The following is a 67833-nucleotide window of genomic DNA, read 5'->3' as shown; positions in this document are numbered from 1 at the left end:
GGTGACCAGCCCTCTGTGGAGAAAGAAGTGGTTCGGGACTATTTAGAAAAACTGGACGTGCACAACTCCATGGGGCTGGATGCGCTGCATCCGAGGGTGCTAAAGGAGTTGGCGGATGAGATTGCACAGCCATTAGCCATTATTTTTGAAAACTCATGGCGATCGAGGGAGGTCCCGGATGACTGGAAAAAGGCTAATGTAGTGCCCATCTTTAAAAAAGGGAAGGAGGAGGATCCGGGGAACTACAGGCCAGTCAGCCTCACCTCAGTCCCTGGAAAAATCATGGAGCAGGTCCTCAAGGAATCAATGATGAAACACTTAGAGGAGAGGAAAGTGATCAGGAACAGTCAGCATGGATTCACCAAGGGGAAGTCGTGCCTGACTAACCTAATTGCCTTCTATGATGAGATAACTGGCTCTGTGGATGAGGGGAAAGCAGTGGATGTGTTATTCCTTAACTTTAGCAAAGCTTTTGATATGCTCTCCCACAGTATTCTTGCCAAAAAGTTAAAGAAGTATGGGCTGGATGAATGGACTGTAAGGTGGATAGAAAGCTGGCTGGATCGTCGGGCTCAACGGGTAGTGATCAATGGCTCCATGTCTAGTCGGCAGCCGGTTTCAAGCGGAGTAGTGCCCCAAGGGTCGGTCCTGGGGCCGGTTTTGTTTAATATCTTTATTAATGATCTGGAGGATGGTGTGGACTGCATTCTCAGCAAGTTTGCAGATGACACTAAACTAGGAGGCGTGGTAGATACGCTAGAGGGTAGGGATCGGATACAGAGGGACCTAGACAAATTAGAGGATTGGGCCAAAAAAAACCTGATGAAGTTCAACAAGGACAAGTGCAGAGTCCTGCACTTAGGACGGAAGAATCCCATGCACTGCTACAGACTAGGGACCGAATGGCTAGGTAGCAGTTCTGCAGAAAAGGACCTAGGGGTCACAGTGGACGAGAAGCTGGATATGAGTCAACAGTGTGCTCTTGTTGCCAAGAAGGCTAACGGCATTTTGGGCTGTATAAGTAGGGGCATTGCCAGCAGATCGAGGAAAGTGACCGTTCCCCTTTATTCGACATTGGTGAGGCCTCATCTAGAATACTGTGTCCAGTTTTGGGCCTGTGGAAGCAGAGAAAGAGCTGACAGGAAGGGGATGCAATGAATGACAGTTCGTTAGCAAGAGTTAGGCTAACTGTAACCCTAATAACGCGAGATTTGTAGAAGCGAGGAATGTGTGAGGCGGGTGAGAAAGAACTGTGTAAGAAGTCATTATGACCTGGTATAGATAAGGTGTAGAAGACCTTGTGTAGATAAGGTATAGAAAATATTGTATGTTGGCAAGAGTCAAAACAAGTGAAGAAATGAGATATCAAGATGGCCTATGTATAAACAAAACGCAGCTGTCCCTCGTTATTTCTGTAATGAAAGGTATAAATGCTTGCTGTAATTAGTTAGCTGGGAGAGACGTGCTTAGCTCTCTCCCTCTGGGCAATTGTGAGAGTTAATAAAGCATCTGACTTGCTGTACCTAAACAAATAGTGAGAACTCTGTTTTTCTCCGACAGGCCCCACACTACAAGAAGGATGTGGAAAAATTGGAAAGAGTCCAGCGGAGAGCAACAAAAATGATTAGGGGTCTGGAGCACATGACTTATGAGGAGAGGCTGAGGGAACTGGGATTGTTTAGTCTCCAGAAGAGAAGAATGAGGGGGGATTTGATAGCAGCCTTCAACTACGTGAAGGGGGGTTCCAAAGAGGATGGAGCTCGGTTGTTCTCAGTGAAGGCAGATGACAGAACAAGGAGCAATGGTCTCAAGTTGCAGTGGGGGAGGTCCAGGTTGGATATTAGGAAACACTATTTCACTAGGAGGGTGGTGAAGCACTGGAATGCGTTACCTAGGGAGGTGGTGGAGTCTCCTTCCTTGGAGGTTTTTAAGGCCCGGCTTGACAAAGCCCTGGCTGGGATGATTTAATTGGGAATTGGTCCTGCTTTGAGGAGGGGGTTGGACTAGATGACCTCTTGAGGTCCCTTCCAACCCTGATATTCTATGATTCTATGATTCTATGAAAGCCACAGGGGTGTCTGAGGTTTCCCTGGCCCTAAGCCCCTGTCCTGCCTGGCTGATGTCAGCATCTCTCTCGGAGGTCACCACCTCCCTAACACCTTTGACCAATAGGCTGAGGTCCTGAAAAGGCCTTTGTGATGTCACTACTACACCCACCCATTCCCGGAAGTGCTAATGTCCTGCTGCTGGCCTGACACTTTGAAGGTTTGAGCTACTCTGTGTGGATCACCCCACTCAATGCGTCTTCATTCTAGGAAGCAATCCGGCTAGACACTAAAACATCAGGGGCTGCTCCCAATGCTACACTCAGTGTTTCCAAAATTAGGAGACTTTATGGCCACAATAGACCTTTAGAGCATCTCATCTAACCCCCTGCATATCATAGGCTTCCTGTAGAGCACAACAGTTACTTTCTTAGAAAACACATTCCAGAAAGGCATCTAGGACTTCAATCCCTTTTAGTGAGTGCCAGGGGGCTCCATTTCCCCTTCCACTAGCTCGCCATTTACAGGGAGACAGAGCAGTACCTGCAGCAGGGAGCGGGAGTTGCTGAAGGCCTCAGAGGCACAGCCCCTGCAGTGTCTCAGGCACCTGGCGCAAGTGATGGATGATGCGGAGCTGGTGCATCGCTTTGGCCGTGACGTCCTCCTGCTGCAAGGGAACGAGAACCTGTCAGAGACTCAAACACCCCGAGGAATCAGGAGGAATTAAGGGCACCTGGAACCAGCAGTATTTCCACCCAGCACCTGCCGACCATTGAGGGATGAATTCACCTCCTCAACCCCAGAATGGAGTCTTCTTGTCCTTTCTAGTAACCTCCAGTGACAACCCCCCTCCTTGTAGGGTGAGCTCCTGCTACCTCTCCCTCAGTGCCCTTGACAGCTGTTCCACCTCCAATCCACAGCTCAAGTTATTAGTACCTTTGGACACAGACTGGCTAACCTAGTGAGGAGGGCTTTAAACTAGGTTCGACGGGGACAGGTGAGCAAAGCCCACAGGTAAGTGGGGAACATGGAGACCGGGGAGATGGGTCAAAAACGAGAGGGAGTGTGGGCTATATTGTCAGAGGGAAAGGAGGGTCAGGACAAAACTGGGAGGAAACATCAAACCAGTATCTTAGATGTCTATATACAAATGCGAGAAGTATGGGGAATAAGCAGGAAGAACTGGAAGTGCTAATAAATAAATACAACTATGACATTGTTGGCATTACTGAAACTTGGTGGGATAATACACATGATTGGAATGTTGGTGTGGATGGGTACAGCTTGCTCAGGAAGGATAGACAGGGGAAAAAGGGAGGAGGTGTTGCCTTGTATATTAAAAATGTACACACTTGGACTGAGGTAGAGATGGACATAGGAGACGGAAGTGTTGAGAGTCTCTGGGTTAGGCTAAAAGGGGTAAAAAACAAGGGAGATGTCATGCTAGGAGTCTACTACAGGCCACCTAATCAGGTGGAAGAGGTGGATGAGGCTTTTTTTAAGCAACTAACAAAATCATCCAAAGCCCAAGATTTGGTGGTGATGGGGGACTTCAACTATCCGGCTATATGTTGGGAAAATAACACAGCGGGGCACAGACTATCCAACAAATTCCTGGACTGCATTGGAGACAACTTTTTATTTCAGAAGGTTGAAAAAGCTACTGGGGGGAAGCTGTTCTAGACTTGATTTTAACAAATAGGGAGGAACTCGTTGAGAATTTGAAAGTAGAAGGCAGCCTGGGTGAAAGTGATCATGAAATCATAGAGTTTGCAATTCTAAGGAAGGGTAGAAGGGAGAACAGCAAAATAGAGACAATGGATTTCAGGAAGGCAGATTTTGGTAAGCTCAGAGAGCTGATAGGTAAGGTCCCATGGGAATCAAGACTGAGGGGAAAAACAACTGAGGAGAGTTGGCAGTTTTTCAAAGGGACACTATTAAGGGCCCAAAAGCAAGCTATTCCGCTGGTTAGGAAAGATAGAAACTGTGGCAAAAGACCACCTTGGCTTAACCATGAGATCTTGCATGATCTAAAAAATAAAAAGGAGTCATATAAAAAATGGAAACTGGGACAGATTACAAAGGATGAATATAGGCAAACAACACAGGAATGCAGGGGCAAGATTAGAAAGGCAAAGGCACAAAATGAGCTCAAACTAGCTACGGGAATAAAGGGAAACAAGAAGACTTTTTATCAATACATTAGAAGCAAGAGGAAGACCAAAGACAGGGTAGGCCCACTGCTTAGTGAAGAGGGAGAAACAGTAACAGGAAACTTGGAAATGGCGGAGATGCTTAATGACTTCTTTGTTTCGGTCTTCACCGAGAAGTCTGAAGGAATGCCTAACATAGTGAATGCTAATGGGAAGGGGGTAGGTTTAGCAGATAAAATAAAAAAAGAACAAGTTAAAAATCACTTAGAAAAGTTAGATGCCTGCAAGTCACCCGGGCCTGATGAAATGCATCCTAGAATACTCAAGGAGCTAATAGAGGAGGTATCTGAGCCTCTAGCTATTATCTTTGGAAAATCATGGGAGACGGGAGAGATCCCAGAAGACTGGAAAAGGGCAAATATAGTGCCCATCTATAAAAAGGGAAATAAAAACAACCCAGGAAACTACAGACCCCAGTGAGTTTAACTTCTGTGCCAGGGAAGATAATGGAGCAAGTAATTAAGGAAATCATCTGCAAACACTTGGAAGGTGGTAAGGTGATAGGGAACAGCCAGCATGGATTTGTGAAGAACAAATCATGTCAAACCAATCTGATAGCTTTCTTTGATAGGATAACAAGCCTTGTGGATAAGGGTGAGGCTGTGGATGTGGTATACCTAGACTTTAGTAAGGCATTTGATACGGTCTCGCATGATATTCTTATTGATAAACTAGGCAAATACAATTTAGATGGGGCTACTATAAGGTGGGTGCATAACTGGCTGGATAACCGTACTCAGAGAGTTGTTATTAATAGTTCCCAATCCTGCTGGAAAGCCATAACGAGTGGGGTATCGCAGGGGTCTGTTTTGGGACCGGCGCTGTTCAATATCTTCATCAACGACTTAGATATTGGCATAGAAAGTACGCTTATTAAGTTTGCGGATGATACCAAACTGGGAGGGATTGCAACTGCTTTGGAGGACAGGGTCATAATTCAAAATGATCTGGACAAATTGGAGAAATGGTCTGAGTTAAACAGGATGAAGTTTAACAAAGACAAATGCAAAGTGCTCCACTTAGGAAGGAACAATCAGTTTCACACATACAGAATGGGAAGAGACTGTCTAGGAAGGAGTACGGCAGAAAGGGATCTAGGGGTTATAGTGGACCACAAGCTAAATATGAGTCAACAGTGTGATGCTGTTGCAAAAAAAGCAAACCTGATTCTGGGATGTATTAACAGGTGTGTTGTGAGCAAGACACGAGAAGTCATTCTTCCGCTCTACTCTGCTCTGGTTAGGCCTCAGCTGGAGTATTGTGTCCAGTTCTGGGCACCGCATTTTAAAAAAGATGTGGAGAAATTGGAAAGGGTCCAGAGAAGAGCAACAAGAATGATTAAAGGTCTTGAGAACATGACCTATGAAGGAAGGCTGAAAGAATTGGCTTTGTTTAGTTTGGAAAAGAGAAGACTGAGAGGAGACATGATAGCAGTTTTCAGGTATTTAAAAGGGTGTCATAAGGAGGAGGGAGAAAACTTGTTCACCTTAGCCTCTAAGGATAGAACCAGAAGCAATGGGTTTAAAGTGCAGCAAGGGAGGTCTAGGTTGGACATTAGGAAAAAGTTCCTAACTGTCAGGGTGGTTAAACACTGGAATAAATTGCCGAGGGAGGTTGTGGAATCTCCATCTCTTGAGATATTTAAGAGTAGGTTAGATAAATGTCTATCAGGGATGGTCTAGATGGTATTTGGTCCTGCCATGCGGGCAGGGGACTGGACTCGATGACCTCTTGAGGTCCCTTCCAGTCCGATAATCTATGAATGTATGAAAAAAACACTGTTCTCCACCCCGACCCAGGTTGGCCAGGGAGGCGGCTCTAGCAGGGGGGGCAGGAGGGATTCTGGCAGCAGTGAAGTGGGTTGCGGGGAAGTTGAGATCTTGCCCCAAGTCATCCCAGACACTAATGCTAAGCCACAGGATGGCAGCATCTAGTGTTAGTGGAGTCCAAACACTATTTCAACCCTACAGTTTTCGAGGAACAGGAGAAAGGACAAAAGAAGTAAGAGATGAAGAGAAAGGAAGGAGGGATGGAGGAAAAGGTAAAACAAAAAGGACAAACCCTAATGTCCCCAGTGATTCTACGGCACAAAATCCAAGGGATGGAATAAAATTCTGCCATCTTAAACTACTGTTTTCCATGCCTAGAATTCAGCTGGCACCACGTGGATCAGACTGAGCAGCTGCCAAAACCTCTTGGAGGCTCTTACCTTCTAAACAGGGACGTCTGTTTTCTAGTAAAATCAGTAAAAGGAAAGGAGAAAACTCGAAAGAGGCTCCTGCACGCACTCACGTACATGAACCCTAATACTCTCTCAGTCCTCAAAGAAAGACCCCGAGAAGGAGACTTGCTGAAGCAAAGCCACAGGGTCTCTGAGGTTTCCCTGGCCCTGTGCTCCTGTCCTGCCAGGCTGATATCAGCATCTCTCTCTGAGGTCACCACCTCCCTAACACATTTGACCAATAAGCTGACATCCTGCAAAAGACCTTTGTGATATCACTGCCACCAATCAAACCCTTAAGTGCTAATGTCCTGCTGCTGGCCTGACACTATGAAGGTTTGAGCTACTCTCTGTGGATCACCCCACTCAATGAGTCTTCATTCTAGGAAGCAAGTGGGCTAGACAGTAAAACATCAGAGGCTGCTCCCAATGCTACACTCAGTGTTTCCAAAATTAGTAGACTGTATGGCCACAAGGGACCTTTAGAGCATCTAATCTAAGCCCCTGCATATCATAGGCTTCCTGTATAGTACAATAGTTACTCTTTGGGCACACACATTGCAGAAAGGCATCTAGTCTTCCTTCAATGACATCAAGAGATGGAGAATCCACCACTTTCCCTTTTAGTGAGTGCCAGGGGGCTCCATTTCCCCTTCCACTAGCTCCCCATTTACAGTGAGCCAGAGCAGTACCTGCAGCAGGGAGCGGGAGTTGCTGATGGCCTCAGAGGCACAGCCCCTGCAGTGTCTCAGGAATCTGGCGCAAGTGCCGGATGATGCGGAGCTGGTGCATCACTTTTGGCCGTGACGTCCTCCTGCTGCAAGGGAACGAGAACCTGTCAGAGACTCAAACGCCCCGAGGAATCAGCGGGAATTAAGGGCACCTGGAACCAGCACTACTTCCACCCATCACCTGCCCACCACTGAGGGATAAATTCACCTCCTGAACCCCAGAATGGAGTCTTCTTGTCCTTTCTAGTAACCTCCAGTGCCAACCCCCCTACTTGAAGGATGAGCTCCTGCTATCTCCCCCTCAGTGCCCTTGACAGCTGTTCCACCTCCAAACCACAGCTCAAGTTATTAGTACCTTTGGACACAGACTGGCTAACCTAGTGAGGAGGGCTTTAAACTAGGTTCGAACGGGACAGGTGAGCAAAGCCCACAGGTAAGTGGGGAACATGGAGACCGGGGAGATGGGTCAAAAACGAGAGGGAGTGTGGGCTATATTGTCAGAGGGAAAGGAGGGTCAGGACAAAACTGGGAGGAAACATCAAACCAGTATCTTAGATGCCTATATACAAATGCGAGAAGTATGGGGAATAAGCAGGAAGAACTGGAAGTGCTAATAAATAAACACAACTATGACATTGTTGGCATCACTGAAACTTGGTGGGATAATACACATGATTGGAATGTTGGTGTGGATGGGTACAGCTTGCTCAGGAAGGATAGACAGGGGAAAAAGGGAGGAGGTGTTGCCTTGTATATTAAAAATGTACACACTTGGACTGAGGTAGAGATGGACATAGGAGACGGAAGTGTTGAGAGTCTCTGGGTTAGGCTAAAAGGGGTAAAAAACAAGGGAGATGTCATGCTAGGAGTCTACTACAGGCCACCTAACCAGGTGGAAGAGGTGGATGAGGCTTTTTTTAAGCAACTAACAAAATCATCCAAAGCCCAAGATTTGGTGGTGATGGGGGACTTCAACTATCTGGCTATATGTTGGGAAAATAACACAGCGGGGCACAGACTATCCAACAAATTCCTGGACTGCATTGGAGACAACTTTTTATTTCAGAAGGTTGAAAAAGCTACTGGGGGGAAGCTGTTCTAGACTTGATTTTAACAAATAGGGAGGAACTCGTTGAGAATTTGAAAGTAGAAGGCAGCCTGGGTGAAAGTGATCATGAAATCATAGAGTTTGCAATTCTAAGGAAGGGTAGAAGGGAGAACAGCAAAATAGAGACAATGGATTTCAGGAAGGCAGATTTTGGTAAGCTCAGAGAGCTGATAGGTAAGGTCCCATGGGAATCAAGACTGAGGGGAAAAACAACTGAGGAGAGTTGGCAGTTTTTCAAAGGGACACTATTAAGGGCCCAAAAGCAAGCTATTCCGCTGGTTAGGAAAGATAGAAACTGTGGCAAAAGACCACCTTGGCTTAACCATGAGATCTTGCATGATCTAAAAAATAAAAAGGAGTCATATAAAAAATGGAAACTGGGACAGATTACAAAGGATGAATATAGGCAAACAACACAGGAATGCAGGGGCAAGATTAGAAAGGCAAAGGCACAAAATGAGCTCAAACTAGCTACGGGAATAAAGGGAAACAAGAAGACTTTTTATCAATACATTAGAAGCAAGAGGAAGACCAAAGACAGGGTAGGCCCACTGCTTAGTGAAGAGGGAGAAACAGTAACAGGAAACTTGGAAATGGCGGAGATGCTTAATGACTTCTTTGTTTCGGTCTTCACCGAGAAGTCTGAAGGAATGCCTAACATAGTGAATGCTAATGGGAAGGGGGTAGGTTTAGCAGATAAAATAAAAAAAGAACAAGTTAAAAATCACTTAGAAAAGTTAGATGCCTGCAAGTCACCCGGGCCTGATGAAATGCATCCTAGAATACTCAAGGAGCTAATAGAGGAGGTATCTGAGCCTCTAGCTATTATCTTTGGAAAATCATGGGAGACGGGAGAGATTCCAGAAGACTGGAAAAGGGCAAATATAGTGCCCATCTATAAAAAGGGAAATAAAAACAACCCAGGAAACTACAGACCCCAGTGAGTTTAACTTCTGTGCCAGGGAAGATAATGGAGCAAGTAATTAAGGAAATCATCTGCAAACACTTGGAAGGTGGTAAGGTGATAGGGAACAGCCAGCATGGATTTGTGAAGAACAAATCATGTCAAACCAATCTGATAGCTTTCTTTGATAGGATAACGAGCCTTGTGGATAAGGGTGAGGCTGTGGATGTGGTATACCTAGACTTTAGTAAGGCATTTGATACGGTCTCGCATGATATTCTTATTGATAAACTAGGCAAATACAATTTAGATGGGGCTACTATAAGGTGGGTGCATAACTGGCTGGATAACCGTACTCAGAGAGTTGTTATTAATAGTTCCCAATCCTGCTGGAAAGCCATAACGAGTGGGGTATCGCAGGGGTCTGTTTTGGGACCGGCGCTGTTCAATATCTTCATCAACGACTTAGATATTGGCATAGAAAGTACGCTTATTAAGTTTGCGGATGATACCAAACTGGGAGGGATTGCAACTGCTTTGGAGGACAGGGTCATAATTCAAAATGATCTGGACAAATTGGAGAAATGGTCTGAGTTAAACAGGATGAAGTTTAACAAAGACAAATGCAAAGTGCTCCACTTAGGAAGGAACAATCAGTTTCACACATACAGAATGGGAAGAGACTGTCTAGGAAGGAGTACGGCAGAAAGGGATCTAGGGGTTATAGTGGACCACAAGCTAAATATGAGTCAACAGTGTGATGCTGTTGCAAAAAAAGCAAACCTGATTCTGGGATGTATTAACAGGTGTGTTGTGAGCAAGACACGAGAAGTCATTCTTCCGCTCTACTCTGCTCTGGTTAGGCCTCAGCTGGAGTATTGTGTCCAGTTCTGGGCACCGCATTTTAAAAAAGATGTGGAGAAATTGGAAAGGGTCCAGAGAAGAGCAACAAGAATGATTAAAGGTCTTGAGAACATGACCTATGAAGGAAGGCTGAAAGAATTGGCTTTGTTTAGTTTGGAAAAGAGAAGACTGAGAGGAGACATGATAGCAGTTTTCAGGTATTTAAAAGGGTGTCATAAGGAGGAGGGAGAAAACTTGTTCACCTTAGCCTCTAAGGATAGAACCAGAAGCAATGGGTATAAAGTGCAGCAAGGGAGGTCTAGGTTGGACATTAGGAAAAAGTTCCTAACTGTCAGGGTGGTTAAACACTGGAATAAATTGCCGAGGGAGGTTGTGGAATCTCCATCTCTTGAGATATTTAAGAGTAGGTTAGATAAATGTCTATCAGGGATGGTCTAGATGGTATTTGGTCCTGCCATGCGGGCAGGGGACTGGACTCGATGACCTCTCGAGGTCCCTTCCAGTCCGATAATCTATGAATGTATGAAAAAAACACTGTTCTCCACCCCCACCCAGGTTGGCCAGGGAGGCGGCTCTAGCAGGGGGGGCAGGAGGGATTCTGGCAGCAGTGAAGTGGGTTGCGGGGAAGTTGAGATCTTGACCCAAGTCATCCCAGACACTAATGCTAAGCCACAGGATGGCAGCATCTAGTGTTAGTGGAGTCCAAACACTATTTCAACCCCACAGTTTTCGAGGAACAGGAGAAAGGACAAAAGAAGTAAGAGATGAAGAGAAAGGAAGGAGGGATGGAGGAAAAGGTAAAACAAAAAGGACAAACCCTAATGTCCCCAGTGATTCTACGGCACAAAATCCAAGGGATGGAATAAAATTCTGCCATCTTAAACTACTGTTTTCCATGCCTAGAATTCAGCTGGCACCACGTGGATCAGACTGAGCAGCTGCCAAAACCTCTTGGAGGCTCTTACCTTCTAAACAGGGACGTCTGTTTTCTAGTAAAATCAGTAAAAGGAAAGGAGAAAACTCGAAAGAGGCTCCTGCACGCACTCACGTACATGAACCCTAATACTCTCTCAGTCCTCAAAGAAAGACCCCGAGAAGGAGACTTGCTGAAGCAAAGCCACAGGGTCTCTGAGGTTTCCCTGGCCCTGTGCTCCTGTCCTGCCAGGCTGATGTCAGCATCTCTCTCTGAGGTCACCACCTCCCTAACACATTTGACCAATAAGCTGACATCCTGCAAAAGGCCTTTGTGATGTCACTGCCACACCCAACCAAACCCTGAAGTGCTAATGTCCTGCTGCTGGCCTGACACTTTGAAGCTTTGAGGTTGTCATAACTATAAAGGGAAGGGTAACAGCTGTCCTGTGTACAGTACTAAGAAATCCTCCTGGCCAGAGACTCCAAAATCCTTTTCCCTCTAAAGGGTTAAGAAGCTCAGGTAACCTGGCTGGCATCTGACCTAAAGGACCAATAAGGGGACAAGATACTTTCAAATCTTGGGGAGGGGAAGGCTTTTGTTTGTGTTCTTTGTTTGTGTGGGTGTTCGCCCTCGGGACTGAGAGGGACCAGACATCAATCCAGGTTCTCCACATCTTTCTAAACAAGTCTCTCCTATTTCAAACAAGGCGTGTTAGTTTTCCTTTGTTTTCTCAACTTGTAAATGTACCTTTTACTAGAGTGTTTATCTTTGTTTGCTGTACTTTGAACCTAAGACTAGAGGGGAGTCCTCTGAGCTCTTTAAGTTTGATTACCCTGTAAGGTTAATTTCCATACTGATTTTACAGAGATGATTTTTACCTTTTTCTTTAATTAAAAGCCTTATTTTTAAGAACCTGATTGATTTTTCCTTGTTTTAAGATCCAAGGAGTTTGGATCTTGATTCACCAGGAGTTGGTGGGAGGAAGGAGGGGAATGGTTAATTTCTCCTTCTTTTAGATCCAAGGGGGTTGGATCTGTATTCACCAGAAGTTGGTGGGAGGAAGGAGGGGGGACGGTTTATTTCTCCTTGTTTTAAGATCCAAGGGGTTTGGATCTGTATTCACCAGGGAATTGCTGAAAGGTTTCTCAAGGCTACCCAGGGGAGGAAATTAGCCTTGGGATGGTGGTTAAGCTTACAAGTTTTAATGCAGGCCCCTACATTTGTACCCTAAACTTCAAAGTGGGGATACAGCCTTGACACAGGTACTCTCTGTGGATCACCCCACTCAATGCGTCTTCATTCTAGGAAGCAAGCCGGCTAGACAGTAAAACATTACAGGCTGCTCCCAATACTACACTCAGTGTTTCCAAAATTTGTAGACTTTATGGCCACAAGAGACTTTTAGAGCATCTCATCTAAGCCCCTGCATATCATAGGCCTCCTGTATAGTACAATCGTTACTTTTTGGGCGCACACATTCCAGAAAGGCATCTAGTCTTCATTCAATGACATCAAGAGATGGAGAATCCACCACTTTCCCTTTTAGTGAGTGCCAGGGGGCTCCATTTCCCCTTCCACTAGCTCGCCATTTACAGGGAGACAGAGCAGTACCTGCAGCAGGGAGCGGGAGTTGCTGAAGGCCTCAGAGGCGCAGCCCCTGCAGTGTCTCAGGCACCTGGCGCAAGTGCAGGATGATGCGGGTGCATCACTTTTGACGTGACGTCCTCCTGCTGCAAGGGAACGAGAACCTGTCAGAGACTCAAACGCCCCGAGGAATCAGGGGGAATTAAGGACACCGGGAACCAGCAGTATTTCCACTCAGCACCTGCCCACCACTGAGGGATGAATTCACCTCCTGAACCCCAGAATGGAGTCTTCTTGTCCTTTCTAGTAACCTCCAGTGCCAAATCCCCTCCTTGAAGGGTGAGCTGCTGCTACCTCCCTCTCAGTGCCCTTGACAGATGTTCCACCACCAAACCACAGCTCAAGTTATCAGAACCCTCTTCTCCACCCCCACCCAGGTTGGCCAGGGAGGTGGCTCTAGCAGGGGTGGCAGGAGGGATTCTGCCAGTAGTGAAGTGGGTTCCGGGGAGGTTGAGATCTTGCCCCAAGTCATCCCAGACACCAATGATAATCCACACGATGGCAGCATCTAGTGTCAGTGGAGTCCAAGCACTATTTCAACCACACAGGTTTGGATGAACTCCCCACAAAGGGAGGTGAAGAGCACCCCCAGCAACACACAAACACACACAGACACACAAACCACTCCCGGTGGTGGGAGGGGAACAGGAGAAAGGACAAAAGAAGTAAGAGATGAAGAGAAAGGAAGGAGGGAGGGAGGAAAAGGTAAAATGAAAAGGACAAACACTAATGTCCCCAGTGATTCTACGGGACAAAATCACAGGAAGGGAATAAAATTCTGCCAGCTTGAACTAGTGTTTTCCATGCTTAGAATTCAGCTGGCACCAGGTGGATCAGACTGAACAGGATACAAACCTCTCCGAGGCACTTACTTTCCTCAAAGAGAGACCTCAAGGAGGAGACTTGCTGAAGCAAAGCCAGAGGGGTCTCTGAGCTTTCCCTGGCCCTCATGTCAGCATCTCTCTCTGATGTCAGCATCTCTCTCTGAGGTCACCACCTCCCTAACACATTTGACCAATAAGCTGACGTCCTGCAAAAGGCCTTTGTGATGTCACTGCCACACCCAACCAAACCCTGAAGTGCTAATGTGCTCCTGCTGGCCTGACACTTTGAAGGTTTGAGCTACTCTCTGTGAATCACCCCACTCAATGGGTCTTCATTCTAGGAAGCAAGCCGGCTAGACAATAAAACATCAGAGGCTGCTCCCAATGCTACACTCCGTGTTTCCAAAATTACTACACTTTATGGCCAGAAGAGACCTTTAGAGCATCTAATCTAAGCCCCTGCATATCATGGGCTTCCTGTATAGTACAATAGTTACTTTTTGGGTACAAACATTCCAGAAAGGTATCTAGTCTAAATTAAATGACATTAAGAGATGGAGAATCCATCACTTTCCCTTTTAGTGAGTGCCAGGGGGTTCCATTTCCCCTTCCACTAGCTCCCCATTTACAGTGAGCCAGAGAAGTACCTGCAGCAGGGAGCGGGAGTTCCTGAAGGCCTCAGAGGCGCAGCCCCTGCAGTGTCTCAGGCACGTGGCGTAAGTGCAGGATGATGCGGAGCTGGTGCATCATTTTGGCCGTGACGTCCTCCTGCTGCAAGGGAACGAGAACCTGTCAGAGACTCAAACGCCCCGAGGAATCAGGGGGAATTAAGGGAACCTGGAACCAGCAGCATTTCCACCCAGCACCTGCCCATCAATGAGAGATGAATTCACCTCCTGAACCCCAAAATGGAGTCTTCTTGTCCTTTCTAGAAACCTCCAGAGCCAACCCCCCTCCTTTTAGGGTGAGCTCCTGCTACCTCCTGCTCAGTGCCCTTCACAGATATTCCACCTCCAAACCACAGCTCAAGTCATCAGAACCCTCTTCTCCACCCCGACACAGGTTGGGCTGGGAGGCGGCTCTAAGAGGCTGTGCAGGAGGGATTCTGACAGCAGTGAAGTAGGTTGCAGGGAGGTTGAGATCTTGACCCAAGTCATCCCAGGCACTAATGCTAAGTCACACAATGGCAGCATCTACTGTCAGTGGGGTCCAAGCACTATTTCAACCCCACAGTTTTGGATCAACTCCCCACAAGGGGAGGAGAAGAGAACCATCAGCACCACACACACACACACACACACACACACACACACACACCACTCCTGGTGGTGTGAGGGGAACAAGAGAAAGGACAAAAGAAGTAAGAGATGAAGAGAAAGGAAGGAGGGATGGAGGAAAAGGGAAAAGGAAAAGGACAAACCCTAATGTCCCCATGTCGGACATCAGGAATGGTAACATACATAAGCCAGTATGTGAACACTTCAATCTCCCTGGTCATTCTATTACAGATTTAAAAGTCACTATCATTGAACAAAAAAAACTTCAGAAACAGACTTCAAAGAGAAACAGCAGAACTAAAATTCATTTGCAAATTCAACACCATTAATCTGGGCTTGAATAGGGACTGGGAGTGGCTGGCTCACTACAGAAGCAGCTTTTCCTCTCCTGGAATTGACACCTCCTCATCTATTATTGGGAGTGGACTACATCCACCCTGATTTTTGAATTGGCCCTGTCAACACTGGTTCTCCACTTGTGAAGTAACTCCCTGCTCTCCATGTGTCAGTATATAATGCCTGCATCTGTAACTTTCACTCTATGCATCCGAAGAAGTGAGGTTTTTACTCACGAAAGCTTATGCCCAAATAAATCTGTTAGTCTTTAAGGTGCCACCAGACTCCTTGTTGTTTTTGTAGATACAGACTAACATGGCTACCCCCTGATACTTGACACCATGCAAGGCACTAAATTTAGCCGTATGGAGTGGAAATCCATCAACCTCAACAAAAAACTTGCACAGATACAGACAGACATCATCTTCCTCTCCAAATGCAAACAGATGGACATCATACCAAAAGGACTGAAGGTAAAAAATCCATTGCAATCAACATACTACACTGAGTATGGTGAGAGATTGTGCCACACACTCTCTCAAAGAAACTGAGGAACCACCTGATCAGCATCCTGTACAGCAGACAGGAGAAGATCAAGAATGAGCTCTCAGAACTGGAGACTCTCATACAATACCAGCCTTCTACACAAACTTCCACGTGGCTGGACTTTACAAAAATGAGACAAGCCATTTACAATGCACACTTCACTTCTCTACAGAGGAAAAAGGACTGTAAGTTATCTAAACTAATACCTGCCACTAGGGGCTATAACAATGGTACCCTCAACTCATCTAACAACATTGTCAATCTTTCCAACCACACGCTTAGCCCAGCAGAAGAGTCTGTCCTATCTCGGGGACTCTCTTTCTGTCCCACCGTCCCCACGAACATGATACAGTTCTGCGGTGATCTGGAAGCCTACTTTCCTCATCTCCGACTCAAGGAATATTTTCAACGCACCACTGAACAGTGCATTGACCCACAGGAACCCTCCTACCAACACTACAAAAAGAAGAATTCTGCGTGGACTCCTCCTGACGGTCGAAATGACAGACTGGACCTCTACATAGAGTGATTCCGCAGACGTGCACAGGCTGAAATTGTGGACAAACAACATCACTTGTCCCATAACCTCAGCCGTACAGAACGCAATGCCATCCACAGCCTCAGAAACAACTCTGACATTATCATCAAAGGGGCTGACAAAGGAGGTGCTGTAGTCATAATGAACAGGTCAGATTATGAACAGGAGGCTGCCAGGCAACTCTCCAAGACCACATTCTACAGGCCACTATCCTCTGATCCCACTGAGGAATACCAAAAGAAACTACACCATCTGCTCAAGAAACTCCCAGCTATAGTACGGGAACAAATCTACATGGACACACCCCCAGAACCCCGACCAGGGGTATTCTATCTGCTACCCAAGATCCATAAACCCGGAAACCCTGGACGCCCCATCATCTCAGGCATTGGCACTCTGACGGCAGGATTATCTGGCTATTTGGCCTCTCTCCTCAGGCCCTATGCTACCAGCACTCCCAGCTATCTTCGAGACACCACCAACTTCCTGAGGAAACTACAATGCATTGATGTTCTTCCTGGAAACACCATCCTGGCCACCATGCATGTAGAAGCACTTTATACCAATATTCTACATGAGGATGGACTACAAGCTGTCAGGAACAGTATCCCTGATGAGGCCACAGCAAGCCTGGTGGCTGAGCTTTGTGACTTTGTCCTCACCCACAACCACTTCAGATTTGGGGACAACTTATACCTTCAAGTCAGTGGCACTGCTATGGGTACTCGCATGGCCCCACAGTATGCCAACATTTTTATGGCTGACTTAGAACAACGCTTCCTCAGCTCTCGTCCCCTAGTGCCCCTCCTCTACTTGCACTACATTGACGACATCTTCATCATATGGACCCACGGAAAGGAGGCCCTTGAAGAATTCCACCTGGACTTCAACAATTTCCACCCCACCATCAACCTCAGCCTGGACCAGTCCACACAAGAGATCCACTTCCTGGACACTACAGTACAAATAAGTGATGGTCACATAAACACCACCCTATACCGGAAACCTACTGACCGCTATACGTACCTACATGCCTCCGGCTTCCATCCAAGACACATCACACGATCCATTGTCTACAGCCAAGCCCTAAGATACAACCGAATTTGCTCCAACCCCTCAGACAGAGACAAACACCTACAAGATCTTTATCAAGCATTCGTAAAACTACAATACCCACCTGGGGAAGTGAGGAAACAGATTGACAGAGCAAGACGGGTACCCAGAAATCACCTACTACAGGACAGGCCCAACAAGAACAATAACAGAACACCACTGGCCATCACATACAGCCCCCAGCTAAAACCTCTCCAGCGCATTATCCACGATCTACAACCTATCCTGGAAAATGATCCCTCACTCTCACAGACCTTGGGAGGCAGGCCAGTCCTCGCTTACAGACAACCCCCCAACCTGAAGCAAATACTCACCAGCAACTACACACCACACCACAGAAACACCAACCCAGGAACCTATCCCCGTAGCAAACCTCGTTGCCTACTCTGTCCCCATATCTACTCTGGCAACAGCATCAGAGGACCCAACCACATCAGCCACACCATCAGGGACTCATTCACCTGCACATCCACTAATGTCATATATGCCATCATGTGCCAGCAATGCCCCTCTCCCATGTACATTGGCCAAACCGGACAGTCCCTCCACAAAAGAATAAATGGACACAAATCGGACATCAGGAGTGGTAACATACATAAGCCAGTAAGTGAACACTTCAATCTCCCTGGTCATTCTATTAAAGATTTAAAAGTCACTATCATTGAACAAAAAAACTTCAGAAACAGACTTCAAAGAGAAACAGCAGAACTAAAATTCATTTGCAAATTCAACACCATTAATCTGGGCTTGAATAGGGACTGGGAGTGGCTGGCTCACTACAGAAGCAGCTTTTCCTCTCCTGGAATTGACACCTCCTCATCTATTATTTGGAGTGGACTACATCCACCCTGATTTTTGAATTGGCCCTGTCAACACTGGTTCTCCACTTGTGAAGTAACTCCCTGCTCTCCATGTGTCAGTATATAATGCCTGCATCTGTAACTTTCACTCTATGCATCCGAAGAAGTGAGGTTTTTACTCACGAAAGCTTATGCCCAAATAAATCTGTTAGTCTTTAAGGTGCCACCAGACTCCTTGTTGTTTTCCTAATATCCCCAGTGATTCTACGGGACAAAATCCCAGGGAGGGAATAAAATTCTGCCACCTTAAACTAGTGTTTTCCGTGCCTAGAATTCAGATGGCACCAGGTGGATCAGACTGAACAGGTTACAAACCTCTCCGAGGCACTTACTTTCTCAACAGGGACTTCTGTTTTCTAGTAAAATGGGTAAAAGGAAAGGAGAAAACTCGAAAGAGGCTCCTGCTCACACTCACATATGTGAACCCTAATAATATCTCAGTCCTCAAAGAGAGCTCGAGAAGGAGACTTGCTGAAGCAAAGCCACAGGGGTCTCTGAGGTTTCCCTGGCCCTGCGCCCCTGTTTTGCCTGGCTGATGTGAGCATCTCTCTCTGAGGTCACCACCTCCCTAACAACTTTGACCAATAGGCTGAGCTCCTGCAAAAGGCCTTTGTGATGTCACTGCCACACCCACCCATCCCCTGAAGTGCTAATATCCTGCTGCTGGCCTGACACTTTGGAGGTTTGAGCTACTCTCTGTGGATCACCCCACTCAATGCGTCTTCATTCTAGGAAGCAAGCCGGTTAGACAGTAAAACATTAGAGGCTGCTCCCAATGCTACACTCAGTGTTTCCAAAATTAATACACTTTATGGCCAGAAGAGACCTTTAGAGCATCTCATCTAACCCCCTGCATATCATAGGCTTCCTGTATAGGACAATAGTTACTTTTTGGGCACAAACATTCCAGAAAGGCATCTAGTTTCATTCAATGACTTCAAGAGATGGAGAATCCACCACTTTCCCTTTCACTGAGTGCCAGGGGGCTCCATTTCCCCTTCCACTAGCTCCCCATTTACAGTGAGCCAGAGCAGTACCTGCAACAGAGAGCGGGAGTTGCTGAAGGCCTCAGAGGCACAACCCCTGCAGTGTCTCAGGCACCTGGCGCAAGTGATGGATGATGCGGAGCTGGTGCCTCACTTTGGCCGTGACGCCCTCCTGCTGCAAGGGAATGAGAACCTGTCAGACTCAAACGCCCCGAGGAATCAGGGGGAATTAAGGGCACCTGGAACCAGCAGTATTTCCACCCAGCACCTGCCCAACACTGAGGGATGAATTCACCTCCTGAGTCCCAGAATGGAGTCTTCTTGCTCTTTCTAGTAACCTCCAGTGCCAATCCCCCTCCTTCTAGGGTGAGCTCCTGCTACCTCCCCCTCAGTGTCCTTGACAGCTGTTCCACCTCCAAACCACAGCTCAAGTTATTAGTACCTTTGGACACAGACTGGCTAACCTAGTGAGGAGGGCTTTAAACTAGGTTCGACGGGGACAGGTGAGCAAAGCCCACAGGTAAGTGGGGAACATGGAGACCGGGGAGATGGGTCAAAAACGAGAGGGAGTGTGGGCTATATTGTCAGAGAGAAAGGAGGGTCAGGACAAAACTGGGAGGAAAGATCAAACCAGTATCTTAGATGTCTCTATACAAATGCGAGAAGTATGGGGAATAAGCAGGAAGAACTGGAAGTGCTAATAAATAAATACAACTATGACATTGTTGGCATCACTGAAACTTGGTGGGATAATACACATGATTGGAATGTTGGTGTGGATGGGTACAGCTTGCTCAGGAAGGATAGACAGGGGAAAAAGGGAGGAGGTGTTGCCTTGTATATTAAAAATGTACACACTTGGACTGAGGTAGAGATGGACATAGGAGACGGAAGTGTTGAGAGTCTCTGGGTTAGGCTAAAAGGGGTAAAAAACAAGGGAGATGTCATGCTAGGAGTCTACTACAGGCCACCTAACCAGGTGGAAGAGGTGGATGAGGCTTTTTTTAAGCAACTAACAAAATCATCCAAAGCCCAAGATTTGGTGGTGATGGGGGACTTCAACTATCCGGCTATATGTTGGGAAAATAACACAGCGGGGCACAGACTATCCAACAAATTCCTGGACTGCATTGGAGACAACTTTTTATTTCAGAAGGTTGAAAAAGCTACTGGGGGGAAGCTGTTCTAGACTTGATTTTAACAAATAGGGAGGAACTCGTTGAGAATTTGAAAGTAGAAGGCAGCCTGCATGAAAGTGATCATGAAATCATAGAGTTTGCAATTCTAAGGAAGGGTAGAAGGGAGAACAGCAAAATAGAGACAATGGATTTCAGGAAGGCAGATTTTGGTAAGCTCAGAGAGCTGATAGGTAAGGTCCCATGGGAATCAAGACTGAGGGGAAAAACAACTGAGGAGAGTTGGCAGTTTTTCAAAGGGACACTATTAAGGGCCCAAAAGCAAGCTATTCCGCTGGTTAGGAAAGATAGAAAATGTGGCAAAAGACCACCTTGGCTTAACCATGAGATCTTGCATGATCTAAAAAATAAAAAGGAGTCATATAAAAAATGGAAACTGGGACAGATTACAAAGGATGAATATAGGCAAACAACACAGGAATGCAGGGGCAAGATTAGAAAGGCAAAGGCACAAAATGAGCTCAAACTAGCTACGGGAATAAAGGGAAACAAGAAGACTTTTTATCAATACATTAGAAGCAAGAGGAAGACCAAAGACAGGGTAGGCCCACTGCTTAGTGAAGAGGGAGAAACAGTAACAGGAAACTTGGAAATGGCGGAGATGCTTAATGACTTCTTTGTTTCGGTCTTCACCGAGAAGTCTGAAGGAATGCCTAACATAGTGAATGCTAATGGGAAGGGGGTAGGTTTAGCAGATAAAATAAAAAAAGAACAAGTTAAAAATCACTTAGAAAAGTTAGATGCCTGCAAGTCACCCGGGCCTGATGAAATGCATCCTGGAATACTCAAGGAGCTAATAGAGGAGGTATCTGAGCCTCTAGCTATTATCTTTGGAAAATCATGGGAGACGGGAGAGATTCCAGAAGACTGGAAAAGGGCAAATATAGTGCCCATCTATAAAAAGGGAAATAAAAACAACCCAGGAAACTACAGACCAGTGAGTTTAACTTCTGTGCCAGGGAAGATAACGGAGCAAGTAATTAAGGAAATCATCTGCAAACACTTGGAAGGTGGTAAGGTGATAGGGAACAGCCATCATGGATTTGTGAAGAACAAATCACGTCAAACCAACCTGATAGCTTTCTTTGATAGGATAACGAGCCTTCTGGATAAGGGTGAGGCTGTGGATGTGGTATACCTAGACTTTAGTAAGGCATTTGATACGGTCTCGCATGATATTCTTATTGATAAACTAGGCAAATACAATTTAGATGGGGCTACTATAAGGTGGGTGCATAACTGGCTGGATAACCGTACTCAGAGAGTTGTAATTAATAGTTCCCAATCCTGCTGGAAAGCCATAACGAGTGGGGTATCGCAGGGGTCTGTTTTGGGACCGGCGCTGTTCAATATCTTCATCAACGACTTAGATATTGGCATAGAAAGTACGCTTATTAAGTTTGCGGATGATACCAAACTGGGAGGGATTGCAACTGCTTTGGAGGACAGGGTCATAATTCAAAATGATCTGGACAAATTGGAGAAATGGTCTGAGTTAAACAGGATGAAGTTTAACAAAGACAAATGCAAAGTGCTCCACTTAGGAAGGAACAATCAGTTTCACACATACAGAATGGGAAGAGACTGTCTAGGAAGAAGTACGGCAGAAAGGGATCTAGGGGTTATAGTGGACCACAAGCTAAATATGAGTCAACAGTGTGATGCTCTTGCAAAAAAAGCAAACCTGATTCTGGGATGTATTAACAGGTGTGTTGTGAGCAAGACACGAGAAGTCATTCTTCCGCTCTACTCTGCTCTGGTTAGGCCTCAGCTGGAGTATTGTGTCCAGTTCTGGGCACCGCATTTTAAAAAAGATGTGGAGAAATTGGAAAGGGTCCAGAGAAGAGCAACAAGAATGATTAAAGGTCTTGAGAACATGACCTATGAAGGAAGGCTGAAAGAATTGGCTTTGTTTAGTTTGGAAAAGAGAAGACTGAGAGGAGACATGATAGCAGTTTTCAGGTATTTAAAAGGGTGTCATAAGGAGGTGGGAGAAAACTTGTTCACCTTAGCCTCTAAGGATAGAACCAGAAGCAAATGGTTTAAACTGCAGCAAGGGAGGTCTAGGTTGGACATTAGGAAAAAGTTCCTAACTGTCAGGGTGGTTAAACACTGGAATAAATTGCCGAGGGAGGTTGTGGAATCTCCATCTCTTGAGATATTTAAGAGTAGGTTAGATAAATGTCTATCAGGGATGGTCTAGATGGTATTTGGTCCTGCCATGCGGGCAGGGGACTGGACTCGATGACCTCTCGAGGTCCCTTCCAGTCCTAGAATCTATGAATGTATGAAAAAAAACTGTTCTCCACCCCCACCCAGGTTGGCCAGGGAGGCGGCTCTAGCAGGGGGGGCAGGAGGGATTCTGGCAGCAGTGAAGTGGGTTGAGGGGAAGTTGAGATCTTGACCCAAGTCATCCCAGACACTAATGCTAAGCCACAGGATGGCAGCATCTAGTGTCAGTGGAGTCCAAACACTATTTCAACCCCACAGTTTTTGAGGAACAGGAGAAAGGAGAAAAGAAGTAAGAGATGAAGAGAAAGGAAGGAGGGATGGGGGAAAAGGTAAAACAAAAAGGACAAACCCTAATGTCCCCAGTGATTCTACGGCACAAAATCCAAGGGATGAAATAAAATTCTGCCATCTTAAACTACTGTTTTCCATGCCTAGAATTCAGCTGGCACCAGGTGGATCAGACTGAACAGGTTACAAACCTCTCCGAGGCACTTACTTTCTCAACAGGGACGTCTGTTTTCTAGTAAAATCAGTAAAAGGAAAGGAAACAACTCGAAAGAGGTTCCTCCTCGCATTCACATATGTGAACCCTAATACTCTCTCAGTCCTCAAAGAGAGACCTCGAGAAGGAGACTTCCTGAAGCAAAGCCACAGGGGTCTCTGAGGTTTCCCTGGCCCTGGGCCCCTGTCCTGCCTGGCTGATATCAGCATCTCTCTCTGAGGTCACCACCTCCCTAACACCTTTGAGCAATTCACCTCCTCAACCCCAGAATGGAATCTTCTTGTCCTTTCTAGTAACCTCCAGTGCCAACCCCACTCCTTGTAGGATGAGCTCCTGCTACCTCCTGCTCAGTGCCCTTGACAGCTGTTCCACCTCCAAACCACAGCTCAAGTTATCAGAACCCTCTTCTCCACCCGCACCCAGGTTGGGCAGGGAGGCGGATCTAGGAGGGGGGGCAGCAGGGATTCTGAAAGCAGAAAAGTGCGTTGCGGGGAGGTTGAGACCTTGCCCCAAGTCATCCCAGACAGTCATGTTAAGCCACAGGATGGGAGCATCTAGTGTCAGTGGAGTCCAAGCACTATTTAAACCTCACAGTATTCGATCAACTTTCCACAAGGGGAGGTGAAGAGCACCGCCAACAACAAACACACACACACACACACACACACCCCACTCCTGGTGGTGGGAGGGGAACAGGAGAAAGGACAAAAGAAGTAAGAGATGAAGAGAAAGGAAGGAGGGATGGAGGAAAAGGTAAAACGAAAAGGACAAAACCTAATGTCCCCAGTGATTCCACGGGACAAAATCCCAGGGAGGGAATAAAATTCTGCCACCTTGAGCTAGTGTTTTCCATGCCTAGAATTCAGCTGGCACCAGGTGGATCAGACTGAAAAGGTTACAAACCTCTCCGAGGCTCTTACCTTCTTAACAGGGACGTCTGTTTTCTAGTAAAATCAGTAAAAGGAAAGGAGAAAACTCGAAAGAGGCTCCTGCACGCACTCACGTACGTGAACCCTAATACTCTCTCAGTCCTCAAAGAGAGACCTCGAGAAGGAGACTTGCTGAAGCAAAGCCACAGGGTCTCTGAGGTTTCCCTGGCCCTGTGCTATTTCAAACAGGGCGTGTTAGTTTTCCTTTCTTTTCTCAACTTGTAAATGTACCTTTTACTAGAGTGTTTATCTTTGTTTGCTGTACTTTGAACCTAAGACTAGAGGGGAGTCCTCTGAGCTCTTTAAGTTTGATTACCCTGTAAGGTTAATTTCCATACTGATTTTACAGAGATGATTTTTACCTTTTTCTTTAATTAAAAGCCTTATTTTTAAGAACCTGATTGATTTTTCCTTGTTTTAAGATCCAAGGAGTTTGGATCTTGATTCACCAGGACTTGGTGGGAGGAAGGAGGGGGGATGGTTAATTTCTCCTTGTTTTAAGATCCAAGGGGTTTGGATCTGTATTCACCAGGGAATTGGTGAAAGGTTTCTCAAGGCTACCCAGGGGAGGAAATTAGCCTTGGGATGGTGGTTAAGCTTAGAAGTTTTCAGGCAGGCCCCTACATTTGTACCCTAAACTTCAAAGTGGGCATTCAGCCTTGACACAGGTACTCTCTGTGGATCACCCGACTCAATGCGTCTTCTTTCTAGGAAGCAAGCCGGCTAGACAGTAAAACATCAGAGGCTGCTCCCAATACTACTGTTTCCAAAATTTGTAGACTTTATGGCCACAAGACACCTTTAGAGCATCTCATCTAAGCCCCTGCATATCATAGGCCTCCTGTATAGTACAATAGTTACTTTTTGGGCGCACACATTCCAGAAAGGCATCTAGTCTTCATTCAATGACATCAAGAGATGGAGAATCCACCACTTTCCCTTTTAGTGAGTGCCAGGGGGCTCCATTTCCCCTTCCACTAGCTCCCCATTTACAGTAAACCAAAGCAGTACCTGCAGCAGGGAGCGGGAGTTGCTGATGGCCTCAGAGGCACAGCCCCTGCAGTGTCTCAGGCACCTGGCGCAAGTGCAGGATGATGCGGAGCTGGTGCATCGCTTTGGCCGTGACGTCCTCCTGCTGCAAGGGAACGAGAACCTGTCAGAGACTCAAACGTCCCGAGGAATCAGGAGGAATTAAGGGCACCTGGAACCAGCAGTATTTCCACCCAGCACCTGCCGACCACTGAGGGATGAATTCACCTCCTCAACCCCAGAATGGAGTCTTCTTGTCCTTTCTAGTAACCTCCAGTGACAACCCCCCTCCTTGTAGGGTGAGCTCCTGCTACCTCTCCCTCAGTGCCCTTGACAGCTTTTCCACCACCAAACCACAGCTCAAGTTATCAGAACCCTCTTCTCCACCCCCACCCAGGTTGGGCAGGGAGGCGGCTTTAGCAGGGGGGGCAGGAGGAATTCTGCCAGCAGTGAAGTGCGTTGCGGGGAGGTTGAGATATTGTCTGAAGTCATCCCAGACACTAATGCTAAGCCACAGGATGGCAGCATCTAGTGTCAGTGGAGTCCAAGCACTATTTCAACCATACAGTTTTGGATGAACTCCCCACAAGGGGAGGTGAAGAGCACCCCCAGCAACACACACACAAACACACACACACACACACACCACTCCTGGTGGTGAAAGGGGAACAGGAGAAAGGACAAAAGAAGTAAGATATGAAGAGAAAGGAAGGGGGGATGGAGGAAAAGGTAAAACGAAAATGAGAAACACTAATGTTCCCTGTGATTCTACGGGACAAAATCCCACAGAGGGAATAAAATTCTGCCACCTTAAACTAGTGTTTTCCATGCCTAGAATTCAGCTGGCACCAGATGGACCTCATTGAGCAGCTTCCAAAACCTCTTGGAGGCTCTTACCTTCTAAATAGGGACGTCTGTTTTCTAGTAAAATCCGTCAAAGGAAAGGAGAAAACTCCAAAGAGGCTCCTGCTCGCACTCACACATGTGAACACTAATACTCTCTCAGTCCTCAAAGAGAGACCTCGAGAAGGAGACTTGCTGAAGCAATAACAGAGACTTGGTGGGATAACTCACATGACTGGAGTACTGTCATGGATGGATATAAACTGTTCAGGAAGGACAGGCAGGGCAGAAAAGGTGGGGGAGTTGCATTGTATGTAAGAGAGGAGTATGAGTGCTCAGAGGTCCGGTATGAAACTGTAGAAAAACCTGAGAGTCTCTGGATAAAGTTGAGAAGTGTGAACAACAAGGGGGATGTCGTGGTTGGAGTCTGGTATAGACCACCAGACCAGGGGGATGAGGTGGACGAGGCTTTCTTCTGGCAACTAGCAGAAGTTGCTAGATCGCAGGCCCTGGTTCTCATGGGAGACTTTAATCACCCTGATATCTGCTAGGAGAGCAATACAGCGGTGCACAGACAATCCAGGAAGTTTTTGGAACGTGTAGGGCACAATTTCCTGGTGCAAGTGCTGGAGGAACCAACTAGGGGCAGAGCTTTTCTCGACCTGCTGCTCACAAACAGGGAAGAATTAGTAGGGGAAGCAAAAGTTGATGGGAACCTGGGAGGCAGTGACCATGAGATGGTCGAGTTCAGGATCCTGACACAAGGAAGAAAGGAGAGCAGCAGAATATGGACCCTGGACTTCAGAAAAGCAGACTTTGACTCCCTCAGGGAACAGATGGGCAGGATCCCCTGGGAGAATAACATGAAGGGCAAAGGGGTCCAGGAGAGCTGGCTGTATTTTAAAGAATCCTTATTGCGGTTGCAGGAACAAACCATCCCGATGTGTAGAAAGAATAGTAAATATGGCAGGCGACCAGCTTGGCTAAACAGTGAAATCCTTGCTGATCTTAAACGCAAAAAAGAAGCTTACAAGAAGTGGAAGATTGGAGAAATGACCAGGGAGGAGTATAAAAATATTGCTCAGGCATGCAGGAGTGAAATCAGGAAGGCCAAATCACACTTGGAGTTGCAGCTAGCAAGAGATGTTAAGAGTAACAAGAAGGGTTTCTTCAGGTATGTAAGCAACAAGAAGAAAGTCAAGGAAAGTGTGGGCCCCTTACTGAATGAGGGAGGCAACCTAGTGACCGAGGATGTGGAAAAAGCTAATGTACTCAATGCTTTTTTTGCCTCTGTCTTCACGAACAAGGTCAGCTCCCAGACTGCTGCACTGGGCAGCACAATATGGGGAGAAGGTGACCAGCCCTCTGTGGAGAAAGAAGTGGTTCGGGACTATTTAGAAAAACTGGACGTGCACAACTCCATGGGGCTGGATGCGCTGCATCCGAGGGTGCTAAAGGACTTGGCGGATGAGATTGCACAGGCATTAGCCATTATTTTTGAAAACTCATGGCGATCGAGGGAGGTCCCGGATGACTGGAAAAAGGCTAATGTCGTGCCCATCTTTAAAAAAGGGAAGGAGGAGGATCCGGGGAACTACAGGCCAGTCAGCCTCACCTCAGTCCCTGGAAAAATCATGGAGCAGGTCCTCAAGGAATCAATGATGAAACACTTAGAGGAGAGGAAAGTGATCAGGAACAGTCAGCATGGATTCACCAAGGGGAAGTCGTGCCTGACTAACCTAATTGCCTTCTATGATGAGATAACTGGCTCTGTGGATGAGGGGAAAGCAGTGGATGTGTTATTCCTTGACTTTAGCAAAGCTTTTGATACGCTCTCCCACAGTATTCTTGCCACCAAGTTAAAGAAGTATGGGCTGGATGAATGGACTGTAAGGTGGATAGAAAGCTGGCTGGATCGTCGGGCTCAACGGGTAGTGATCAATGGCTCCATGTCTAGTCGGCAGCCGGTTTCAAGCGGAGTAGTGCCCCAAGGGTCGGTCCTGGGGCCGGTTTTGTTTAATATCTTTATTAATGATCTGGAGGATGGTGTGGACTGCACTCTCAGCAAGTTTGCAGATGACACTAAACTAGGAGGCGTGGTAGATACGCTAGAGGGTAGGGATCGGATACAGAGGGACCTAGACAAATTAGAGGATTGGGCCAAAAAAAACCTGATGAAGTTCAACAAGGACAAGTGCAGAGTCCTGCACTTAGGACGGAAGAATCCCATGCACTGCTACAGACTAGGGACCGAATGGCTAGGTAGCAGTTCTGCAGAAAAGGACCTAGGGGTCACAGTGGACGAGAAGCTGGATATGAGTCAACAGTGTGCTCTTGTTGCCAAGAAGGCTAACGGCATTTTGGGCTGTATAAGTAGGGGCATTGCCAGCAGATCGAGGAACGTGATCGTTCCCCTTTATTCGACATTGGTGAGGCCTCATCTAGAATACTGTGTCCAGTTTTGGGCCTGTGGAAGCAGAGAAAGAGCTCACAGGAAGGGGATGCAATGAATGACAGTTCGTTAGCAAGAGTTAGGCTAACTGTAACCCTAATAACGCGAGATTTGTAGAAGCGAGAAATGTGTGAGGCGGGTGAGAAAGAACTGTGTAAGAAGTCATTATGACCTGGTATAGATAAGGTGTAGAAGACCTTGTGTAGATAAGGTATAGAAAATATTGTATGTTGGCAAGAGTCAAAACAAGTGAAGAAATGAGATATCAAGATGGCCTATGTATAAACAAAACGCAGCTGTCCCTCGTTATTTCTGTAATGAAAGGTATAAATGCTTGCTGTAATTAGTTACCTGGGAGAGACGTGCTTAGCTCTCTCCCTCTGGGCAATTGTGAGAGTTAATAAAGCATCTGACTTGCTGTACCTAAACAAATAGTGAGAACTCTGTTTTTCTCCGACAGGCCCCACACAACAAGAAGGATGTGGAAAAATTGGAAAGAGTCCAGCGGAGAGCAACAAAAATGATTAGGGGTCTGGAGCACATGACTTATGAGGAGAGGCTGAGGGAACTGGGATTGTTTAGTCTCCAGAAGAGAAGAATGAGGGGGGATTTGATAGCAGCCTTCAACTACGTGAAGGGGGGTTCCAAAGAGGATGGAGCTCGGTTGTTCTCAGTGGTGGCAGATGACAGAACAAGGAGCAATGGTCTCAAGTTGCAGTGGGGGAGGTCCAGGTTGGATATTAGGAAACACTATTTCACTAGGAGGGTGGTGAAGCACTGGAATGCGTTACCTAGGGAGGTGGTGGAGTCTCCTTCCTTGGAGGTTTTTAAGGCCCGGCTTGACAAAGCCCTGGCTGGGATGATTTAGTTGGGAATTGGTCCTGCTTTGAGGAGGGGGTTGGACTAGATGACCTCTTGAGGTCCCTTCCAACCCTGATATTCTATGATTCTATGATTCTATGAAAGCCACAGGGGTGTCTGAGGTTTCCCTGGCCCTAAGCTCCTGTCCTGCCTGGCTGATGTCAGCATCTCTCTCGGAGGTCACCACCTCCCTAACACCTTTGACCAATAGGCTGAGGTCCTGAAAAGGCCTTTGTGATGTCACTACCACACCCACCCATCCCCGGAAGTGCTAATGTCCTGCTGCTGGCCTGACACTTTGAAGGTTTGAGCTACTCTGTGTGGATCACCCCACTCAATGCGTCTTCATTCTAGGAAGCAAGCCGGTTAGACACTAAAACATCAGGGGCTGCTCCCAATGCTACACTCAGTGTTTCCAAAATTAGGAGACTTTATGGCCACAAGAGACCTTTAGAGCATCTCATCTAACCCCCTGCATATCATAGGCTTCCTGTAGAGCACAACAGTTACTTTCTTAGAAAACACATTCCAGAAAGGCATCTAGTCTTCATTCAATGACATCAAGAGATGGAGAATCCACCACTTTCCCATTTAGTGAGTGCCAGGGGGTTCCATTTCCCCTTCCACTAGCTCCCCATTTACAGTAAACCAAAGCAGTACCTGCAGCAGGGAGCGGGAGTTGCTGATGGCCTCAGAGGCACAGCCCCTGCAGTGTCTCAGGCACCTGGGGCAAGTGATGGATGATGCGGAGCTGGTGCATAGCTTTGGCCGTGACGTCCTCCTGCTGCAAGGGAACGAGAACCTGTCAGAGACTCAAACGCCCCGAGGAATCAGGGGGAATTAAGGGCACCGGGAATCAGCAGTATTTCCACTCAGCACCTGCCCACCACAGAGGGATGAATTCACCTCCTGAACCCCAGAATGGAGTCTTATTGTCCTTTCTAGTAACCTCCAGTGCCAAATCCCCTCCTTGAAGGGTGAGCTGCTGCTACCTCCCTCTCAGTGCCCTTGACAGCTGTTCCACCACCAAACCACAGCTCAAGTTATCAAAACCCTCTTCTCCACCCCCACCCAGGTTGGCCAGGGAGGCGGCTCTAGCAGTGGTGGCAGGTGGGATTCTGCCAGCAGTGAAGTGGGTTGCGGGGAGGTTGAGATCTTGCCCCAAGTCATCCCAGACACCAATGCTAATCCACACGATGGCAGCATCTAGTGTTAGTGGAGTCCAAGCACTATTTCAACCACACAGGTTTGGATGAACTCCCCACAAAGGGAGGTGAAGAGAACCCCCAGCAAAACACACACACACACACACACACACACACAAACCACTCCCGGTGGTGGGAGGGGAACAGGAGAAAGGACAAAAGAAGTAAGAGATGAAGAGAAAGGAAGGAGGGAGGGAGGAAAAGGTAAAACGAAAAGGACAAACACTAATGTCCCCAGTGATTCTACGGGACAAAATCACAGGGAGGGAATAAAATTCTGCCACCTTGAACTAGTGTTTTCCATGCCTAGAATTCAGCTGGCACCAGGTGGATCAGACTGAACAGGATACAAACCTCTACGAGGCACTTACTTTCCTCAAAGAGAGACCTCAAGGAGGAGACTTGCTGAAGCAAAGCCAGAGGGGTCTCTGAGCTTTCCCTGGCCCTCATGTCAGCATCTCTCTCTGATGTCAGCATCTCTCTCTGAGGTCACCACCTCCCTAACACATTTGACCAATAAGCTGACGTCCTGCAAAAGGCCTTTGTGATGTCACTGCCACACCCAACCAAACCCTGAAGTGCTAATGTCCTCCTGCTGGCCTGACACTTTGAACGTTTGAGCTACTCTGTGTGGATCACCCCACTCAATGCGTCTTCATTCTAGGAAGCAAGCCGGCTAGACAATAAAACATCAGAGGCTGCTCCCAATGCTACACTCCGTGTTTCCAAAATTACTACACTTTATGGCCAGAAGAGACCTTTAGAGCATCTCATCTAAGCCCCTGCATATCATGGGCTTCCTGTATAGTACAATAGTTACTTTTTGGGCACAAACATTCCAGAAAGGTATCTAGTCTAAATTAAATGACATTAAGAGATGGAGAATCCATCACTTTCCCTTTTAGTGAGTGCCAGGGGGATCCATTTCCCCTTCCACTAGCTCCCCATTTACAGTGAGCCAGAACAGTACCTGCAGCAGGGAGCGGGAGTTCCTGAAGGCCTCAGAGGCGCAGCACCTGCAGTGTCTCAGGCACGTGGCGTAAGTGCAGGATGATGCAGAGCTGGTGCATCATTTTGGCCCTGACGTCCTCCTGCTGCAAGGGAACGAGAACCTGTCAGAGACTCAAAGGCCCCGAGGAATCAGGGGGAATTAAGGGAACCTGGAACCAGGAGTATTTCCACCCAGCACCTGCCCATCAATGAGAGATGAATTCACCTCCTGAACCCCACAATGGAGTCTTCTTGTCCTTTCTAGAAACCTCCAGAGCCAACCCCCCTCCTTGTAGGGTGAGCTCCTGCTACCTCCTGCTCAGTGCCCTTCACAGACATTCCACCTCCAAACCACAGCTAAAGTCATCAGAACCCTCTTCTCCACCCCGACACAGGATGGGCTGGGAGGCGGCTCTAACAGGGTGTGCAGGAGGGATTCTGACAGCAGTGAAGTGGGTTGCAGGGAGGTTGAGATCTTGACCCAAGTCATCCCAGACACTAATGCTAAGTCACACAATGGCAGCATCTACTGTCAGTGGGGTCCAAGCACTATTTCAACCCCACAGTTTTGGATCAACTCCCCACAAGGGGAGGTGAAGAGAACCAACAGAGCACACACACACACACACACACACACACACACACACACACACACACACCACTCCTGGTGGTGTGAGGGGAACAAGAGAAAGGACAAAAGAAGTAAGAGATGAAGAGAAAGGAAGGAGGGATGGAGGAAAAGGTAAAACGAAAAGGACAAACCCTAGTGTCCCCAGTGATTCTACGGGACAAAATTCCAGGGAGGGAATAAAATTCTGCCACCTTAAACTACTGTTTTCCATGCCGAGAATTCAGCTGGCACCAGATGGATCAGACTGAGCAGGTTCCAAAACCTCTTGGAGGCTCTTACCTTCTAATTTTCAAGTAAAATCAGTAAAAGGAAAGGAGAAAACTCGAAAGAGGCTCCTGCTCGCACTTAAATACGTGAACCCTAATACTCTCTCAGTCCTCAAAAAGAAACCTCGAGAAGCAGACTTGCTGAAGCAAAGCCACAGGGGTCTCTGAGGTTTCCCTGGTCGTAAGCCCCTGTCCTCCCTGGCTGAAGACAGCATCTCTCTCTGAGGTCACCACCTCCCTAACACCTTTGACCAGTACGCTGAGGTCCTTGAAAAAGCCTTTGTGATATCACTGCCACACCCAACCAAACCCTAAAGTGCTCATGTCGTGCTGCTTGCCTGACACTTTGAAGGTTTGAGCTACGCTCTGTGGATCACACCACAAAATTCGTCTTCATTCTAGGAAGCAAGCTAGCTAGACAGTAAAACATCAGAGGCTGCTCCCAATACTACACTCAGTGTTTCCAAAATTTGTAGACGTTATGGCCACAAGAGACCTTTAGAGCATCTCATCTAAGCCCCTGCATATCATAGGCCTCCTGTATAGTACAATAACTACTTTTTGGGCACACACATTCCAGAAAGGCATCTAGTCTTCATTCAATGACATCAAGAGATGGAGAATCCACCACTTTCCCTTTTAGTGAGTGCCAGGGGGCTCCATTTCGCCTTCCACTAGCTCGCCATTTACAGGGAGACAGAGCAGTACCTGCAGCAGGGAGCAGGAGATGCTGAAGGCATCAGAGGCGCAGCCCCTGCAGTGTCTCAGGCACCTGGCGCAAGTGGCGGATAATGCGGGTGCATCACTTTGGCCGTGACGTCCTCCTCCTGCAAGGGAACGAGAACCTGTCAGAGACTGAAACGCCCCGAGGAATCAGGGGGAATTAAGGGCACCTGGAACCAGCAGTATTTCCACTCAGCACCTGCCCACCACTGAGGGATGAATTCACCTCCTGAACCCCAGAATGGAGTCTTCTTGTCCTTTCTAGTAACCTCCAGTGCCAACCCCCCTCCTTGAAGGATGAGCTCCTGCTTCCTCCCACTCAGTGTTCTTGACAGCTGTTCCACCTCCAAACCAAACCTCAAGTTATCAGAACCCTCTTGTCCACCCCCAACCAGGTTGGGCATGGAGGCGGCTCTAGCGGGGGGGCCGGAAGGAATTCTGCCAGAAGTGAAGAGGTTGAGGGGAGGTTGAGATCTTGCCCCAAGTCATCCCAGACACTAATGCTAAGCCACAGGATGGCAGCATCTTGTGTCAGTGGAGTCCAAGCACTATTTCAACCCCACAGTTTTAGAGGAACTTCCCACAAGGAGAGGTGAAGAGAACCCCCAGCAATACACACACAGACACACAAACACACACTACTCCTGGTGGTGGGAGGGGAACAAGAGAAAGGACAAAAGAAGTAAGAGATGAAGAAAAAGGAAGGAGGGATGGAGGAAAAGGTAAAATGAAAAGGACAAACGCTAATATCCCTAGTGATTCTACGGGATAAAATACAAGGGACGGAATAAAATTCTGCCACCTTGAACTAGTGTTTCCCATGCCTAGAATTCAGCTGGCACCAGATGGATCAGACTGTGGAGGTTCCAAAACCTCTTGGAGGCTCTTACCTTCTCAACAGGGAAGTCTGTTTTCATAGAATCATAGAATATCAGAGTTGGAAGGGACCTCAAGAAGTCATCTAGTCCAACCCCATGCTCAGAGCAGGACCAATTCCCAGCTAAATCATCCCAGCCAGGTCTTTGTCAAGCCGGGCCTTAAAAACCTCCAAGGAAGGAGACTCCATTTTTTTTCCCCATCTTATATGGAACCAATCACCAGAGACCCCAACCATCGAAAAATCCCCAAATGTGCTTTGTTGCTTCTAACTAATTTCTAGTAAAATCAGTAAAAGGAAAGGAGAAAACTCGAAAGAGGCTCCTGCTCCCACTCACATACGTGAACCCTAATACTCTGTCAGTCCTCAAAGAGAGACCTCGAGAAGGAGACTTGCTAAAGCAAAACCACAGGGGTCTCTGAGGTTTCCCTGGCCCTGTGCTCCTGTCATGCCTGGCTCATGTCAGCATCTCTCTCTGAGGTCACCACCTCCCTAACACCTTTGAGCAATTCACCTCCTCAACCCCAGAATGGAGTCTTCTTGTCCTTTCTAGTAACCTCCAGTGTCAACCCCACTCCTTGTAGGATGAGCTCCTGCTACCTCCAGCTCAGTGCCCTTGACAGCTGTTCCACCTCCAAACCACAGCTCAAGTTATCAGAACCCTCTTCTCCACCCCCACCCAGGTTGGGCAGGGAGGCGGATCTAGCTGGGGGGGCAGCAGGGATTCTGAAAGCAGAAAAGTGCGTTGCGGGGAGGTTGAGACCTTGCCCCAAGTCATCGCAGACAGTAATGTTAAGCCACATGATGGGAGCATCTAGTGTCAGTGGAGTCCAAGCACTATTTCAACCTCACAGTATTCGATCAACTTTCCACAAGGGGAGGTGAAGAGCACCGCCAACAACACACACACACACACACACACACACTCCTGGTGGTGGGAGGGGAACAGGAGAAAGGACAAAAGAAGTAAGTGATGAAGAGAAAGGAAGGAGGGATGGAGGAAAAGGTAAAACGAAAAGGACAAAACCTAATCTCCCCAGTGATTCCACGGGACAAAATCCCAGGGAGGGAATAAAATTCTGCCACCTTGAACTAGTGTTTCCCATGCCTAGAATTCAGCTGGCACCAGGTGGATCAGACTGAAAAGGTTACAAACCTCTCCGAGGCTCTTAACTTCTTAACAGGGACGTCTGTTTTCTAGTAAAATCAGTAAATAGAAAGGAGAAATCTCGAAAGAGGCTCCTGCTCGCACTCACATACGTCAGCCCTAATACTCTCTCAGTCCTCAAGAGAAACCTCGAGAAGGAGACTTGCTGAAGCAAAGCCACAGGGGTCTCTGAGGTTTCCCTGGCCATGCGCCCCTGTCCTGCCTCGCTGATGGCAGCATCTCTCTCTGAGGTTACCACCTCCCTAACACCTTTGACCAATATGCTGAGGTCCTGCAAAAGACCTTTGTGATATCACTGCCACCAATCAAACCCTTAAGTGCTAGTGTCCTGCTGCTGGCCTGACACTATGAAGGTTTGAGCTACTCTCTGTGGATCACCCCACTCAATGCATCCTCATTCTAGGAAGCAAGCGGGCTAGACAGTAAAACATCAGAGGCTGCTCCCAATGCTACACTCAGTGTTTCCAAAATTAGTAGACTTTATGGTCAGAAGAGACCTTTAGAGCATCTAATCTAAGCCCCTGCATATCATAGGCTTCCTGTATAGTACAATAGTTACTCTTTGGGCACACACATTCCAGAAAGGCATCTAGTCTTCATTCAATGACATCAAGAGATGGAGAATCCACCACTTTCCCTTTTAGTGAGTGCCAGGGGGTTCCATTTCCCCTTCCATTAGCACCCCATTTACAGTGAGCCAGAGCAGTACCTGCAGCAGGGAGTGGGAGTTGCTGATGTCCACAGAGGCACAGCCCTTGCAGTGTCAACTTCCCACAAGGGGAGGTGAAGAGCACCCCCAGCAACACACACAAACACACACACCACTCCTGGTGGTGGGAGGGGAACAAGAGAAAGCAAGGAGGGATGGAGGAAAAGGTAAAATGAAAAGGACAATCCCTAATGTCCCCAGTGATTCTACGGCACAAAATCCCAGGTGGGCTATAAAATTCTGCCACCTTGAACTAGTGTTTTCCATGCCTAGAATTCAGCTGGCAACAGATGGATCAGACTGCAGACTGAGCAGGTTAAAAACCTCTCCAAGGTTCTTACCTTCTCAACAGGCACGTCTGTTTTCTAGTAAAATCAATAAAAGGAGAAACTCGAAAGAGGTTCCTCCTCGCACTCACATACTTGAACCCTAATACTCTCTGAGTCCTAAAAAGGGAGACCTCGAGAAGGAGACTTGCTAAAGCAAAGCCAAAGGGGTCTCTGAGGTTTCCCTGGTCCTGCGCTCCTGTCCTGCCTGGCTGATGTCAGCATCTCTCTCTCAGGTAACCACCTCCCTAACACCTTTGACCCATAGGCTGAGGTCCAGGATAAGGCCTTTGTGATATCACTGCCACACCGAACCAAACCCTAAGGTGCTAATGTCCTGCTACTGGCCTGACACTTTGAAGGGAGACAGAGCAGTACCTGCAGCAGGGAGCGGGAGTTGCTGAAGGCCTCAGAGGCGCAGCCCCTGCAGTGTCTCAGGCACCTGGCGCAAGTGGCGGATGATGCGGGTGCATCACTTTGGCCGTGACGTCCTCCTCCTGCAAGGGAACGAGAACCTGTCAGAGACTCAAACGCCCCGAGGAATCAGGGGGAATTAAGGGCACCTGGAACCAGCAGTATTTAGACTGACTACCTGCCCACCACTGAGGGATGAATTCACCTCCTGAACCCCAGAATGGAGTCTTCTTGTCCTTTCTAGTATCCTCCAGTGCCAACCCCCCTCCTTGTAGGATTAGCTCCTGCTACCTCCCCCTCAGTGTTCTTCACAGCTGTTCCACCTCCAAACCAAACCTCAAGTTATCAGAACCCTCTTCTGCACCCCCAACCAGGTTGGGCATCGAGGCGGCTCTAGCGGGGGGGCAGGAGGGATTCTGCCAGAAGTGAAGTGGGTTGAGGGGAGGTTGAGATCTTGCCCCAAGTCATCCCAGACACTAATGCTAAGCCACAGGATGGCAGCATCTAGTGTCAGTGGAGTCCAAGCACTATTTCAACCATACAGTTTTGGATGAACTCCCCACAAGGGGAGGTGAAGAGCACCCCCAGCAACACACACACAAACACACACACACACACACCACTCCTGGTGGTGAAAGGGGAACAGGAGAAAGGACAAAAGAAGTAAGAGATGAAGAGAAAGGAAGGAGGGATGGAGGAAAAGGTAAAACGAAAAGGACAAACCCTAATGGTCCCCAGTGGTTCTACGGGACAAAATCCCAGGGAGGGAATAAAATTCTGCCATCTTAAACTACTGTTTTCCATGCCTAGAATTCAGCTGGCACCAGATGGATCAGACTGAGCAGGTTCCAAAACCTCTTGGAGGCTCTTACCTTCTAAATAGGGACGTCTGTTTTCTAGTAAAATCCGTCAAAAGGAAAGGAGAAAACTCGAAAGAGGCTCCTGCTCACACTCACATACGTCAACCCTAACACTCTCTCAGTCCTCAAAGAGAGACCTCGAGAAGGAGACTTGCTGAAGCAAAGCTACAGGGGTCTCTGAGGTTTCCCTGGCCCTGTGCTCCTGTCCTGCCAGGCTGATGTCAGCATCTCTCTCGGAGGTCACCACCTCCCTAACACCTTTGACCAATAGGCTGACGTCCTGCAAAAGGCCTTTGTGATAACACTGCCACACCCACCCTTCCCCGGAAGTGCTAATGTCCTGTTGCTGGGCTGACACTTTGAAGGTTTCAGCTACTCTCTGTGGATCACCCCACTCAATGCCTGTTCATTCTAGGAAGCAAGCCGGCTAGACGGTAAAACATCAGAGGCTGCTCCCAATGCTACACTCAGTGTTTCCAAAATTAGGGGACTTTATGGCCAGAAGAGACCTTTAGAGCATCTCATCTAACCCCTTGCATACCATAGGCTTGCTGTATAGTACAATAGTTACTTTTTGGGCACACACATTGCAGAAAGGCATCTAGTCTTCCTTCAATGACATCAAGAGATGGAGAATCCACCACTTTCCCTTTTAGTGAGTGCCAGGGGGCTCCATTTCCCCTTTCACTAGCTCCCCATTTACAGTGAGCCAGAGCAGTACCTGCAGCAGGGAGCGGGAGTTGCTGATGGCCTCAGAGGCACAGCCCCTGCAGTGTCTCAGGAATCTGGCGCAAGTGCCGGATGATGCGGAGCTGGTGCATCACTTTTGGCCGTGACGTCCTCCTGCTGCAAGGGAAGGAGAACCTGTCAGAGACTCAAACGCCCCGAGGAATCAGCGGGAATTAAGGGCACCTGGAACCAGCACTACTTCCACCCATCACCTGCCCACCACTGAGGGATAAATTCACCTCCTGAACCCCAGAATGGAGTCTTCTTGTCCTTTCTAGTAACCTCCAGTGCCAACCCCCCTCCTTGAAGGATGAGCTCCTGCTATCTCCCCCTCAGTGCCCTTGACAGCTGTTCCACCTCCAAACCACAGCTCAAGTTATTAGTACCTTTGGACACAGACTGGCTAACCTAGTGAGGAGGGCTTTAAACTAGGTTCGACGGGGACAGGTGAGCAAAGCCCACAGGTAAGTGGGGAACATGGAGACCGGGGAGATGGGTCAAAAACGAGAGGGAGTGTGGGCTATATTGTCAGAGGGAAAGGAGGGTCAGGACAAAACTGGGAGGAAAGATCAAACCAGTATCTTAGAGCAAGTAATTAAGGAAATCATCTGCAAACACTTGGAAGGTGGTAAGGTGATAGGGAACAGCCAGCATGGATTTGTGAAGAACAAATCATGTCAAACCAATCTGATAGCTTTCTTTGATAGGATAACGAGCCTTGTGGATAAGGGTGAGGCTGTGGATGTGGTATACCTATACTTTAGTAAGGCATTTGATACGGTCTCGCATGATATTCTTATTGATAAACTAGGCAAATACAATTTAGATGGGGCTACTATAAGGTGGGTGCATAACTGGCTGGATAACTGTACTCAGAGAGTTGTTATTAATAGTTCCCAATCCTGCTGGAAAGCCATAACGAGTGGGGTATCGCAGGGGTCTGTTTTGGGACCGGCGCTGTTCAATATCTTCATCAACGACTTAGATATTGGCATAGAAAGTACGCTTATTAAGTTTGCGGATGATACCAAACTGGGAGGGATTGCAACTGCTTTGGAGGACAGGGTCATAATTCAAAATGATCTGGACAAATTGGAGAAATGGTCTGAGTTAAACAGGATGAAGTTTAACAAAGACAAATGCAAAGTGCTCCACTTAGGAAGGAACAATCAGTTTCACACATACAGAATGGGAAGAGACTGTCTAGGAAGGAGTACGGCAGAAAGGGATCTAGGGGTTATAGTGGACCACAAGCTAAATATGAGTCAACAGTGTGATGCTGTTGCAAAAAAAGCAAACCTGATTCTGGGATGTATTAACAGGTGTGTTGTGAGCAAGACACAAGAAGTCATTCTTCCGCTCTACTCTGCTCTGGTTAGGCCTCAGCTGGAGTATTGTGTCCAGTTCTGGGCACCGCATTTTAAAAAAGATGTGGAGAAATTGGAAAGGGTCCAGAGAAGAGCAACAAGAATGATTAAAGGTCTTGAGAACATGACCTATGAAGGAAGGCTGAAAGAATTGGCTTTGTTTAGTTTGGAAAAGAGAAGACTGAGAGGAGACATGATAGCAGTTTTCAGGTATTTAAAAGGGTGTCATAAGGAGGAGGGAGAAAACTTGTTCACCTTAGCCTCTAAGGATAGAACCAGAAGCAATGGGTTTAAAGTGCAGCAAGGGAGGTCTAGGTTGGACATTAGGAAAAAGTTCCTAACTGTCAGGGTGGTTAAACACTGGAATAAATTGACGAGGGAGGTTGTGGAATCTCCATCTCTTGAGATATTTAAGAGTAGGTTAGATAAATGTCTATCAGGGATGGTCTAGATGGTATTTGGTCCTGCCATGCGGGCAGGGGACTGGACTCGATGACCTCTCGAGGTCCCTTCCAGTCCGATAATCTATGAATGTATGAAAAAAACACTGTTCTCCACCCCCACCCAGGTTGGCCAGGGAGGCGGCTCTAGCAGGGGGGGCAGGAGGGATTCTGGCAGCAGTGAAGTGGGTTGCGGGGAAGTTGAGATCTTGACCCAAGTCATCCCAGACACTAATGCTAAGCCACAGGATGGCAGCATCTAGTGTTAGTGGAGTCCAAACACTATTTCAACCCCACAGTTTTCGAGGAACAGGAGAAAGGACAAAAGAAGTAAGAGATGAAGAGAAAGGAAGGAGGGATGGAGGAAAAGGTAAAACAAAAAGGACAAACCCTAATGTCCCCAGTGATTCTACGGCACAAAATCCAAGGGATGGAATAAAATTCTGCCATCTTAAACTACTGTTTTCCATGCCTAGAATTCAGCTGGCACCACGTGGATCAGACTGAGCAGCTGCCAAAACCTCTTGGAGGCTCTTACCTTCTAAACAGGGACGTCTGTTTTCTAGTAAAATCAGTAAAAGGAAAGGAGAAAACTCGAAAGAGGCTCCTGCACGCACTCACGTACATGAACCCTAATACTCTCTCAGTCCTCAAAGAAAGACCCCGAGAAGGAGACTTGCTGAAGCAAAGCCACAGGGTCTCTGAGGTTTCCCTGGCCCTGTGCTCCTGTCCTGCCAGGCTGATGTCAGCATCTCTCTCTGAGGTCACCACCTCCCTAACACATTTGACCAATAAGCTGACATCCTGCAAAAGGCCTTTGTGATGTCACTGCCACACCCAACCAAACCCTGAAGTGCTAATGTCCTGCTGCTGGCCTGACACTTTGAAGCTTTGAGGTTGTCATAACTATAAAGGGAAGGGTAACAGCTGTCCTGTGTACAGTACTATAAAATCCTCCTGGCCAGAGACTCCAAAATCCTTTTCCCTCTAAAGGGTTAAGAAGCTCAGGTAACCTGGCTGGCATCTGACCTAAAGGACCAATAAGGGGACAAGATACTTTCAAATCTTGGGGAGGGGAAGGCTTTTGTTTGTGTTCTTTGTTTGTGTGGGTGTTCGCCCTCGGGACTGAGAGGGACCAGACATCAATCCAGGTTCTCCACATCTTTCTAAACAAGTCTCTCCTATTTCAAACAAGGCGTGTTAGTTTTCCTTTGTTTTCTCAACTTGTAAATGTACCTTTTACTAGAGTGTTTATCTTTGTTTGCTGTACTTTGAACCTAAGACTAGAGGGGAGTCCTCTGAGCTCTTTAAGTTTGATTACCCTGTAAGGTTAATTTCCATACTGATTTTACAGAGATGATTTTTACCTTTTTCTTTAATTAAAAGCCTTATTTATAAGAACCTGATTGATTTTTCCTTGTTTTAAGATCCAAGGAGTTTGGATCTTGATTCACCAGAAGTTGGTGGGAGGAAGGAGGGGGGATGGTTAATTTCTCCTTGTTTTAAGATCCAAGGGGGTTGGATCTGTATTCACCAGGGAATTGGTGAAAGGTTTCTCAAGGCTACCCAGGGGAGGAAATTAGCCTTGGGATGGTGGTTAAGCTTAGAAGTTTTCATGCAGGCCCCTACATTTGTACCCTAAACTTCAAAGTGGGGATACAGCCTTGACACAGGTACTCTCTGTGGATCACCCCACTCAATGCGTCTTCATTCTAGGAAGCAAGCCAGCTAGACAGTAAAACATCAGACGCTGCTCCCAATACTACACTCAGTGTTTCCAAAATTAGTAGACTTTATGGCCACAAGAGACCTTTACAGCATCTCATCTAAGCCCCTGCATATCATAGGCCTCCTGTATAGTACAATAGTTACTTTTTGGGCGCACACATTCCAGAAAGGCATCTAGTCTTCATTCAATGACATCAAGAGATGGAGAATCCACCACTTTCCCTTTTAGTGAGTGCCAGGGGGCTCCATTTCCCCTTCCACTAGCTCGCCATTTACAGGGAGACAGAGCAGTACCTGCAGCAGGGAGTGGGAGTTGCTGAAGGCCTCAGAGGCGCAGCCCCTGCAGTGTCTCAGGCACCTGGCGCAAGTGGCGGATGATGCGGGTGCATAACTTTGGCCGTGATGTCCTCCTCCTGCAAAGGAACGAAAACCTGTCAGAGACTGAAACGCCCCGAGGAATCAGGGGGAATTAAGGGCACCTGGAACCAGCAGTATTTAAACTGACTACCTGCCCACCACTGAGGGATGAATTCACCTCCTGAACCCCAGAATGGAGTCTTCTTGTCCTTTCTAGTAACCTCCAGTGCCAACCCACCACCTTGTAGGGTGAGCTCCTGCTACCTCCCTCTCAGTGCCCTTGACAGCTGTTCTACCTCCAAACCACAGCTCAACTTATCAGAACCCTCTTCTCCACCCCAACCCAGGTTGCGCAGGGAGGCGGCCCTAGCAGGGGGGGCAGGAGGGATTCTGCCAGCAGTGAAGTGGGTTGCGGGGAAGTTGAGATCTTGCCCCAAGTTATCCCAGACACTAATGCCAAGCTACAGGATGGCAGCATCTAGTGTCAGTGGAGTCCAAGCACTATTTGAACCCGACAGTTTTGGATCAATTTCACACAAGGGGAGGTGAAGAGCACCCCCAGCAACACACACACCACTCCTGTAGGTGGGAGGGGAACAAGAGAAAGGACAAAAGAAGTAAGAGATGAAGAGAAAGGAAGGAGGGATGGAGGAAAAGGTAAAATGAAAAGGACAAACCCTAGTGTCCCCATGTCGGACATCAGGAATGGTAACATACATAAGCCAGTATGTGAACACTTCAATCTCCCTGGTCATTCTATTACAGATTTAAAAGTCACTATCATTGAACAAAAAAACTTCAGAAACAGACTTCAAAGAGAAACAGCAGAACTAAAATTCATTTGCAAATTCAACACCATTAATCTGGGCTTGAATAGGGACTGGGAGTGGCTGGCTCACTACAGAAACAGCTTTTCCTCTCCTGGAATTGACACCTCCTCATCTATTATTTGGAGTGGACTACATCCACCCTGATTTTTGAATTGGCCCTGTCAACACTGGTTCTCCACTTGTGAAGTAACTCCCTGCTCTCCATGTGTCAGTATATAATGCCTGCATCTGTAACTTTCACTCTATGCATCCGAAGAAGTGAGGTTTTTACTCACGAAAGCTTATGCCCAAATAAATCTGTTAGTCTTTAAGGTGCCACCAGACTCCTTGTTGTTTTCCTAATATCCCCAGTGATTCTACGGGACAAAATCCCAGGGAGGGAATAAAATTCTGCCACCTTAAACTAGTGTTTTCCATGCCTAGAATTCAGATGGCACCAGGTGGATCAGACTGAACAGGTTACAAACCTCTCCGAGGCACTTACTTTCTCAACAGGGACTTCTGTTTTCTAGTAAAATGGGTAAAAGGAAAGGAGAAAACTCGAAAGAGGCTCCTGCTCACACTCACATATGTGAACCCTAATACTCTCTCAGTCCTCAAAGAGAGCTCGAGAAGGAGACTTGCTGAAGCAAAGCCACAGGGGTCTCTGAGGTTTCCCTGGCCCTGCGCCCCTGTTTTGCCTGGCTGATGTGAGCATCTCTCTCTGAGGTCACCACCTCCCTAACACCTTTGACCAATAGGCTGAGGTCCTGAAAAGGCCTTTGTGATGTTACTGCCACACCCACCCATCCCCGGAAGTGCTAATGTCCTGCTGCTGGCCTGACACTTTGAAGGTTTGAGCTACTCTGTGTGGATCACCCCACTCAATGCGTCTTCATTCTAGGAAGCAAGCCGGCTAGACAGTAAAACATCAGAGGCTGCTCCCAATACTACACTCAGTGTTTCCAAAAGTAGGAGACTTTCTGGCCAGAAGAGACCTTTACAGCATCTCATCTAACCCCCTCCATATCTTAGGCTTCCAGTATAGTACAATAGTTACTTTTTGGGCACACACGTTCCAGAAAGGCATCTAGTCTTCAATCAATGACATCAAGAGTTGGAGAATCCACCACTTTCCCTTTTATTGAGTGCCAGGGGGCTCCATTTCCCCTTCCACTACCTCCCCATTTACAGTGAGCCAGAGCAGTACCTGCAGCAGGGAGCGGGAGTTGCTGATGGCCTCAGAGGCACAGCCCCTGCAGTGTCTCAGGAATCTGGCGCAAGTGCCGGATGATGCGGAGCTGGTGCATCACTTTTGGCCGTGACGTCCTCCTGCTGCAAGGGAACGAGAACCTGTCAGAGACTCAAACGCCCCGAGGAATCAGGAGGAATTAAGGGCACCTGGAACCAGCAGTATTTCCACCCAGCACCTGCCGACCACTGAGGGATAAATTCACCTCCTGAACCCCAGAATGGAGTCTTCTTCTCCTTTCTAGTAACCTCCAGTGCCAACCCCCCTCCTTGTAGGGTGAGCTCCTGCTATCTCCCCCTCAGTGCCCTTGACAGCTGTTCCACCTCCAAACCACAGCTCAAGTTATTAGTACCTTTGGACACAGACTGGCTAACCTAGTGAGGAGGGCTTTAAACTAGGTTCGACGGGGACAGGTGAGCAAAGCCCACAGGTAAGTGGGGAACATGGAGACCGGGGAGATGGGTCAAAAACGAGAGGGAGTGTGGGCTATATTGTCAGAGAGAAAGGAGGGTCAGGACAAAACTGGGAGGAAAGATCAAACCAGGGTCTTAGATGCCTATATACAAATGCGAGAAGTATGGGGAATAAGCAGGAAGAACTGGAAGTGCTAATAAATAAATACAACTATGACATTGTTGGCATCACTGAAACTTGGTGGGATAATACACATGATTGGAATGTTGGTGTGGATGGGTACAGCTTGCTCAGGAAGGATAGACAGGGGGAAAAGGGAGGAGGTGTTGCCTTGTATATTAAAAATGTACACACTTGGACTGAGGTAGAGATGGACATAGGAGACGGAAGTGTTGAGAGTCTCTGGGTTAGGCTAAAAGGGGTAAAAAACAAGGGAGATGTCATGCTAGGAGTCTACTACAGGCCACCTAATCAGGTGGAAGAGGTGGATGAGGCTTTTTTTATATTCTTATTGATAAACTAGGCAAATACAATTTAGATGGGGCTACTATAAGGTGGGTGCATAACTGGCTGGATAACCGTACTCAGAGAGTTGTTATTAATAGTTCCCAATCCTGCTGGAAAGCCATAACGAGTGGGGTATCGCAGGGGTCTGTTTTGGGACCGGCGCTGTTCAATATCTTCATCAACGACTTAGATATTGGCATAGAAAGTACGCTTATTAAGTTTGCGGATGATACCAAACTGGGAGGGATTGCAACTGCTTTGGAGGACAGGGTCATAATTCAAAATGATCTGGACAAATTGGAGAAATGGTCTGAGTTAAACAGGATGAAGTTTAACAAAGACAAATGCAAAGTGCTCCACTTAGGAAGGAACAATCAGTTTCACACATACAGAATGGGAAGAGACTGTCTAGGAAGGAGTACGGCAGAAAGGGATCTAGGGGTTATAGTGGACCACAAGCTAAATATGAGTCAACAGTGTGATGCTGTTGCAAAAAAAGCAAACCTGATTCTGGGATGTATTAACAGGTCTGTTGTGAGCAAGACACGAGAAGTCATTCTTCCGCTCTACTCTGCTCTGGTTAGGCCTCAGCTGGAGTATTGTGTCCAGTTCTGGGCACCGCATTTTAAAAAAGATGTGGAGAAATTGGAAAGGGTCCAGAGAAGAGCAACAAGAATGATTAAAGGTCTTGAGAACATGACCTATGAAGGAAGGCTGAAAGAATTGGCTTTGTTTAGTTTGGAAAAGAGAAGACTGAGAGGAGACATGATAGCAGTTTTCAGGTATTTAAAAGGGTGTCATAAGGAGGAGGGAGAAAACTTGTTCACCTTAGCCTCTAAGGATAGAACCAGAAGCAATGGGTTTAAAGTGCAGCAAGGGAGGTCTAGGTTGGACATTAGGAAAAAGTTCCTAACTGTCAGGGTGGTTAAACACTGGAATAAATTGCCGAGGGAGGTTGTGGAATCTCCATCTCTTGAGATATTTAAGAGGAGGTTAGATAAATGTCTATCAGGGATGGTATTTGGTCTTATAGACTCATAGACTTTAAGGTCAGAAGGGACCATTATGATCATCTGGTCTGACCCCCTGCATGCTGCAGGCCACAAGACCCTTCCCTGGACTGTGCCGTTGAAGTCCCCAATCCTGTGTTTTAGTGACTTCAATCGGCAGGGACCCTCCTGCTAGTGATCCCTGCCCCATGCTGCGGAGGAAGGCGAAAAACCTCCAGAGGCTCAGCCAATCTACCCTGGAGGAAAATTCCTTCCCGACCCCAAATATGGCGATCAGTAATACCCCGAGCATGTAGGCAAGAGTCTCTAGCCTGACCCTTGTTTGCCATTATGCTATTTACGTACCATTGCTTGGTTTTCCTCGGCTACTATGTTTTACCATTAAACCATTCCCTCCATAAACTTATCCAACTTAATCTTAAAACCAGACAGGTCCGTTGCCCCCACCGTTTCCCTCGGAAGGCCGTTCCAATATTTCACCCCTCTGACGGTCAGAAACCTTCGTCTGATTTCAAGCCTGAACTTCCCCACGGCCAATTTATATCCATTGGTTCTCGTGTCCACATTAGTACTCAGCTGAAATAATTCCTCTCCCTCCCTTGTATTTATCCCTCTGATATATTTAAAGATAGCAATCATATCCCCCCTCAGCCTTCGTTTTGTCAGACTAAACAACCCGAGCTCCTCTAATCTCTTTTCATACGACAGGTTTTCCATTCCTCTGATCATCCTAGTCGCCCTTCTCTGCACCCGTTCCAATTTGAGTTCATCTTTTTTAAACATGGGAGACCAGAACTACACACAGTACTCCAAATGAGGTCTCACCAGTGCCGTATACAACGGAAGCAGGACCTCCTTATCCCTACTAGATATACCTCGCCTAATACATCCCAAGACCGCATTGGCTTTTTTCACAGCCACGTCACATTGTCGACTCATAGTCATCCTGCGGTCTACAAGGACCCCTAGGTCCTTCTCCTCTTCCGTTACTTCTAACCAATGCGTCCCCATCTTGTAACTAAAATTGTTATTAGTCATCCCCAAGTGCATCACCTTACACTTTTCACTATTAAATTTCATCTTATTTCTGACACTCCAATTCACAAGCTCATTCAAGTCTCCCTGCAGAATATCCCTATCCTCCTCCGAATTTGCAACTCCTCCCACCTTCGTATCATCCGCAAACTTTATCAGCCCACTCTTGCAATCGGTTCCGAGGTCAGTTATAAATAGATTAAATAAAATGGGTCCCAAAACCGAACCTTGAGGCACTCCACTAGTAACCTCCCTCCAACCCGACAGTTCACCCTTTAATACGACCCGCTGCATTCTCCCCATTAACCAATTCTTTATCCACCTCTGGATTTTCATATCGATCCCCATGTTTTCCAGTTTAACCAATAATTCCTCATGGGGTACAGGATCAAACGCTTTACTGAAATCCAGGTATATTAGGTCCACCGCATTTCCCTTATCTAATAAGTCCGTTACATGGTCCTGCCATGCGGGCAGGGGACTGGACTCGATGACCTCTCGAGGTCCCTTCCAGTCCTAGAATCTATGAACGTATGAAAAAAACACTGTTCTCCACCCCGACCCAGGTTGGCCAGGGAGGCGGCTCTAGCAGGGGGGGCAGGAGGGATTCTGGCAGCAGTGAAGTGGGTTGCGGGGAAGTTGAGATCTTGACCCAAGTCATCCCAGACACTAATGCTAAGCCACAGGATGGCAGCATCTAGTGTCAGTGGAGTCCAAACACTATTTCAACCCCACAGTTTTCGATGAACTTCCCACAAGGAGAGGTGATGAGCACCCCCAGCAACACACACACACACACACACCACTCCTGGTGGTGGGAGGGGAACAGGAGAAAGGACAAAAGAAGTAAGAGATGAAGAGAAAGGAAGGAGGGATGGAGGAAAAGGTAAAACAAAAAGGACAAACCCTAATGTCCCCAGTGATTCTATGGCACAAAATCCAAGGGATGGAATAAAATTCTGCCATCTTAAACTACTGTTTTCCATGCCTAGAATTCAGCTGGCACCACGTGGATAAGACTGAGCAGCTGCCAAAACCTCTTGGAGGCTCTTACCTTCTAAACAGGGACGTCTGTTTTCTAGTAAAATCAGTAAAAGGAGAGGAGAAAACTCGAAAGAGGCTCCTGCACGCACTCACGTACGTGAACCCTAATACTCTCTCAGTCCTCAAAGAGAGACCCCGAGAAGGAGACTTGCTGAAGCAAAGCCACCGGGTCTCTGAGGTTTCCCTGGCCCTGTGCTCCTGTCCTGCCAGGCTGATGTCAGCATCTCTCTCTGAGGTCACCACCTCCCTAACACATTTGACCAATAAGCTGACATCCTGCAAAAGGCCTTTGTGATGTCACTGCCACACCCAACCAAACCCTGCAGTGCTAATGTCCTGCTGCTGGCCTGACACTTTGAAGGTTTGAGGTTGTCATAACTATAAAGGGAAGGGTAACAGCTGTCCTGTGTACAGTACTATAAAATCCTCCTGGCCAGAGACTCCAAAATCCTTTTCCCTCTAAAGGGTTAAGAAGCTCAGGTAACCTGGCTGGTATCTGACCTAAAGGACCAATAAGGGGACAAGATACTTTCAAATCTTGGGGAGGGGAAGGCTTTTGTTTGTGTTCTTTGTTTGTGTGGGTGTTCGCCCTCGGGACTGAGAGGGACCAGACATCAATCCAGGTTCTCCACATCTTTCTAAACAAGTCTCTCCTATTTCAAACAAGGCGTGTTAGTTTTCCTTTGTTTTCTCAACTTGTAAATGTACCTTTTACTAGAGTGTTTATCTTTGTTTGCTGTACTTTGAACCTAAGACTAGAGGGGAGTCCTCTGAGCTCTTTAAGTTTGATTACCCTGTAAGGTTAATTTCCATACTGATTTTACAGAGATGATTTTTACCTTTTTCTTTAATTAAAAGCCTTATTTTTAAGAACCTGATTGATTTTTCCTGGTTTTAAGATCCAAGGAGTTTGAATCTTGATTCACCAGGAGTTGGTGGGAGGAAGGAGGGGAATGGTTAATTTCTCCTTCTTTTAGATCCAAGGGGGTTGGATCTGTATTCACCAGAAGTTGGTGGGAGGAAGGAGGGGGGATGGTTTATTTCTCCTTGTTTTAAGATCCAAGGGGTTTGGATCTGTATTCACCAGGGAATTGGTGAAAGGTTTCTCAAGGCTACCCAGGGGAGGAAATTAGCCTTGGGATGGTGGTTAAGCTTAGAGGTTTTCATGCAGGCCCCTACATTTGTACCCTAAACTTCAAAGTGGGGATACAGCCTTGACACAGGTACTCTCTGTGGATCACCCCACTCAATGCGTCTTCATTCTAGGAAGCAAGCCAGCTAGACAGTAAAACATCACAGGCTGCTCCCAATACTACACTCAGTGTTTCCAAAATTTGTAGACTTTATGGCCACAAGAGACCTTTAGAGCATCTCATCTAAGCCCCTGCATATCATAGGCCTCCTGTATAGTACAATAGTTACTTTTTGGGCACACACATTCCAGAAAGGCATCTAGTCTTCATTCAATGACATCAAGAGATGGAGAACCCACCACTTTCCCTTTTAGTGAGTGCCAGGGGGCTCCATTTCCCCTTCCACTAGCTCCCCATTTACAGTGAGCCAGAGCAGTACCTGCAGCAGGGAGAGGGAGTTGCTAAGGCCTCAGAGGAACAGCCCCTGCAGTGTCTCAGGCACATGGTGTAAGTGCCGGATGATGCGGAGCTGGTGCATCCCTTTGGCCGTGACGTCCTCCTCCTGCAAGGGAACGAGAACCTGTCAGAGACTCAAATGCCCCGAGGAATCAGGGGCAATTAAGGACACCTGGAACCAGCAGTATTTACACCCAGCACCTGCCCACCACTGAGGGATGAATTCACCTCCTGAACCCCAGAATGGAGTCGTCTTCTCCTTTCTAGTAATCTCCAGTGCCAACCCCCGTCCTTGTAGGGTGAGCTCCTGCTACCTCCCCCTCAGTGCCCTTGACAGCTGTTCCACCTCCAAACCACAGCTCAAGTTATCAGAACCCTCTTCTCCACCCCCACCCAGGTTGGGCAGGGAGGCGGCTCTAGCAGGGGGGGCAGGTGGGATTCTGGCAGCAGTGAAGTGGGTTGCGGGGAGGTTGAGATCTTGCCCCAAGTCATCCCAGACACTAATGCTAAACCACACGATGGCAGCATCTAGTGTCAGTGGAGTCCAAGCACTATTTCAACCATACAGTTTTGGATCAACTCCCAACAAGGGGAGGTGAAGAGCACCCCCAGCAACACACACACACACACACACACACACACACACACACACACACACACACACACACACACACACACACACACACACACACACACACACATATATACCACTCCTGGTGGTGGGAGGGGAACAAGAGAAAGGACAAAAGAAGTAAGAGATAAAGAGAAAGGAAGGAGGGATGGAGGAAAAGGTAAAACGAAAAGGACAAACCCTAATGTCCCCAGTGATTCTACCAGACAAAATTACAGGGAGGGATTAAAATTCTGCCACCTTGAACTAGTGTTTTCCATGCCTAGAATTCAGCTGGCAACAGATGGATCAGACTGAGCAGCTGCCAAAACCTCTTGGAGGCTCTTACTTTCTAAACAGGGATGTCTGTTTTCTAGTAAAATCAGTAAAAGGAAAGGAGACAACTCGAAAGAGGCTCCTGCTCTCACTCAAATACGTGAATCCTAATACTCTCTCAGTCCTCAAGAGAAACCTCGAGAAGGAGACTTGCTGAAGCAAAGCCACAGGGGTCTCTGAGGTTTCCCTGGCCATGCGCCCCTGTACTGCCTCGCTGATGGCAGCATCTCTCTCTGAGGTTACCACCTCCCTAACACCTTTGACCAATATGCTGAGGTCCTGCAAAAGACCTTTGTGATATCACTGCCACCAATCAAACCCTTAAGTGCTAATGTCCTGCTGCTGGCCTGACACTTTGAAGGTTTCAGCTACTCTCTGTGGATCACCCCACTCAATGCCTGTTCATTCTAGGAAGCAAGCCGGCTAGACGGTAAAACATCAGAGGCTGCTCCCAATGCTACACTCAGTGTTTCCAAAATTAGGGGACTTTATGGCCAGAAGAGACCTTTAGAGCATCTCATCTAACCCCTTGCATACCATAGGCTTGCTGTATAGTACAATAGTTACTTTTTGGGCACACACATTCCAGAAAGGCATCTAGTCTTCCTTCAATGACATCAAGAGATGGAGAATCCACCACTTTCCCTTTTAGTGAGTGCCAGGGGGCTCCATTTCCCCTTCCACTAGCTCCCCATTTACAGTGAGCCAGAGCAGTACCTGCAGCAGGGAGTGGGAGTTGCTGATGGCCTCAGAGGCACAGCCCCTGCAGTGTCTCAGGAATCTGGCGCAAGTGCCCGACGATGCGGAGCTGCTGCATCACTTTTGGCCGTGACGTCCTCCTGCTGCAAGGGAACGAGAACCTGTCAGAGACTCAAACGCCCCGAGGAATCAGGAGGAATTAAGGGCACCTGGAACCAGCACTACTTCCACCCATCACCTGCCCACCACTGAGGGATAAATTCACCTCCTGAACCCCAGAATGGAGTCTTCTTGTCCTTTCTAGTAACCTCCAGTGCCACCCCCCTCCTTCAAGGATGAGCTCCTGCTATCTCCCCCTCAGTGCCCTTGACAGCTGTTCCACCTCCAAACCACAGCTCAAGTTATTAGTACCTTTGGACACAGACTGGCTAACCTAGTGAGGAGGGCTTTAAACTAGGTTCGACGGGGACAGGTGAGCAAAGCCCACAGGTAAGTGGGGAACATGGAGACCGGGGAGATGGGTCAAAAACGAGAGGGAGTGTGGGCTATATTGTCAGAGGGAAAGGAGGGTCAGGACAAAACTGGGAGGAAACATCAAACCAGTATCTTAGATGTCTATATAGAAATGCGAGAAGTATGGGGAATAAGCAGGAAGAACTGGAAGTGCTAATAAATAAATACAACTATGACATTGTTGGCATTACTGAAACTTGGTGGGATAATACACATGATTGGAATGTTGGTGTGGATGGGTACAGCTTGCTCAGGAAGGATAGACAGGGGGAAAAGGGAGGAGGTGTTGCCTTGTATATTAAAAATGTACACACTTGGACTGAGGTAGAGATGGACATAGGAGACGGAAGTGTTGAGAGTCTCTGGGTTAGGCTAAAAGGGGTAAAAAACAAGGGAGATGTCATGCTAGGAGTCTACTACAGGCCACCTAACCAGGTGGAAGAGGTGGATGAGGCTTTTTTTAAGCAACTAACAAAATCATCCAAAGCCCAAGATTTGGTGGTGATGGGGGACTTCAACTATCCGGCTATATGTTGGGAAAATAACACAGCGGGGCACAGACTATCCAACAAATTCCTGGACTGCATTGGAGACAACTTTTTATTTCAGAAGGTTGAAAAAGCTACTAGGGGGGAAGCTGTTCTAGACTTGATTTTAACAAATAGGGAGGAACTCGTTGAGAATTTGAAAGTAGAAGGCAGCCTGGGTGAAAGTGATCATGAAATCATAGAGTTTGCAATTCTAAGGAAGGGTAGAAGGGAGAACAGCAAAATAGAGACAATGGATTTCAGGAAGGCAGATTTTGGTAAGCTCAGAGAGCTGATAGGTAAGGTCCCATGGGAATCAAGACTGAGGGGAAAAACAACTGAGGAGAGTTGGCAGTTTTTCAAAGGGACACTATTAAGGGCCCAAAAGCAAGCTATTCCGCTGGTTAGGAAAGATAGAAACTGTGGCAAAAGACCACCTTGGCTTAACCATGAGATCTTGCATGATCTAAAAAATAAAAAGGAGTCATATAAAAAATGGAAACTGGGACAGATTACAAAGGATGAATATAGGCAAACAACACAGGAATGCAGGGGCAAGATTAGAAAGGCAAAGGCACAAAATGAGCTCAAACTAGCTACGGGAATAAAGGGAAACAAGAAGACTTTTTATCAATACATTAGAAGCAAGAGGAAGACCAAAGACAGGGTAGGCCCACTGCTTAGTGAAGAGGGAGAAACAGTAACAGGAAACTTGGAAATGGCGGAGATGCTTAATGACTTCTTTGTTTCGGTCTTCACCGAGAAGTCTGAAGGAATGCCTAACATAGTGAATGCTAATGGGAAGGGGGTAGGTTTAGCAGATAAAATAAAAAAAGAACAAGTTAAAAATCACTTAGAAAAGTTAGATGCCTGCAAGTCACCCGGGCCTGATGAAATGCATCCTAGAATACTCAAGGAGCTAATAGAGGAGGTATCTGAGCCTCTAGCTATTATCTTTGGAAAATCATGGGAGACGGGAGAGATTCCAGAAGACTGGAAAAGGGCAAATATAGTGCCCATCTATAAAAAGGGAAATAAAAACAACCCAGGAAACTACAGACCCCAGTGAGTTTAACTTCTGTGCCAGGGAAGATAATGGAGCAAGTAATTAAGGAAATCATCTGCAAACACTTGGAAGGTGGTAAGGTGATAGGGAACAGCCAGCATGGATTTGTGAAGAACAAATCATGTCAAACCAATCTGATAGCTTTCTTTGATAGGATAACGAGCCTTGTGGATAAGGGTGAGGCTGTGGATGTGGTATACCTAGACTTTAGTAAGGCATTTGATACGGTCTCGCATGATATTCTTATTGATAAACTAGGCAAATACAATTTAGATGGGGCTACTATAAGGTGGGTGCATAACTGGCTGGATAACCGTACTCAGAGAGTTGTTATTAATAGTTCCCAATCCTGCTGGAAAGCCATAACGAGTGGGGTATCGCAGGGGTCTGTTTTGGGACCGGCGCTGTTCAATATCTTCATCAACGACTTAGATATTGGCATAGAAAGTACGCTTATTAAGTTTGCGGATGATACCAAACTGGGAGGGATTGCAACTGCTTTGGAGGACAGGGTGACAGATAATTCAAAATGGTCTGGACAAATTGGAGAAATGGTCTGAGTTAAACAGGATGAAGTTTAACAAAGACAAATGCAAAGTGCTCCACTTAGGAAGGAACAATCAGTTTCACACATACAGAATGGGAAGAGACTGTCTAGGAAGGAGTACGGCAGAAAGGGATCTAGGGGTTATAGTGGACCACAAGCTAAATATGAGTCAACAGTGTGATGCTGTTGCAAAAAAAGCAAACCTGATTCTGGGATGTATTAACAGGTGTGTTGTGAGCAAGACACGAGAAGTCATTCTTCCGCTCTACTCTGCTCTGGTTAGGCCTCAGCTGGAGTATTGTGTCCAGTTCTGGGCACCGCATTTTAAAAAAGATGTGGAGAAATTGGAAAGGGTCCAGAGAAGAGCAACAAGAATGATTAAAGGTCTTGAGAACATGACCTATGAAGGAAGGCTGAAAGAATTGGCTTTGTTTAGTTTGGAAAAGAGAAGACTGAGAGGAGACATGATAGCAGTTTTCAGGTATTTAAAAGGGTGTCATAAGGAGGTGGGAGAAAACTTGTTCACCTTAGCCTCTAAGGATAGAACCAGAAGCAAAGGGTTTAAACTGCAGCAAGGGAGGTCTAGGTTGGACATTAGGAAAAAGTTCCTAACTGTCAGGGTGGTTAAACACTGGAATAAATTGCCGAGGGAGGTTGTGGAATCTCCATCTCTTGAGATATTTAAGAGTAGGTTAGATAAATGTCTATCAGGGATGGTCTAGATGGTATTTGGTCCTGCCATGCGGGCAGGGGACTGGACTCGATGACCTCTCGAGGTCCCTTCCAGTCCTAGAATCTATGAATGTATGAAAAAAACACTGTTCTCCACCCCCACCCAGGTTGGCCAGGGAGGCGGCTCTAGCAGGGGGGGCAGGAGGGATTCTGGCAGCAGTGAAGTGGGTTGAGGGGAAGTTGAGATCTTGCCCCAAGTCATCCCAGACACTAATGCTAAGCCACAGGATGGCAGCATCTAGTGTCAGTGGAGTCCAAACACTATTTCAACCCCACAGTTTTTGAGGAACAGGAGAAAGGAGAAAAGAAGTAAGAGATGAAGAGAAAGGAAGGAGGGATGGAGGAAAAGGTAAAACAAAAAGGACAAATCCTAATGTCCCCAGTGATTCTACGGCACAAAATCCAAGGGATGAAATAAAATTCTGCCATCTTAAACTACTGTTTTCCATGCCTAGAATTCAGCTGGCACCAGGTGGATCAGACTGAACAGGTTACAAACCTCTCCGAGGCACTTACTTTCTCAACAGGGACGTCTGTTTTCTAGTAAAATCAGTAAAAGGAAAGGAAACAACTCGAAAGAGGTTCCTCCTCGCATTCACATATGTGAACCCTAATACTCTCTCAGTCCTCAAAGAGAGACCTCGAGAAGGAGACTTCCTGAAGCAAAGCCACAGGGGTCTCTGAGGTTTCCCTGGCCCTGGGCCCCTGTCCTGCCTGGCTGATATCAGCATCTCTCTCTGAGGTCACCACCTCCCTAACACATTTTACCAATAAGCTGACATCCTGCAAAAGGCCTTTGTGATGTCACTGCCACACCCAACCAAACCCTGAAGTGCTAATGTCCTGCTGCTGGCCTGACACTTTGAAGGTTTGAGGTTGTCATAACTATAAAGGGAAGGGTAACAGCTGTCCTGTGTACAGTACTATAAAATCCTCCTGGCCAGAGACTCCAAAATCCTTTTCCCTGTAAAGGGTTAAGAAGCTCAGGTAACCTGGCTGGCATCTGACCTAAAGGACCAATAAGGGGACAAGATACTTTCAAATCTTGGGGAGGGGAAGGCTTTTGTTTGTGTTCTTTGTTTGTGTGGGTGTTCGCCCTCGGGACTGAGAGGGACCAGACATCAATCCAGGTTCTCCACATCTTTCTAAACAAGTCTCTCCTATTTCAAACAAGGCGTGTTAGTTTTCCTTTGTTTTCTCAACTTGTAAATGTACCTTTTCCTAGAGTGTTTATCTTTGTTTGCTGTACTTTGAACCTAAGACTAGAGGGGAGTCCTCTGAGCTCTTTAAGTTTGATTACCCTGTAAGGTTAATTTCCATACTGATTTTACAGAGATGATTTTTACCTTTTTCTTTAATTAAAAGCCTTATTTTTAAGAACCTGATTGATTTTTCCTTGTTTTAAGATCCAAGGAGTTTGGATCTTGATTCACCAGGAGTTGGTGGGAGGAAGGAGGGGAATGGTTAATTTCTCCTTCTTTTAGATCCAAGGGGGTTGGATCTGTATTCACCAGAAGTTGGTGGGAGGAAGGAGGGGGGACGGTTTATTTCTCCTTGTTTTAAGATCCAAGGGGTTTGGATCTGTATTCACCAGGGAATTGCTGAAAGGTTTCTCAAGGCTACCCAGGGGAGGAAATTAGCCTAGGGATGGTGGTTAAGCTTACAAGTTTTAATGCAGGCCCCTACATTTGTACCCTAAACTTCAAAGTGGGGATACAGCCTTGACACAGGTACTCTCTGTGGATCACCCCACTCAATGCGTCTTCATTCTAGGAAGCAAGCCGGCTAGACAGTAAAACATCAGACGCTGCTCCCAATACTACACTCAGTGTTTCCAAAATTTGTAGACTTTATGGCCACAAGAGACCTTTAGAGCATCTCATCTAAGCCCCTGCATATCATAGGCCTCCTGTACAGTACAATAGTTACTTTTTGGGCGCACACATTCCAGAAAGGCATCTAGTCTTCATTCAATGACATCAAGAGATGGGGAATCCACCACTTTCCCTTTTAGTGAGTGCCAGGGGGCTCCATTTCCCCTTCCACTAGCTCGCCATTTACAGGGAGACAGAGTAGTACCTGCAGCAGGGAGCGGGAGTTGCTGAAGGCCTCAGAGGCGCAGCCCCTGCAGTGTCTCAGGCACCTGGCGCAAGTGGCGAATGATGCGGGTGCATCACTTTGGCCGTGACGTCCTCCTCCTGCAAGGGAACGAGAACCTGTCAGAGACTCAAACGCCCCGAGGAATCAGTGGGAATTAAGGGCACCTGGAACCAGCAGTATTTAAACTGACTACCTGCCCACCACTGAGGGATGAATTCACCTCCTGAACCCCAGAATGGAGTCTTCTTGTCCTTTCTAGTAACCTCCAGTGCCAACCCACCACCTTGTAGGGTGAGCTCCTGCTACCTCCCCCTCAGTACCCTTGACAGCTGTTCTACCTCCAAACCAAACCTCAAGTTATCAGAACCCTCTTCTGCACCCCCAACCAGGTTGGGCATCGAGGCGGCTCTAGCGGGGGGGCAGGAGGGATTCTGCCAGAAGTGAAGTGGGTTGAGGGGAGGTTGAGATCTTGCCCCAAGTCATCCCAGACACCAATGATAATCCACACGATGGCAGCATCTAGTGTCAGTGGAGTCCAAGCACTATTTCAACCACACAGGTTTGGATGAACTCCCCACAAAGGGAGGTGAAGAGCACCCCCAGCAACACACAAACACACACACACACACAAACCACTCCCGGTGGTGGGAGGGGAACAGGAGAAAGGACAAAAGAAGTAAGAGATGAAGAGAAAGGAAGGAGGGAGGGAGGAAAAGGTAAAATGAAAAGGACAAACACTAATGTCCCCAGTGATTCTACGGGACAAAATCACAGGGAGGGAATAAAATTCTGCCAGCTTGAACTAGTGTTTTCCATGCTTAGAATTCAGCTGGCACCAGGTGGATCAGACTGAACAGGATACAAACCTCTCCGAGGCACTTACTTTCCTCAAAGAGAGACCTCAAGGAGGAGACTTGCTGAAGCAAAGCCAGAGGGGTCTCTGAGCTTTCCCTGGCCCTCATGTCAGCATCTCTCTCTGATGTCAGCATCTCTCTCTGAGGTCACCACCTCCCTAACACATTTGACCAATAAGCTGACGTCCTGCAAAAGGCCTTTGTGATGTCACTGCCACACCCAACCAAACCCTGAAGTGCTAATGTCCTCCTGCTGGCCTGACACTTTGAAGGTTTGAGCTACTCTCTGTGAATCACCCCACTCAATGGGTCTTCATTCTAGGAAGCAAGCCGGCTAGACAATAAAACATCAGAGGCTGCTCCCAATGCTACACTCCGTGTTTCCAAAATTACTACACTTTATGGCCAGAAGAGACCTTTAGAGCATCTAATCTAAGCCCCTGCATATCATGGGCTTCCTGTATAGTACAATAGTTACTTTTTGGGTACAAACATTCCAGAAAGGTATCTAGTCTAAATTAAATGACATTAAGAGATGGAGAATCCATCACTTTCCCTTTTAGTGAGTGCCAGGGGGTTCCATTTCCCCTTCCACTAGCTCCCCATTTACAGTGAGCCAGAGCAGTACCTGCAGCAGGGAGCGGGAGTTCCTGAAGGCCTCAGAGGCGCAGCCCCTTCAGTGTCTCAGGCACGTGGCGTAAGTGCAGGATGATGCGGAGCTGGTGCATCATTTTGGCCGTGACGTCCTCCTGCTGCAAGGGAACGAGAACCTGTCAGAGACTCAAACGCCCCGAGGAATCAGGGGGAATTAAGGGAACCTGGAACCAGCAGCATTTCCACCCAGCACCTGCCCATCAATGAGAGATGAATTCACCTCCTGAACCCCAAAATGGAGTCTTCTTCTCCTTTCTAGAAACCTCCAGAGCCAACCCCCCTCCTTGTAGGGTGAGCTCCTGCTACCTCCTGCTCAGTGCCCTTCACAGATATTCCACCTCCAAACCACAGCTCAAGTCATCAGAACCCTCTTCTCCACCCCGACACAGGTTGGGCTGGGAGGCGGCTCTAAGAGGCTGTGCAGGAGGGATTCTGACAGCAGTGAAGTAGGTTGCAGGGAGGTTGAGATCTTGACCCAAGTCATCCCAGGCACTAATGCTAAGTCACACAATGGCAGCATCTACTGTCAGTGGGGTCCAAGCACTATTTCAACCCCACAGTTTTGGATCAACTCCCCACAAGGGGAGGAGAAGAGAACCATCAGCACCACACACACACACACACACACACACACACCACTCCTGGTGGTGTGAGGGGAACAAGAGAAAGGACAAAAGAAGTAAGAGATGAAGAGAAAGGAAGGAGGGATGGAGGAAAAGGGAAAAGGAAAAGGACAAACCCTAATGTCCCCATGTCGGACATCAGGAATGGTAACATACATAAGCCAGTATGTGAACACTTCAATCTCCCTGGTCATTCTATTACAGATTTAAAAGTCACTATCATTGAACAAAAAAAACTTCAGAAACAGACTTCAAAGAGAAACAGCAGAACTAAAATTCATTTGCAAATTCAACACCATTAATCTGGGCTTGAATAGGGACTGGGAGTGGCTGGCTCACTACAGAAGCAGCTTTTCCTCTCCTGGAATTGACACCTCCTCATCTATTATTGGGAGTGGACTACATCCACCCTGATTTTTGAATTGGCCCTGTCAACACTGGTTCTCCACTTGTGAAGTAACTCCCTGCTCTCCATGTGTCAGTATATAATGCCTGCATCTGTAACTTTCACTCTATGCATCCGAAGAAGTGAGGTTTTTACTCACGAAAGCTTATGCCCAAATAAATCTGTTAGTCTTTAAGGTGCCACCAGACTCCTTGTTGTTTTTGTAGATACAGACTAACATGGCTACCCCCTGATACTTGACACCATGCAAGGCACTAAATTTAGCCGTATGGAGTGGAAATCCATCAACCTCAACAAAAAACTTGCACAGATACAGACAGACATCATCTTCCTCTCCAAATGCAAACAGATGGACATCATACCAAAAGGACTGAAGGTAAAAAATCCATTGCAATCAACATACTACACTGAGTATGGTGAGAGATTGTGCCACACACTCTCTCAAAGAAACTGAGGAACCACCTGATCAGCATCCTGTACAGCAGACAGGAGAAGATCAAGAATGAGCTCTCAGAACTGGAGACTCTCATACAATACCAGCCTTCTACACAAACTTCCACGTGGCTGGACTTTACAAAAATGAGACAAGCCATTTACAATGCACACTTCACTTCTCTACAGAGGAAAAAGGACTGTAAGTTATCTAAACTAATACCTGCCACTAGGGGCTATAACAATGGTACCCTCAACTCATCTAACAACATTGTCAATCTTTCCAACCACACGCTTAGCCCAGCAGAAGAGTCTGTCCTATCTCGGGGACTCTCTTTCTGTCCCACCGTCCCCACGAACATGATACAGTTCTGCGGTGATCTGGAAGCCTACTTTCCTCGTCTCCGACTCAAGGAATATTTTCAACGCACCACTGAACAGTGCACTGACCCACAGGAACCCTCCTACCAACACTACAAAAAGAAGAATTCTGCGTGGACTCCTCCTGACGGTCGAAATGACAGACTGGACCTCTACATAGAGTGTTTCCGCAGACGTGCACAGGCTGAAATTGTGGACAAACAACATCACTTGTCCCATAACCTCAGCCGTACAGAACGCAATGCCATCCACAGCCTCAGAAACAACTCTGACATTATCATCAAAGGGGCTGACAAAGGAGGTGCTGTAGTCATAATGAACAGGTCAGATTATGAACAGGAGGCTGCCAGGCAACTCTCCAAGACCACATTCTACAGGCCACTATCCTCTGATCCCACTGAGGAATACCAAAAGAAACTACACCATCTGCTCAAGAAACTCCCAGCTATAGTACGGGAACAAATCTACATGGACACACCCCCAGAGCCCCGACCAGGGGTATTCTATCTGCTACCCAAGATCCATAAACCCGGAAACCCTGGACGCCCCATCATCTCAGGCATTGGCACTCTGACGGCAGGATTATCTGGCTATTTGGCCTCTCTCCTCAGGCCCTATGCTACCAGCACTCCCAGCTATCTTCGAGACACCACCAACTTCCTGAGGAAACTACAATGCATTGATGTTCTTCCTGGAAACACCATCCTGGCCACCATGCATGTAGAAGCACTTTATACCAATATTCTACATGAGGATGGACTACAAGCTGTCAGGAACAGTATCCCTGATGAGGCCACAGCAAGCCTGGTGGCTGAGCTTTGTGACTTTGTCCTCACCCACAACCACTTCAGATTTGGGGACAACTTATACCTTCAAGTCAGTGGCACTGCTATGGGTACTCGCATGGCCCCACAGTATGCCAACATTTTTATGGCTGACTTAGAACAACGCTTCCTCAGCTCTCGTCCCCTAGTGCCCCTCCTCTACTTGCCCTACATTGACGACATCTTCATCATATGGACCCACGGAAAGGAGGCCCTTGAAGAATTCCACCTGGACTTCAACAATTTCCACCCCACCATCAACCTCAGCCTGGACCAGTCCACACAAGAGATCCACTTCCTGGACACTACAGTACAAATAAGTGATGGTCACATAAACACCACCCTATACCGGAAACCTACTGACCGCTAAACATACCTACATGCCTCCGGCTTCCATCCAAGACACATCACACGATCCATTGTCTACAGCCAAGCCCTAAGATACAACCGAATTTGCTCCAACCCCTCAGACAGAGACAAACACCTACAAGATCTTTATCAAGCATTCGTAAAACTACAATACCCACCTGGGGAAGTGAGGAAACAGATTGACAGAGCAAGACGGGTACCCAGAAATCACCTACTACAGGACAGGCCCAACAAGGACAATAACAGAACACCACTGGCCATCACATACAGCCCCCAGCTAAAACCTCTCCAGCGCATTATCCACGATCTACAACCTATCCTGGAAAATGATCCCTTACTCTCACAGACCTTGGGAGGCAGGCCAGTCCTCGCTTACAGACAACCCCCCAACCTGAAGCAAATACTCACCAGCAACTACACACCACACCACAGAAACACCAACCCAGGAACCTATCCCCGTAGCAAACCTCGTTGCCTACTCTGTCCCCATATCTACTCTGGCAACAGCATCAGAGGACCCAACCACATCAGCCACACCATCAGGGACTCATTCACCTGCACATCCACTAATGTCATATATGCCATCATGTGCCAGCAATGCCCCTCTCCCATGTACATTGGCCAAATCGGACAGTCCCTCCGCAAAAGAATAAATGGACACAAATCGGACATCAGGAGTGGTAACATACATAAGCCAGTAAGTGAACACTTCAATCTCCCTGGTCATTCTATTACAGATTTAAAAGTCACTATCATTGAACAAAAAAACTTCAGAAACAGACTTCAAAGAGAAACAGCAGAACTAAAATTCATTTGCAAATTCAACACCATTAATCTGGGCTTGAATAGGGACTGGGAGTGGCTGGCTCACTACAGAAGCAGCTTTTCCTCTCCTGGAATTGACACCTCCTCATCTATTATTTGGAGTGGACTACATCCACCCTGATTTTTGAATTGGCCCTGTCAACACTGGTTCTCCACTTGTGAAGTAACTCCCTGCTCTCCATGTGTCAGTATATAATGCCTGCATCTGTAACTTTCACTCTATGCATCCGAAGAAGTGAGGTTTTTACTCACGAAAGCTTATGCCCAAATAAATCTGTTAGTCTTTAAGGTGCCACCAGACTCCTTGTTGTTTTCCTAATATCCCCAGTGATTCTACGGGACAAAATCCCAGGGAGGGAATAAAATTCTGCCACCTTAAACTAGTGTTTTCCATGCCTAGAATTCAGATGGCACCAGGTGGATCAGACTGAACAGGTTACAAACCTCTCCGAGGCACTTACTTTCTCAACAGGGACTTCTGTTTTCTAGTAAAATGGGTAAAAGGAAAGGAGAAAACTCGAAAGAGGCTCCTGCTCACACTCACCTATGTGAACCCTAATACTCTCTCAGTCCTCAAAGAGAGCTCGAGAAGGAGACTTGCTGAAGCAAAGCCACAGGGGTCTCTGAGGTTTCCCTGGCCCTGCGCCCCTGTTTTGCCTGGCTGATGTGAGCATCTCTCTCTGAGGTCACCACCTCCCTAACAACTTTGACCAATAGGCTGAGCTCCTGCAAAAGGCCTTTGTGATGTCACTGCCACACCCACCCATCCCCTGAAGTGCTAATATCCTGCTGCTGGCCTGACACTTTGGAGGTTTGAGCTACTCTCTGTGGATCACCCCACTCAATGCGTCTTCATTCTAGGAAGCAAGCCGGTTAGACAGTAAAACATTAGAGGCTGCTCCCAATGCTACACTCAGTGTTTCCAAAATTAATACACTTTATGGCCAGAAGAGACCTTTAGAGCATCTCATCTAACCCCCTGCATATCATAGGCTTCCTGTATAGGACAATAGTTACTTTTTGGGCACAAACATTCCAGAAAGGCATCTAGTTTCATTCAATGACTTCAAGAGATGGAGAATCCACCACTTTCCCTTTCACTGAGTGCCAGGGGGCTCCATTTCCCCTTCCACTAGCTCCCCATTTACAGTGAGCCAGAGCAGTACCTGCAACAGAGAGCGGGAGTTGCTGAAGGCCTCAGAGGCACAACCCCTGCAGTGTCTCAGGCACCTGGCGCAAGTGATGGATGATGCGGAGCTGGTGCCTCACTTTGGCCGTGACGCCCTCCTGCTGCAAGGGAATGAGAACCTGTCAGACTCAAACGCCCCGAGGAATCAGGGGGAATTAAGGGCACCTGGAACCAGCAGTATTTCCACTCAGCACCTGCCCAACACTGAGGGATGAATTCACCTCCTGAATCCCAGAATGGAGTCTTCTTGTCCTTTCTAGTAACCTCCAGTGCCAATCCCCCTCCTTCTAGGGTGAGCTCCTGCTACCTCCCCCTCAGTGTCCTTGACAGCTGTTCCACCTCCAAACCACAGCTTAAGTCATCAGAAACCTCTTCTAGACCCCCACCAAGGTTGGGCTGGGAGGCGGGTCTAGCAGTCGGGGAAGGAGGGATTCTGGCAGCAGTGAAGTGGGTTGCGGGGAGGTTGAGATCTTGCCCAAGTCATCCAAGACACTAACGCTAAGCCACAGGATGGCAGCATCTAGTGTCTGTGGAGTCCAAGCACTATTTCAACCCCACAATTTGGATGAACGTCCCACAAGAGGAGGTGAAGATCATCCCCAGCAACACACACACACACACACACACACACACACACACACACACACCACTCCTGGTGGTGGGAGGGGAACAGGAGAAAGGACAAAAGAAGTAAGAGATGAAGAGAAAGGAAGGAGGGATGGTGGAAAAGGTAAAACGAAAAGGACAAACCCTAATGTCCCCAGTGATTCCACGGGACAAAATCCCGTGTGGACTACAAAATTCTGTCACCTTGAACTAGTGTTTTCCATGCCTAGAATTCAACGGGCACCAGGTGGATCAGACTGAGCAGGTTCAAAAACCTCTTGGAGGCTCTTACCTTCTAAACAGGGACGTCTGTTTTCTAGTAAAATCAGTAAAAGGGAAGGAGAAAACTCGAAAGAGGCTCCTGCTCTCACTCACATACGTGAACCCTAATACTCTCTCAGTCCTCAAAGAGAGACCTCGAGAAGGAGACTTGCTAAAGCAAAGCCACAGGGGTCTCTGAGGTTTCCCTGGCCCTGCGCCCCTGACTGATGTCAGCATCTCTCTCTGAGGTCACCACCTCCCTAACACCTTTGACCAATACGCTGAGATACTGCATGTAGCGGGGCGGCCTGGCTCCCAGGCGCCCCAGGAAGTGAAGGCCACCGCGGCCTGTCCCCACCCCCCAGAAGTCAAGGGGCGGGACAGGAAGTATAAAGGCCAAGCCACAGCGCTCAGTAGCTGGCCGGCAGCGAGAGAGGACAGACGCTGGTGCCCGAGCTCCCGCGGACCTGAGCCTGCCGAGAGCCCGGTATCCTGAGGAACGGTCTGAGCTTCCCCCCGCCAAGGGCCCAGAGGGTGTGACAGACCTACCTGCTGCTCGGGGCCCGGAGCAGCCCATGATCTGCGACCCAGCAGACGGTACTCAGGAGGAACAGGTACCCGTGGAGGAGGAGATGGGAAGTGGCCCGGGGATAGCAGACCCCGAACCCATGTCAGTGTGTTGCGGTCAGGATCCCCACTGACTGCGCGGCAGACGGACTGCTGCGGATAGGGCCCCGGGCTGGAACACAGTGGAGTGGGTGGGCCTGTGTTCCCCACTGCCACCCCGTGCTGGGTGGCAGTCTCTCCTCCTCCTTGTCCAAGGGGCCTGGGCCTCTGACTGACGATTGGTTTGCTGCCCCGCCCTGACCTAGGGCCTGGGCTAACCCAAACTGACCCAGCTCCTGCTACAAGGCCTGGGCCGCTGACTGACTACTGGTTTGTTCCCCGCCCTGACCCAGGGCCGGAGCTGTTGATTGTGTGCTCAGTCCCTGCATAAGGGCCTGAGCTCTGAACTGTTGATTGTGTGCTCAGTCCCTGCACAAAGGCCTGAGCGCCGAACTGCTAATTGTGTGCTCAGCCCCTACCCAAAGGTCTGGGCCCTAGACTGTTATTCGCTTTGTAGCGGGGAGGCCTGGCTCCCAGGTACCCCAGGAAGGGACGAGCCCCACCCCGGAACTACTACACTGCAAAAGGCCTTTGTGATGTCACTGCCACACCCACCCATCCCCTGAAGTGATAATGTCCTGCTGCTGGCCTGACACTTTGAAGGTTTCAGCTACTCTCTGTGGATCACCCCACTCGATGCGTCTTCATTCTAGGAAGCAAGCCGGCTAGACAGTAAAGCATCAGAGGCTGCTCCCAATGCTACACTCAGTGTTTCCAAAATTACTACACTTTATGGCCAGAAGAGACCTTTAGAACATCTCATCTAACCCCCTGCATATCATAGGCTTCCTGTATAGTACAATAGGTACTTTTTGGGCACACACATTCCAGAAAGGCATCTAGTCTTCATGAAATGACATCAAGAGATGGAGAATCCACCACTTTCCCTTTTACTGAGTGCCAGGGGGCTCCATTTCCCCTTCCACTAGCACCCCATTTACAGTGAGCCAGAGCAGTACCTGCAGCAGGGAGCGGGAGTTGCTGATGGCCTCAGAGGCACAGCCCCTGCAGCGTCTAAGGCACCTGGCACAAGTGCCGGATGATGCGGAGCTGGTGCATCACTCTGGCCATGACGTCCTCCTGCTGCAAGGGAACGAGAACCTGTCAAAGACTCAAACCCCCCGAGGAATCAGGGGGAATTAAGGGCACCTGGAACCAGCAGTATTTAAACTGACTACCTGCCCACCACTGAGGGATGAATTCACCTCCTGAACCCCAGAATGGAGTCTTCTTGTCCTTTCTAGTAACCTCCAGTGCCAACCCACCACCTTGTAGGGTGAGCTCCTGCTACCTCCCCCTCAGTACCCTTGACAGCTGTTCTACCTCCAAACCACAGCTCAAGTTATCAGAACCCTCTTCTCCACCCCCACCCAGGTTGGGCAGGGAGGCGGCTCTAGCAGGGGGGGCAGGAGGGATTCTGCCAGCAGTGAAGTGGGTTGCGGGGAGGTTGAGATCTTGCCCCAATCATCCCAGACACTAATGCTAAGCCACAGGATGGCAGCATCTAGTGTCATTGGAGTTCAAGCACTATTTCAACCCCACAGTTTTGGATCAACTTCCCACAAGGGGAGGTGAAGAGCACCCCCAGCAACACACACACACACACACACACACACACCACTCCTGGTGGTGGCAGGTGAACAGGAGAAAGGACAAAAGAAGTAAGAGATGAAGAGAAAGGAAGGAGGGATGGAGGAAAAGGTAAAACGAAAATGACAAACACTAATGTCCCCTGTGATTCTACGGGACAAAATCCCACAGAGGGAATAAAATTCTGCCACCTTAAACTAGTGTTTTCCATGCCTAGAATTCAGCTGGCACCAGATGGATCAGACTGAGCAGGTTCCAAAACCTCTTGGAGGCTCTTACCTTCTAAATAGGGACGTCTGTTTTCTAGTAAAATCCGTCAAAGGAAAGGAGAAAACTCCAAAGAGGCTCCTGCTCGCACTCACACATGTGAACACTAATACTCTCTCAGTCCTCAAAGAGAGACCTCGAGAAGGAGACTTGCTGAAGCAATAACAGACACTTGGTGGGATAACTCACATGACTGGAGTACTGTCATGGATGGATATAAACTGTTCAGGAAGGACAGGCAGGGCAGAAAAGGTGGGGGAGTTGCATTGTATGTAAGAGAGGAGTATGAGTGCTCAGAGGTCCGGTATGAAACTGTAGAAAAACCTGAGAGTCTCTGGATAAAGTTGAGAAGTGTGAGCAACAAGGGGGATGTCACGGTTGGAGTCTGGTATAGACCACCAGACCAGGGGGATGAGGTGGACGAGGCTTTCTTCTGGCAACTAGCAGAAGTTGCTAGATCGCAGGCCCTGGTTCTCATGGGAGACTTTAATCACCCTGATATCTGCTAGGAGAGCAATACAGCGGTGCACAGACAATCCAGGAAGTTTTTGGAAAGTGTAGGGCACAATTTCCTGGTGCAAGTGCTGGAGGAACCAACTAGGGGCAGAGCTTTTCTCGACCTGCTGCTCACAAACAGGGAAGAATTAGTAGGGGAAGCAAAAGTGGATGGGAACCTGGGAGGCAGTGACCATGAGATGGTCGAGTTCAGGATCCTGACACAAGGAAGAAAGGAGAGCAGCAGAATACGGACCCTGGACTTCAGAAAAGCAGACTTTGACTCCCTCAGGGAACAGATGGGCAGGATCCCCTGGGAGAATAACATGAAGGGCAAAGGGGTCCAGGAGAGCTGGCTGTATTTTAAAGAATCCTTATTGCGGTTGCAGGAACAAACCATCCCGATGTGTAGAAAGAATAGTAAATATGGCAGGCGACCAGCTTGGCTAAACAGTGAAATCCTTGCTGATCTTAAACGCAAAAAAGAAGCTTACAAGAAGTGGAAGATTGGACAAATGACCAGGGAGGAGTATAAAAATATTGCTCAGGCATGCAGGAGTGAAATCAGGAAGGCCAAATCACACTTGGAGTTGCAGCTAGCAAGAGATGTTAAGAGTAACAAGAAGGGTTTCTTCAGGTAT

General features: G+C 47.6%; 2 long non-coding RNA genes across 2 annotated transcripts; both read right to left on the bottom strand.

The window, feature by feature from the left end:
• Window positions 1-7171: 7171 nt before the first annotated feature.
• On the bottom strand, window positions 7172-19301 carry LOC135977750 (uncharacterized). The gene is made up of 4 exons (XR_010595197.1): window positions 19178-19301; window positions 14118-14241; window positions 12614-12732; window positions 7172-7296 (listed from the first exon to the last, which is right to left on the bottom strand). It is a non-coding gene; the product is annotated as an uncharacterized LOC135977750 (long non-coding RNA).
• Window positions 19302-31345: 12044 nt separating this feature from the next.
• LOC135977748 (uncharacterized) lies at window positions 31346-42016 on the bottom strand. The gene is made up of 5 exons (XR_010595195.1): window positions 41898-42016; window positions 38061-38185; window positions 36444-36562; window positions 32971-33089; window positions 31346-31469 (listed from the first exon to the last, which is right to left on the bottom strand). It is a non-coding gene; the product is annotated as an uncharacterized LOC135977748 (long non-coding RNA).
• Window positions 42017-67833: the final 25817 nt, after the last annotated feature.

The sequence above is a fragment of the Chrysemys picta genome, unplaced genomic scaffold (genome assembly GCF_011386835.1).
Source record: "Chrysemys picta bellii isolate R12L10 unplaced genomic scaffold, ASM1138683v2 scaf23, whole genome shotgun sequence".
NCBI lineage: Eukaryota > Metazoa > Chordata > Testudines > Emydidae > Chrysemys > Chrysemys picta.
The sequence above is the reverse complement of the archived record's forward strand: the minus strand, read 5'-3'. Positions and strand labels throughout refer to the sequence as shown.